The 72089-nt window shown below is 43.0% G+C and overlaps 1 long non-coding RNA gene across 1 annotated transcript; it reads left to right on the plus strand.

The window, feature by feature from the left end:
• Positions 1 to 4910: 4910 nt before the first annotated feature.
• Positions 4911 to 29549, plus strand: LOC114811318. Its single transcript, XR_003759000.2, has 3 exons — positions 4911 to 5064; positions 20635 to 20890; positions 29134 to 29549. It is a non-coding gene; the product is annotated as an uncharacterized LOC114811318 (long non-coding RNA).
• The last annotated feature ends 42540 nt before the right edge of the window (positions 29550 to 72089 follow it).

A 72089-nucleotide genomic window follows, 5' to 3' on the forward strand; every position in this document is an offset into this window, starting at 1 on the left:
TTATTCATAATCCCTTTAAGTATGTCTGCAGGGACCTGGGAAAAAGCAGTCGTCCACTCCCTCTCCCACCTTTGATCTGTTTTCTGGTCTTTTGGGAGGTTATTCCCCCTCTAAGGCAAAATCCTGGGCACCAGCACAATCAGCCTCCTGATTTCCAGGTATTCATTGACGACTACCCCATCTCCTCTGACAATATCATCTCACCCAAAGATAAACTAGGGAGAAGATCACTTGATAGAAATGGGTGCACTCCACTCGCTATTTGCCGTCATGGATGAAACTCCTCAAGAGACCCCTGGTTAAGGAGAAACTCTTCCGCTGGTGGAGTTTCTGCCTAAAATCTTAGGAGAGGGACAGTTTTTCTTTTCATTTTCCAAAGTACCAAGTACAGCCTAAGTGACGCGTAGCTGCTCAGTAAACATTCGTGACAATGATGAACTCAAGAGAAGTACTGAGAGGCTAAAAAACACACAAGTGACATTCAGTAAATATTAATAGCCCCAGCAGGAGAGGAAACCCCTAGGTTAGAGAAAAATACAAAAATGGCCTTTATAAAGCTACTCTACACTACCCGCTTTTCAGGGGCCTCTACTTTTGATGTCCAGAAGCACTGGGATTGACTCTTATCTCAGTCATTCCAGTGGAAAATATGGTGGGCTGTTTTTAAGATGATGCTGCAGAATGTAAGATCCTACTCGGTGTCAAGATTAAGATTTACCAGATACAGCCCTCGGGTGATATAGGATTAATTTTGGTAAGCTCCTTGAGGGCAGGGATCAGTGTCTACTGATTCTACCCTACTTTCCCAAGGTCTAGAACACTGATTTGCACACAGTAGGTGCTCAGTAAATACTAATGATCGATTGACTGTAAACTCCTTGAGCAGCCATCATCATGTCTCCTAACTCTATCATTCTCTCCCAAGTGTTCGGTACAGGACTCAGTACGTATTAAACACTCAATAAATGCCACCGATTGGATTGATTGATAGGGGAAGCAGCATGGCCTAGTGGATAGAGCATGGGCCTGGGAGTCAATAGGACCTGGGTTCATTCATTCATTTAACTGTATTTATTGAACGCTAAGAGTTTGGAAGAGTACAACAGTAAAAAGACACATTCCCTGCCCGCAACTAGCCTATTGTTTAGACGTTCTAATCCTGGCTCTGCCACTTGAATGCTGTGTGACCTCGGGTAAGTCACTTACCTTCTTTGTACCTCAGTTCCCTCATCTGTAAAATGGGGATTAAGACTGTGAGCCTCATGTAGGACGTGGACTGAGTCCAACCTGATTAGCTTGTGCCTACCCCAGCCATTAGAACAGGGCTTGACATAGTAAGCTCTTAATAAATCACATCATCATCACCATCATCATTATCATTGATGGATTGTTGAGTCAGGCAATTTTAGGGCTTCTTTTTGAGTTCCTCCTCCATTCGCGGTGGGCAGTGCATGCCTAAATAAGGCTGCTCAGAGAGTCTGGGTGTTGCCGTGGAGAAACTATTCTATTTAAATCTTAAAGTCAAGGGCAACTGTTCTCCAACTGGGCTCTGGGACAAGCAGCGGTTTGTCCTGCTTCTTTCAGGATGCTCCACAGTTAGAGGCCCAGGGAGAGGTGAGCTGAGCCTCCTCATTTCCAGAAAGGGGGAAAAATGTAGGGAAATGGCTGGAACATGGGCTTTCCAGTTCTTGGTAAAGTGAGAGCTGCTTTATTAAAAAGGTATTTGTTAAGCACTTACTTTGTGCCAGGCAATGTTTTAAACATTGGGGTAGATACAAGGTAATCAGATTGGACAGAGTCCCTGTCCCACCTGGGGCTCACAATCCCTATTTTTCAGATGAGGAAACTGAGACACAGAGAAGTGAAGTGAGTTGCCCAAGGTGGCACAGCAGACAAGATGCCGTCTCTAGACTGTAAGCTTCAAGTGGGAAGGGAATGTGGCTGTTATATTCTTCTATTGCACTTTCTCAAGTCCTTAGAACAGTGCTGTGCATAAGAAAGAGCTCAATAAATACGATCGACGGACTGATAAGTGGCAGAGCAGGGACTAGAATCCGGTCTTTCTGTCTTCCAGGTCTGTGCTCTCTTCACTAGGCCTCACTGCTTCTCACAAATTGATCCACACACCTACTGCCCCATCGAGAATCTGTAAGGGAAATCCTCACCAGAATTTTCATTTTTCAAAGAAATCAGGGAAAGCACACTTCTCTTCTTTCCACCTCCCCAAAAGCTCATTGATGCTGGCCTCAAAGAACAGGCAACCATTCTCAGTTGCCTCGTTTTGGGGCTCCAAAGGAAGAAACGAAAAGGAAAGTCACTGGGAAGTCATATCATCATCATCATCAGAGTAATAATGATTAGGGTACTTATTAAACACTATGAGTGAATCACTATTCTAAGCGCTGGGGTAGAATCAAGTAAATTACATTGGATGCAGTCCCTGCCCCAGAAGGGGTTGACAATCTACCTAGGAGGGAGTAGGATTTAATCGCCATTTAACAGATGGGGAAACTGAGGCACAGAGAACTGAAGTGATTTGCCCAATGTCACACAGCTGTAAGTGGTGGAGCTGGGATTAGAACCCAGGTCCTCTGACACCCAGGCCTGTGCCCTTTCCACTAGGCCACGTTGCTTCTCAGAAGGCTCAACTTACTCAAAGAATGGGTGAGGACTAGGCGCAGTGAGTTAAATCAGCACCAACCTTAGGGAGCTGGGGAGCCAGGGGAGAGTTTTCAGGAGTGGAGAGATTTGGGTGAGGTGAAGATAATCCATGAAACAGCATGTAATATAGATTGGAGAGGGGAAAGTTGGACCCAGGGAGACCATAGAGAAGGCTAATACAATTTTAATAGTAGTCTAGATATGAAATGACCAGAATTGGCAACAGGATGGTAGAAGTTTGGGTGAAAAAGAAGGGGCAGGTCCAGGACATGCTGTTTAGGAACCCTGCAACCTTGGCATTATCCTTGACTCCTCCCTGTCTGTCAACCTCCATATTCAGACAGTCACCAAATCCTCTACAACATCTCCAGAATCCATCCCTTCATCTCTATCCAAACTGCCAACAAGGAAGCCCCTCTGCCTCCAGACTCATCCATCTCCCATTCATACTTCACTGTGATGCCCATCGTTTTCCCCACATATTTTTTAGTGCGCTACTCCACTCTCTTCAAAAACCTCCAGTGGTTACTCATTCCTTTCCACATCAAGCAGAAACTCCCGGCCAGTGGCTTTAAGGCACTCAATTAACGAGAAGCAGCATGACCCAGAGGAAAGGGCTCGGGCCTGGGAGTCAGAGGACCTGGGTTCTAATCCCGGGTCTCCCACTTGTCTGCTGTGTGACCTTGGCCAAGTCACTTGGCTTCTCTTTGCCTCTGGTACCTCATCTGTAAACTGGAGATTAAGACTGCGAGCCCTATGTGGGACAGGGACTATGTCCATCCTGATTTTGTTGGATGTATCCATGTACAGTGTTTGGCACTTGGTAATAATAATAATAATGTTGGTATTTGTTAAGCGCTTACTATGTGCCGAGCACTGTTCTAAGCGCTGGGGTAGACATAGGGGAATCAGGTTGTCCCACGTGGGGCTCACAGTCTTAATCCCCATTTTACAGATGAGGGAACTGAGGCACAGAGAAGTTAAGGACTTGCCCACAGTCACACAGCCGACAAGTGGCAGAGCTGGGATTCGAACTCATGAGCCCTGACTCCAAAGCCCGTGCTCTTTCCTCTGAGCCACGCTGCTTCTCGTTATTATAATAATAATAATAATGTTGGTATTTGTTAAGCGCTTACTATGTGCAGAGCACTGTTCTAAGTGCTGGGGTAGATACAGAGTAATCAGGTCGTCCCATGTGAGGCTTACAGTTAATCCCCATTTGTCAGATGAGGTGACTGAGGCACAGAGAAGTTAAGTGACTTGCCCAAAGTCGCACAGCGGACAAGTGGCAGAGCCGGGATTTGAACCCATGACCTCTGACTCCGAAGCCTGGTCTCTTTCCACTGAGCCACGCTGCTTCTCTAAATGCTTAACAAATACCATTAAAAATTAAAAAAGAATCAGCCCTTTCCCTCATACTTATCCATTCTCTTCCCTCCACACCTATTGCTCTCAAGCTAACCTACTCACTCTTCCTCAGTCTCCTCTTTCCCATTCCCATCCTCTTGTTCTTACCCCTTCTCCAGTCTTGCAACTCCTTCCCTCTTCAAATCCTTAGCATCATCCAAGCTCATCTCTAGATTGTAAGCTCATTGTGGGATGGGAATGTGCTCATTATTGTCCTGTAATAATAATTATCATTATTATTATGAAATCTGTTAAGTGCTTACCATGTGCACTCTTCTAAGCGCTGGGGTAGATACAAGATAATTGGGTTGGACACAGTCCCTGTCCCTCACAGGGCTCACGTTCTTAATCCCCATTTTATAGATGAGGGAACTGAGGTACAGAGAAGTTAAGTGACTTGAACAAGGTCACACAGCAGACAAGTGGCTGACCTGGGATTAGAATCCATGACTTTCTGACTCCCAGGCCCGTGCTCTATCCACTAGTCCATGCCACTCTCCCAGTGCCCTATGCAGTGCTTTGCACACACTAAACGTTCAGGAAATACAATGAAATGGATGAATCGTCCCAAACTGACCAAAGGGGAAGTCACCGAACCCCAAGAACCCAATGGGTTGAGGTGGCCGTGATCCGTCTAAGAGGAGACCAGGCCGAGCCAGGGAGGGAGCTCAGTCGAGATGTCGCCGTGAAGTCCAGACTATGCAGAGAGGGATTCCCAGCTGGATAAGTGGAACAAAGGATGGTGATGAGTCAAAAACAGCTGGCCAAAGATGAGTCACGGAAGCGGTTCTCGCTGAGGAAAGATTTGGAGAGCATCCGCTAGAGGGAAGGGGCTTAAGAAGCCGCTGAAGACCGGGCCCCGTCTGGAGGTAGAGCAGAAACAGCAGTCAGGGCTACATCTTTCACTTCGGTAGTCACCATCGCCTAATACATGAAAGGCAGGAGATTCCTGTGGTGGCTGTCTGCCCGACACTCCCGAGAGAAGGAGGGAAAGAGGTGGGTTTAAACCAAATACTTCCAAGTAGTTTGTTTAGGCTCCTAAATAAGTAGCATTTGTTTTCCTAACCTCTTGGGTACTAGTGAGGACTTCCCAGTCCCAAAGTATTACTTTTAACTTTGGGTAAACCCCTAAACTCCTAACCTGTAGCAAGAGTTTTCCCTTGCCACCTCTCTTGCATATTCTATCCTCCTTTTTTCATAGCTTTTTGGATGCCATCCAAGAAAATTGATGAGTTAAACTTGAAGGATATGATTTTATTTCTTGTTTCAACCTCCTTTCCAGATTCCTCCTGTTAATGAACTATTGTTGTGTAAAATCCCTTTCTGAGTGACCTCTGTGTTTGGTTTTTGTTGCCTTTGGTTTTATTTTTCCTCTTTCCTTCTGCTGTTTAAAAATTAAGTTTATTTAAATGCAAAGAATGTACTGTTTATCCAGCCAAATGGCATCTTTATGTGGAAAAGAAAAAAGCCCAGCCTGGTTTCATTGCTACTCTACTGTCTCAGCTTAATAGCTCGTGGTTTCTGTTTTTCCTTTTGTGTGCGTTTTTTACTTCCAGCTGTGCAGCACACATTAACCCAGTCTGTGGTTAGACTCGTTGGTAAACTCTGCTACTTAGATTTTCATTTCAAAAACAATGGTTTGATTTTTTTTCTCAGAAAACATAATAATTTTGAAACCATGGTTCTTTCAACTCTGGTGAAACTGCACTTCTGAATTCTCATTTATAATGTGACTCTATCCTAGTGGATAGAGCACAGGCCTGGGAATCAGAACGACCTGGGTTTTAATCCCGGCTCTGCCCCTTGTCCACTGTGTGACCTTGGGAAAGTCACCTAACTTCTCTGTACCTCAGTTACCTCATCTGCAAAATGGGGAATAAGACGGCGAGCCCCATTTGGGGCATGGACTTGTGGCCAAGCTGATTAGCTTGTGTCTACCCCAACACTATTACATTCCCTGGGACATAGTGTTTATCAAATACATAAAAAAAAAACCCCTACTACGACTATTTTTCTAACATGAACTGTGTCAAAGCTAATTAGCTTATATCTATCCCAGTGCTTAGTATAGTACCTGGCACGTGGTAAGTGCTTTACAAATACCATAAAAAACTCTAATACAACTATTTTTCTCTGAGGAAAAATGTATTTTTAGTTGAAACACCATAGCCTTCCTTTCTTTTACTGGAAACTCTCTTCAGTCTCTAGAAAGACAAGATTCCACTATTCCTCTTGAAGCCATTATTAAATATCACTTGTAAATACTAGATACATTCTAGTCTTCTAGACTCTCTAGAAACAAATGTATCATCTCTTTATCAGTGCGGCATCAGCATATTTGCACACTGTATTTACCTCTCCTTCAGTCCCACAGGACCTATATACATATCCAAAATTTATTTGTTCATATAAATGGCTGTCTCCCCCTCTAGATTGTAAGCTCGTTGGGGACAGGGAACATGTCTACCAACTCTGATATATTGTACTCACCCAAGCACACAGTACGGTGAATTTATCCATATTTCCTCCAGCCCCTTGAAATCTGTTTAGAAGGAATGAAGAAGAGATGCAATAATTCAAGAGAGATATCATGCCTAATTCATGGCCGAGGGTCACGGTGAGGTTGACCCTTGACCATAAGCTTGTCTACAGTGCCATTATGCAGAAGCACTAGATCTGTGCATTTCATGACCCTAGCAACTGTTAGAGCAGAAAGGCCCCATCTATTGAGCAGGGAAAGAGCCTAGAGGAACTGACCGTTGCCAAGCGATGATGAAGATACTGTGATAGGGCCAATTAGCTTAACTGCCTGGCCCTGGGACTCATTGCCCCTCTCCTGATAAACTTTAAAAAAGTAATAACAGTAATAATAGTTTTATGGTACTTTCTAAGTGCTTACTATGTGTCAGGCACCGTATTAAGCGCTGGGTTAGACACAAGATAATCGGAGTGGACACAGTTCATACCGTACATGGAGCTCACAGTATTAATCTCCATTTTTACAGATGAGATAACTAAGGCCCAGAAAAGTTAAGTGACTTGTCCAAGATCACACTGCAGACACACTGTGGAGCCAAGATTAGAACCCAGGTCCTTCTGACTCCCAAGCCCGTGCTCTACTCGCCACACCATGCTGCATCTCATGTGAGCAGTTGTGGGTTTTAGTCAGCAATTCCGGGATAATCGGATCAGAATGGTCTCCGTCCCATGGGGAGTTTGCAGTGTAAGCAGGAGTGAGAGAGAACAGTTTTGAATCACCATTTTTAGATGAGGAAACTGAGGCACAGAGAAGTTAAATGATCTGCCCAAAGTCACACAGAAGACAAAGGAGGGTCTGGGATTAGAAATCAGGCCTCCTGATAGCCATGTACCTAGAATTTGTTCCTGATCTATGAGGGGAAGGAAAGTATGCTAAACTCCTCCATCACTTTCCTCCACTGATCAGTGAATTTTCAAGGAAGATGAGAAACAGTATGGCCTAATGGATAGAGCATGGTCCTGGAAATCAGAAGGACCTGGGTTCTAATCTCGGCTCCATCACTTGTCTGCTGTGATCTGGGGCAAGTCAGTTAACTTCTCTGTGCTTCTATTACCTCATCTTTAAAATGGAGAATAAGACTATGAGTCCCATTTGGTATATGGATGTGCCCAAGATGATTAACTTCTATTTAGCCCAATGCTTAGTACGGGGCCTGGCACTGTAAACACTTAACAAATACCATAGAAAAATTATATGGACTAACTCCTGGTTCAGAACCCTCCAACTTAAACATTTCAAGCCATCAGTGAATAGATAAAGTCAGTCTTTCTAATCCAAGTAGGGGAAACAGAGACAGCAGAGAGATTATCTGACGTCCCCCCATTTAGGAATCTCACCCCAGAAGGGCAGCAGAGCCCTGGGTTAACAGATCTTGGTTCCCTTTATTTATGACCTCACATCCTTCTTTGGAGAGGATAATTTTACTATTCGAGGTCATCTGTCATTCAACTAGAGCAGAAGCTGTGAGCCCAGAGTTGGGAGGGAAAATGGCCCTCAACTAGAAAGGCTTACCCTAATATTGGTAAGAATAATTTCTTCTACTGCATTTATGTAGCATCTTTCATTCCAGTACATCAAAGTCTTTTGCAATCATTAAATCTCTCAAGACAGCTGGGAAGTATGTGACAAATGCCATCCAGACCCTTTTTCTCAGAGCAAAGTGATGACTTTTTGCTGGAATTCAACCCAGAGACTCATGGGCCTGAAAGGGCCATCAGGAGAACATATAATGTATTTCTCTCTGTCTCCTAAAGATCTCTTTAGAAGCTGATTTAGCTACTGCCAGCCCCAAGATTTATTTTCACTAGTATCACACTTTTTCCCCTGCTAAAGAGGGTCTAATATTGTGGAAATTTAATGTTTGGACTTAGAAATAACTGATTTCAGATAATGTCACCATAAAAATCCCTATACTTGATGCTTCCATAAAAAGAATTGGTTTGTCTGTAATAATAATGATTATGGTACTTGCTAAGCAGTAACTACATACTGTTTCAAACACTAGGGCAGATACATGTTAATCAGTCAGGTTGGACATAGTCTCTGTCCCACGTGGGGCTCACACTCTTAATCCCTATTTCACAGATCTGGGAATTGAGACCCAGAAAAGTGAAGTGACTCACCCAAGGTCATACAGCAGACATGTGGCTGAGCTAGAATTAGAACCCAGGTCTTTCTGACTCCCAGGCCCATGCTCTATTCACTGAGCCATATTGCTTTTCAAAATGCTGGTGATATTAAAGTTTGAGTTAAGACATTGACCTACCAGGTATTCTTGATTCCTTTTCTGTGATAGATGAAATAGCAGACTGTTACATCCTGAGTCCTGGAAGACTACACACACACACACACACACACACACTCGCACCTATTTAGGTGTCTAACTGTCCTTCAATTTTGAAGCTTTTACATCTTCATGAGTAACACATGGCCAACTCTTCCTTCCACACACTTGTTCCACACAAAGCCTGTCTCTGTTTTCAGGCCCTTCTCTTGGTATCTCAATTTTCTTGAAGCCTTCAGTGGAGGAGAACAGTTTCTTTCCCATTTGCTGCTCTCCAGGCTGGTCTCTCTGTTGTGTGGTCTCCCCGCGCCCCAATGCCTTGTCACTTTGCTTGAAACTGTGCAGGAAACTCAAGCCAGATCTAAATCTGGGGCTTTTACTTTTAAAATGACAGTCAACATTCCAGCAGAGCATTGGATGGAAGTCTGGATCCATATCGACTTGGCGCAATGTATGCACCACATGGAGGGGACCATGCAACACAGTCCTTCCTGGATACTGGGGGTCTAGGAGAGCATGGGGTGACCTGCATTACATATCTGGCTCTAGGGGTGGGAGGCGGAGGAGCTGAGGTGGGACACTTTTACAAGGAAGCCATAGGGCATCATTTCATTTTCCAAACTGAAACAGGTTGTGGATATTCCCTAGGATTCTTGTAAAGCTGCTTCCATATGGGAGGATCTGGGGGATATTTTTAGAAACTGGGATTAAACGTGGAAAAAGGGTCCTGGGAAAGGAAGGTGTGGAGGACAGGGAGTTGAAGAGTTGGGGGAAAAGGGCACCAAGGAATGTGAAAAAATGGGAGGGGTGAAGAGATAGGTAGGAGGGGAAGGTCTTGGATCCGAGCAGTAGTGTTAGAGAGAAGGAGGGATCAGGACAATTAAGAGAAGGGAATCTACATAGCTGGAAAAAGAAGAAGGAACTGAAAGAAAAATGGCCAGAGGGAGAGAAAGAGAGAGAGAGGGGAAAAGGGGACTGTTAGAAGGAGGAAGAAAGAGACAGAAAGGGGATACCTGAAGCAAGAGAGAAAAGGAAAGGGACAAGGAGAGAGAGCAGAGGAAAAAGTTGACAAGAAGAAGAGGAGAAAAGGACACTGAGTCAGGGAGAAGAGAAGACGAGAGATGTGATGCTGGGGCCTAATCCCAGGGACACTGAAACATTGTTATTTCACTGAATCCAAAGTCTGAGACATCTGTCCCCAAGATGTGGGTCCAGTCTTTGCTCTGCACATGCAGGACAGATGTGCCAGGAAATATTAGCAAAGAGTAGGGGGATGAGTGGCCCAAAGTCTGGGGATAGGAAGACAGCTGAATGACCTTCTGAAAAGGTGTATTGGGGTGGGAAAAGATGGCCCACTTCTGGCCACGGGTTGGGGGAAAGAGTTGGAATGTGAAGAGAAAATTGAGTCCAGGTCTGTGAGAGGAGTGAGAAGAGTGAGAGTGAGAGAGCAGATCACAATGGGTGAGAATGTCAGGAGGGGACAATGGGGATCTCAGGTCTGTGAGGAGTCTGGCATAGTGTCTGAGCTATGGCGCTCTGCAGCGGGAACTATGCCGAGAGGACGCTTGGGCATCATCACCCCAGGAATAACAGCATGTGGTCCCTGGATCAATGGACAGAAATGATATGAGATTGATAACATGCTTATATAAGAAGAAACAAAGCAGCACTTAGAACGACAGAGTGTAAGCAAGACAGGAAACATGGATCTAGAAAATGTTCTACTGCCTTCTCTGCTTTTGAATGTTTTCCTTGGCCAATTTAAAAACAAACCCTACAAAGATATAAAGAAGTCTCACCGTAGCGATTACAAATCCTTCCTCAAATCAGATTTGAGACATGGCAGAAAGAACACGTTAGGCTGACGAACATTACAGATTGCAGGTAACAAGTCATGTTATGAAAGGATTAATAGATTCAAAAAGCCACAGGAAATCAATTGAAAGAAAAGTCTACTTTTTCCCTCTGCAGCCCATGTTGGAGCACAGTAAAGCCAAAATAGTTTTCTGGATTTCATCATTTCAATTATTTTCAAGGAAAAATACTTGTAGGGTTTTAGCCCTCCTATATTTGTTAATTAATTTCTAAATATTTGTTTGAGGTGCCATGTTTTAAAATGGCTTAGTCCCTTGAATTCATTGGATTACAATCTCCTTGAAGTCAGAGATTGTGTCTACCTCCTCTATGGTACTCACCCAAATGCTTGGTACAGTGCTCTGCACAGTAAGCACCAAATCGATACCACTGACTGACTGAAAATTGATGACAAAGTTTACCACTTTAACTTCAAAAAAGCTTATTTGATTTTTTTTCCCCAGACTGTAAGATCCTTGAGGGAAGGGACCATGTCCACTAACTCTATTGTGTTCACCCAAGCACTCAATACATACTATCGATTGATGTGCTAGTCCTCACCAGATTTCAGATATTATTTATATATTTATATCTTACATAAGGGCAGAAGACATTTAAAAAATATACAGAATTGCAGTATTAGTTGCCTACTGTACCGTTTTAGATGCCTAAGAAATACGTAAAAGAAATAAAGTGCAATTACCTGCCCTAACAAGTTGTTGTTGTCTTAATCTGTCAAGTCGTGTCCGACCCATAGCGATGCCATAGGCAAGAGTCAGTAAATATATATTAGTACCTATACTTTGGTTAGGATTGAGAGAATAGATACAAATTATGGATTTAAGTGAAATGATAAAACAATTAATACATATATTTGTGCTTGTGTTGAATGACCTGACCGTAAACATGTGGCACAGGGACAGTTGTGAACTGATTATCTTTTATCTGTCCCAGCACTTAGTACAGTGCTCGGGACATAGTAAGCACTTAAAGTGCTTGGAAGCAGTACGGCCTAGTGGAAAGAACATGGGCCTGGAAGTCAGAAGACTAATCCTAAATCTAATCCTCGCTGGGCCACTTGTCTGCCGTGTGACCCTGGACAAATCATTTCACTGCTGTGTGCCTCAGTTACCTCATCTGTAAAATGGGGACTAAGAAATGTGAGCCCCAAGTGAAACAGGGACAGTATCCAGCCTGATTAGATTGTATCTACCTAGACTGTGACCCTCAAAAGGGTCAGTGACTGTGTAAGTGCTTAACAGACGCTATTAAAAACCAACAAAAACAAGTATAATTATTAGTTATCGTTATTACTATTATTTGATACTTCTTTATGTTCCTTAAAGTGATAGCATTGTGTTCAGAATAGAGTATCCACTTAATGCTGTTGAGTAAAATTTGCTATTGTAAAAATCACGTCCATAAGACTGCCCACCCATCTTAAGTTATATATATATATGTATATATATATACACACAATAAAAAGCACATTAATATGTAATATTGGGTCAATTTATAGTTTCCCTTCATCTTATAACTGATTGTTAATGGTATTTGTTAGGTGCTTACAATGTGCCAAGCACTGTACTAAGCTCTGGGTTAGATACCATTAATCAGGTTGGACTCAGTCTCTGTCCCACATTTTATTCATTCATTCAATAGTATTTATTGAGCGCTTACTATGTGCAGAGCACTGTACTAAGCGCTTGGGATGAACAAGTCAGCAACAGATAGAGACGGTCCCTGCCGTTTGACGGGCTTACAGTCTAATTGGGGGAGACGGACAGACAAGAACAAAGTGAGGCACAGAGAAGCTAAGTGACTTGCCCAAGGTAATCTAGCAGTTAAGTAGCAGAGTCTGCATTAGAACTCATGTCCTCCGACTCCCAGGCCCTTGCTTTTACCATTAAGACCACATTGCTTTTTATGTTGCTTTTTAATAATCTTTAGTTTTCCCTGGGCATCAGTAGTTTCCCTGAGGTATTGCATGAACTCTAATAATCCGATTAGCAATCAATTAGATAATAATCTGATTATCTGGTGTTTGTTCCTTGGATATTGCACCTTTCTGAGGCCAAGCCGGGTTTGCCCTTCTGATAAAGTAATTAGCAAACAACCTTCTCTAAATACAGTTTCAAAGGAGGTTAAACTCCTAATCTGATAATCAGTTTTATGAGTGTAAGAATGGCCTATTCCCTATGTTATCGCTAAGTGATTATGCAAAGCCTTCTGAGTTTTGCAGGGTTTGCTCTTTTGCTAATCTAATGAGCAAACACTACCCTAATTTAAGCACAGCCGGGGTTCTCTGTTCTGTCTTCCCTCGCAGGCCTTCCTGAGTCTTCAGGAGACACTCTACATTGCCCGAAGCCTTCTACAGAGCTACCTTAATTCTTTAAAAATCAGTATTTTTGCTTAACCTGTGCAGAAATTGCACTTTCTGTTCTCTAACTCCCTCTAGGATGGAAGCTCTTTCCTCTGGACTGTAAGCTCATTGTAGACAGGGAATGTGTCTACCAACTCGGTTATATTGTTCTCTCCCAAACTCTTCGGACAGCGCTCTATAGTATTAATAATAATTGTGGTATTTGTTAAGCGCTTACTATGTGCCAGACACTGTGCTAAGAGCTAGGGTAGATACAAGCCAATAGGGTTGGACACAGTTCCTGTCCCACATAAGTAATCACTGTGGTATTTAAGCACGTATTATGTGCCAGACACTGTCCTAAGTGCTGGGGTAGATATCGGGACTGTGTCCAGCTAGATTTGCTTGTATCCACCCCGGCGCTTAGGACAGTGCTGTCACATAGTAAGTGATTTAAAAATACCACAGTTATTATTAATATCACGGAGCACCGTACTGAGAGCTTGGGAGAGTACAATATAACAGAATTGGTAAACATAGTCCCTGTCCCACCTGGGCTTCACAGTCTTAATCCCCATTTTACAGATAAGGGAACTGAGGCCCAGAGAAGTCACACAACAGACAAGCGACAGAGGCAGAATTAGAACCCAGATCCTTCTGACTCCAAGGCCCACGCTTAAACCACTTGGCCATGCTGCTTCTCCTTTCTGAGGTTTGCTCCGTGCACCCTTCAGAGTGGTAGGGGGAAGAGCGCTCAGCTCACCCTTTAGAACAGCTGTCTGGATGTCGACGAATGGGGCAAAGGGCAGTTCTCAGTGCCTGCTCTTCTCCTGAATTGGTGCCAGTGTTCTCTGAAGCATCATGGCTTAGTGGAAATAATAATAATAATGTTGGTATTTGTTAAGCGCTTACTATGGGCAGAGCACTGTTCTAAGTGCTGGGGTAGATACAGGGGAATCAGGTTGTCCCACGTGAGGCTCACAGTTAATCCCCATTTTACAGATGAGGTAACTGAGGCACAGAGAAGTGAAGTGACTCGCCCACAGTCACACAGCTGACAAGTGGCAGAACCAGGAGTCGAACTCACGACCTCTGACTCCGAAGCCCAGGCTCTTTTCCACTGAGCCACGCTGAAGAGTCCGGATGTGGGAGTCAGAGGTCGTGGGTTCTAATCCTGTCTCCACCACTTGTCAGATGTGTGACTTTGGGAAAGTCACTTACCTTCTCTGTGCCTCAGTTACCTCATCTGTAAAATGGGAATTAAGACTGTGAGCCCCACTTGTGAGCAACTGATTACCTTGCTTCTACCCCAGAGCTTAGAACAGTGCTTGGCACATAGTAAGTGCTTAACAAATACCATCATCATCATTATGATGATTATTATTAATAATAAGTGAGGAAAATAACTCTCTAACTCCAAAAACTGTTTCGCTGGACACTCAATAAGTAGTATTTATTGACTGGCTAATGTGCACAGAGCATAGGGCGAAGCACTTGAGAGAACTCAGAACTAAAAAAAAAATATCATTCCCTACCCTCAAGGAGTTTGTCATCCATCTGAATGTATTCCTAAGAGGAAGGACTTGAGATTGAGGATGAACTGCAAGTAATGAGGCCATTAGGTGACTACTGGTTAGAGAGGCAGTGTGATCTCATGGAAATAAAATGGGCCCAGAGGTCAGATGACTTGGGTTCTAATTCTGACTCTGCTATTTGCCTGCTGTGTGATCTTGGGCAAGTCACTTAACTTCTATGTGCCTCAGTTTCCTCATGAGGATTCAATACCTGTTCTCTTTCCCTGTTAGACTGTGAGTTCCAAGTGCAACGGGGACTGTTCTTGACCTGATTAAATTGTAATAATAATAATAATGTTGGTATTTGTCAAGCGCTTACTATGTGCCGAGCACTGTTCTAAGCGCTGGGGTAGACACGGGGGAATCAGGTTGTCCCACGTGGGGCTCACAGTCCTAATCCCCATTTTACAGATGAGGTAACTGAGGCACCGAGAAGTTAAGTGACTTGCCCAAAGTCACACAGCTGACAAGTGGCCGAGCCGGGATTCGAACCCATGACCTCTGACTCCAAAGCCCGTGCTCTTTCCACTGAGCCACGCTGCTTCTCTGCTTCTTCTGCTGCTTCTGCTTCTCTGCTTCTTCGCTGCTTCTCTGTATCTACCGAATTGTATCTACCGAAGTATTTGGCATATGGAAAGCACTTAACAAATACCACTATAATAATAATAATAATGTTGGTATTTGTTAAGCGCCTACTATGTGCAGAGCACTGTTCTAAGCGCTGGGGTAGACACAGGGGAATCAGGTTGTCCCACGTGGGGCTCACAGTCTTAATCCCCATTTTACAGATGAGGTCACTGAGGCACAGAGAAGTGAAGTGACTTGCCCACAGTCACACAGCTGACAAGTGGCAGAGCCGGGATTTGAACCCATGACCTCTGACTCCAAAGCCCGTGCTCTTTCCACTGAGCCACGCTGCTTCTCCTACTCCCAATGTATGTTTAGGAGCTGTCTGCATAGACTCATGACATCCTGTTTGCCTTTGGCAAGACGAAGAATCAGACTCATTAATAAGTACCCTGACCCTCTCCCCAGCAACTGGAGCTATGCAGTGGAAGGTGGAGGGCAAAGACATTTTATTCATTCATTCATTCCATCGTATTTATTGAGCACTTACCATGTGCAGAGCACTGTACTAAGCGCTTGATACATTATACACTATATTCAAGACACTTTGAAGGTGTATACAGAGATACACCTTCAGGAGGCCAGCCCCCAGTTCATTTTCACACCTTCCCATTCATGCCACTCCACCGCAAATTCAGCATCTATCTAGTTACCTCATGTATTTGATGGTTCACAAACTGTATCTACTCTCTTTCCCTCAGCTGTGATATATTAAGCATTTGTAGCTATCGTCTCCCCCATGTCACTGTCAGCTCCTTGAGCACAGGGATGGCTTTCTATGTTTCTGTTTCGGGGTGTTCCCCAAGGGCCTGGTAAAATGCTCTGCACGCGGTAAATAATCGGTAAATACTATCGATCATTTTAAAAAATGGATCTTTGGCAGTGAGATTCTGTCCATGTGTGTGAGTACGGCTGATGTGTGGTGGATGAAGCTTGCCATACTGGTTGGACTTAAGAATAGATCCTTGCTGGATTGATGGGTTTGTCTCATTCAGAGTTATCTCTCTTTCCAAGTCTGCTTCATGGAATCCCAGTCTTTTCAAAGACTTTGCTCAAGAGGAGGAATGCCTCTCCCAAACAGTGCACACCAGGCTGGTTTGTCCACTGCAGTTTCCTCCCAAAAACCTACTTGATGCCGGTAGTAAAGATTCAGTGAAGTACAACCTCAGATGACGGGAGAAAACCGAAGCAGAAAGAGAGGAGTCTGGTGTGTGGCAATAATAATGAGGTGATTCAAGAGATAAAAGGCTTGGGGAGATAGTGAGAGCAAGAGGCAGAACCTAAAACAGACAGGCACGGGGAGTAACAAAAGCAACAACCCAGAAAAAATATCTTTACAAATTCATCATTTAGGAGGAATTGTTGGCTAATTCTTCCACTTACATTGTTACATCCCCACACATGGATAGTGTCATTTTTAACATGGAGGCCTGGGAATCTGGAAACCTGGGTTCTGGTCCCAACTCTGTCACTGGCCTGCTAAGTGACCTAGGACAAGTCTCCTCACCTCTGTTTCAATCTCTTCTACTGTAAGATGGGGATAATTGTACCCTCTTCTCTCTACATTACATTAATGTTGTAAGGATGAAATGAGTAACTGATGAGGAAGGACTTGGGAAATATGAAGATACTTTGAAGTACCAATCTGTAGAACGCTTTAAATCTTTCCTAAACTCTTTCACATCACTTATCAATCACTTGTATTTATTGAGCACTTACGTGTCCACAGCCTGTACTAAGTCCTTGGGAGAGTACATTAGAAGTGCAGTGCTCTGCACACAGTAAGCGCTCAATAAATATGATTGAATGAACTACAACAGAGTCGACAGACACGCTCCCTGCCCACAGAGTGCCTACAGTTTAGAGGGGGAATTTATCTGGGTTAGTCTTCACAACATTTCTGCAAAGTATGAAGAGATGGGTTTTATCATCCTATCTCACACATTAGGAAACCGAGGCACCAAGAGAGTAAATGGTTTACCCAAGGCCACACAGTAGGCCTCAGAACCCAAGTCCCTGACTCACTGCCATGTTCTTTTCACCAGACTATGACTCCTAATTATAGCTAAACAACTAATAGTTGTAATAGAAGTAGTACCTTTATACATATGCATGTAAGAAACCAAAATGATATCCTTATCAGACTTTAAGAGCTGAAATTCAAAGTAACCTCTTATCATTTTGGTAACCTAAGAGCCTGCTGATTTCCCCATATTTCGCCAAGCTCTTTCTTAAATAATAACTAAATGAGATGGTTTACACTCCCCGCCCAGATGGCACTTCTGACAGATTGACTGGTAAGGAATAATGTCCTTCTGTCTGAGGAAATAAGAAACAAGCATGGCACATGAAAAATGTCCTTTATAATAGTAATAAAAGTAGTGCCTGAACCCTATGAAAGCAGAGCAGGGGAATGCAAAATTTGTAATAGTTATTTTGTCTTGGGGAAAGAAGAAGTTTCACAGGCTTTAATCTAACTTGCATTGGATGTGGTAGTTACACATTTGAGGGTACATCCCGACATTCAAAAAACCTCCTTTTGAGCAAGTGAAAATGCTGCTTGTAGTCACGACCCAAGGTACTACCATTGTGGAGGTGGCTGCAGTTTGATAAAAAGTGGAAAAAATTGAGGAGGCCTAAAAAAACACCATCATGGCTGCTGCTGTCTTGGCAGCTCCAGCAATGGCAGCTTCAAGAAGAAGAAACAGTAGTGAAGTCTGAGTATAGTGTGTGTGCATGTGTGTGTTTGTGTGTGTTTGTGTGTGTAGGGTGATCTCTGAGAGACCTCATGAATTCTGGCCAAGGAGACACACCCGACATCACATGCTGTAAATCCAGGACCCGGTGTAACGTGATAAGTCACAAACACCATTTTGCTGAAGTAGGTCAGGTTCAGGCAATCTTAGTGTTTCACCAGGACAGCCTCGGACACCTCACTTGCTACAGAACTATTTCATTCCTCTCCAAGGTTCCTATGGCATTCACTGCCACATTAGTGGGAGGCTCCGGGTTGAAAATGAAAAATAAAGATAGAAGACAGTGTTTGGTTCCATACCAGTACTGGACTTGGGGACAGACCAGCCGGAAACTGCACTGTTCAGTACAAAACTGGATAATTGGCCACCCTATATGTGGGCCCGTAGCCCCTGCCTCCCCCCTTCATCTCTTTCTGCCTCTTCCATTTTCTACTTCTTATCCTCTCTCAGTCACTCTATTAGTTTGCCCCTTCCTGGTGATGTGTAAACCACCCTCTACTGGCTCATGTTCTATTTTAAGATCCCTAAAATATGGTCACCTTAGATTTGTTATATTTTGGGGAACCTGTTATTTCTCTCACGGTTTTTGTTGCTCACGCAAAGACCTCATGGCTTCGGTCAGCCTCCTTTGTCTTCATACTCTGATGTCTGGAGACTGAGGAGAAGATGGGGTGACTGGCAAGAGCCAGAGGGGTATGTCTCCTTGTTCAGAATTCATGAGGCTTCTCAGAGATTACCTTACACCAACACTCCCTCTCTCTCTCCTTAACATCAGCTTTAAAGCACTCGGTCACCTTGCCCTCTCATACCTTGCCTCAGTGCTTCCCTACTATAACCCAGCCCACACATTTCGCTCCCGTAATGCCAACCACTCATCCAAGTCCTACCTCTGGCCTGGAGTGCCCTCCCTCTTCATATCCGACAATCACTCTCCCAGCCTTCAAAGCCTTATTAAAAGCATACCTCCACCAAGAGACCTTCCCAGACTAAGCCCTGACTTCCTCTTCCTCCACTCCCTCTGAATCATCCTTGCAATTGGATTTTCACTCTCTATTCACCCTTCCCTCAGCCCCACAGCACTAATGTACATATCTGTAATTGAATTATTTACATCACCATCTATAGTCCCCTCTAGGCTGTAAGTTCCTTGTGGGCAGAGAATGTGTCTACCAACTTTGTTAACTTGTACTCCCCTCTATGCTTAGTACAGTGTTCTGTACACAATCAGCACCTAATAAATATGATTGATCATTGCTATGGAAATGCCTAAGGACAGGGACAAGAACTTCTACTCTAGTGCCTCTATCCAAGAAATCATATTAGATGAAGAGTTCTTGAAAGTGCAGATTTGATGATACACAAAAATCTCTTTGAAGACCCAGAGTAGAATCTGTGATGATTGTTTTGAAAAACTACTTATGCAAGTTTGCTTTTCCTTGAGACCTAATCTTTTTACATTAAACATTACAAAAAAACCCCCAAAACTTGATGGAAATAGTTTCCGGAGGTGATGGGGGTAAGTGAACAAAGGTGAACAAGATGGAATGTGAACATTTTCCAAATAAGGGAAGCAGGAAATGCCTGAAAATGAGACATAGTGCAAGTAACTTCTGCTTCTTGTAAGGTATTTTACTTGCAGTGTTTGTTTTAGACATTTCTTCGTTATCATCATTAAAAATTTATGACAGAGTTTTCTTGGTTTTGAATTCTTGTCTTTTATTCCCCTCAAGAATCACTGAATGCTGGAATAATATACATGATAGAATAATATGGAAAAAGGGAATTTATCTTTACTACATTGTTGGCAGCAGTGAATTTTAGAAAAGCTTCTTAGGAAATGAAAGTCTCGTCACAGTGGTAACACCAATCTACGATGACAAAATCTGTGTTTAATTAAGATTCCACATGACAAGCACAGTATATTATTTAAATACCAAATGATTATTGAAAACACATTTAATTGAAGGTGAGCAACACAAGAGATATGTACACAAGCGATAGCTGTTAAACATCACAGAAACATCCTTGATCAGTACTCAATTTGAAGCATTTCAGAACTTACTACAAGATCTGCTAAGGTTTTAAGTATCTAACAGAGCACAGAGGTGGTGACAGGAAGCTCAGCTTGTGAACGACAATGGTCTCGAGAGGTACAGAATCCAAATAGTTTCATTTCAGTCCCTGGCGGCCAAGGCTGTCAGACTCAGAACCCCACAAGCCCCAGGTTCAGAAAATTAAGTGAGTTCCTCAGGATTAAAGTCATTCAACTAAGAATTTAGGAAACTCACAGTTGGAAAAGCAGTTGATTCCAACATTCTTCCTCCCACAATGTGCATTCCCTTTGGCAGACTGATAAAAGTGAGGAATAATAAGAATAGTATACATTAGTGTAAAGTAATCTCACACTCTTCTACATTAAAAAAAAAATAATCACGAGTCCCTGTTTCCTTTTAAGTAACTGTATTTTTAGATTAAAAAACAACAACTCTGTTACCTAGCTTAACTTCCTTTTAATTGGGCCGTTTTATTTTGATTTTACTAACACTGCCGTCTGGACATCTCCCTTGAAGCTTTAACTACTCAGCACATTGAAGATTGAAAGCTGGAGGGGGCCCGGAGGAGAAGCGGACTATTAACCTTACAAGCATAAAGTACTCAACTAGCAACTTGCAACTGAAAAAAAAATCACAATCCTTTACAAATTCAGAGTGACTTCATCTTTTCAACATCTCTCTAAGGTAGATCTCAAGTATTACTCTCCTCATCTTGCAAATGGAAAAATGAATCATGGAGAGATTGGATGACTTGCTAGTGCTCACCGTTGAGGTGAGTGGAGGAACTGGAAATAGTACCCAGGATTTGGGATGTCCAATTGCTGACCACTTAGCCTGTCCCTCCCTTGTGAAGTGTAAACCGCAAATTGTGTTTATTCATGTTAATAAGAGTTACCTGTAAAAACATGCAGAGGCGGTTTATGGTGTTTCCCATTCTTCCATTTGCTGACTCTGCTACTCTGGTCCTGTAGTTGAAGGTTGAAGAGTGTTTATTCTGCCCCCATTTAGTGCTGATCTCAGTTTCTCGCTCACTATATTTTGCCTGGTAAAGCGCAGGAGTCAGATGAGAGTTCTGGTTTGAGCAGACAGGGTGAGGCATATGCTTTACCCAAAAATGCTCAAGTGGAAAGCTATAAATGGTCCTAAGTACAAGTCTTGTGTGGAAGATGCAGCCAGAAACCCAGAGATATGGAAGCCACACCCACAGCCAGATCCAGCCACAAGAAACAGTACATTGCCCATATGGTCTTCAGAACTTCATCCTTTTCTCAGCTACTTCTTGACTTATTTTATTTTATCTTGGAACCAAAGTTTACCATCCCTTGAAAAAAAACCAAAAACATTTCTGAGAGTAATGGTTTCGTGATTTCTTTCTTCAGGCAAGGTGGATCAGGGCTGGAGCCCGACAGAATCTCAATCTATGCAAGGTAGAGGCAGATCAAACCATTTGCAATCATTTTTATGAGAGGGGAGAGCAAAATAACTCAGAGTGTGGAATGAGATTCAGAAGGATAGTTGTGCAGCCCAGCTGTTTCCCCTTGCTTGACTGCTACAGCTTGCCACTAATAGCCCTTGTAGAGGAAGGGAGGGGGAAATCTTTGCCTTTAGATGTTGGACAATTAAAATCTTTACCCCCAAGCCGCATTTTAATTAGAACCGCTTACCCTGAGTGATATGTCACCTGCTCGCACTTTGCAGTGCTGTGAAGCAATTTGTAGTTTTAAAAGTAATCAATATCTTTGTTTGGTTGAAGAAATTAAAAATCACCTATCTTACTGGGTTTGTTGAAGCACAGTACTTGTCATGGGTGACCTTTTTGAGGTTCGTTCCAACCTCTGAATTTTATAGCTTTCTTAGATTTATATAGTCTCTTAAAAATAGTTTGAAAGATGAATCTTCTTGGCAGCCATGTGGTAATTAGTACACATATTATTATAGTACCGTTTGAGCCCCTTATTTCAACATTTTGAAAAACACAAAAAGCAACTGTAACTGGTATAATTAATCACTTCTCCAAAAAGGAACACAGCACGGAGCAATCAGATACTCACTCTTGCCCACTTGTCTGCTACATTGTAAGAACCCCACTAAATTGTAAGCCCCTTGAGGGCAGGGATCTCTATTGTATTGTATGCTCCCAAGTGCTCAGTACAGTGCTCTGCACAGAGTAAGCTCTTAATTAAATAGCACTGATGATCACATCTGTCCTCAAATGCCTTTAGGTGGGTGCCAAATTCTAAAACAGTGCAAAACTCTCCTTGGCCCTGTGAGAGGCTACCATTAACCTGGGCCATACCTGTCCCATTTAGACTGTGAGTCCGTCATTGGGCAGGGATTGTCTCTATCTGTTGTGGAATTATACATTCCAAGCGCTTAGTTCAGTGTTCTGTGCATAGTAAACGCTCAGTTAATACTGTTGAATGAATGAATGTAATGGATAGTAATAATAATAATTATGTATTTGTTAAGCACTTACTATGTGCCAAGCACTGTTCTAAGCACTGGGGTAGATACAGGGTAATCAGGTTGTCCCACGTGAGGCTCACAATCTTAATCCCCATTTTACAGATGTGATAACTGAGGCACAGAGAAGTTAAGTGGCTTGCCCAAGGTCACAGAGCAGACAAGTGGCAGATCTGGGATCAGAACCCATGACCTCTGACTCCCAAGCCCGTGGTTCTTTCCACTAAGCATCCCTGATACAGCACATGCTCTTTCCACCCAGCATGCGCACAGCCTCACATTATCAAGAGCTCTACCCTACCAACGTTCGAAGGCAGCTCAGACAGACTGAACCACATGCAGAGATTAACTAGTTTATTCAAAGATCAACACAAGTCAGTGACAGAGGTGGGGGTTGAATTCAATCTCTTGACCTCCAGGTCAGGGTTTTATTCCCTAAATGAACCTTCTCATTTTCCTCACTCATTAGAGAATGTCCTGGTCCCTGGCTACTTCAGATGGAAATTATAGTGAGCAGGGGCCACAGCTGACTTCCATTCTGCCCTTTGTCTTAACATATTGGAGAATATAATGTGAGACATGCGTGACTGTTTTATTCCAGTGCACCATAGGAAATTCTAATAGTCTATACTAGAGCAGGCAGTTCTAGTTTCCAGAAATATTTGCGTCTCCATAGCGATATATCCCTTGCTGACAACGTATTTCACTGTATCTTTAGACTTGGATGGAAATTTGTTTTACTCTAACACTTTACAGAATAGCACACCAGGCCAAAGCCCAGGTGAGTGGCAAAAGGTAGCCAGAAAGTTTGGATGGTAGCAATTTGCTTGGAACCAAATGCCTGACTGTCTTCTGACTGTCTGAGTCCATTGTTTGTATGTATTCCTTGTTTGTTTATTTTCATGGTACTTTTAAACATTTACTACGTGCCAAACACTGTTCTAAGCGCTGGGGTAGGTACAAGTTAATTAGGTAAGACACAGTCCCTGTTCTGCATGGGGACTCAGTCTTAAGTAGGAGGGAGCGGAGGTACTGAGTCTCCATTTTAATAATGTTGGTATTTGTTAAGCGCTTACTATGTGCAGAGCACTGTTCTAAGTGCTGGGGTAGACACAGGGTCATCAGGTTGTCCCACGTGGGGCTCACAGTCTTAATCCCCATTTTACAGATGAGGTAACTGAGGCACAGAGAAGTGAAGTGACTTGCCCACAGTCACACAGCTGACAAGTGGCAGAGCTGGGATTCGAACTCATGACCTCTGACTCCAAAGCCCGGGCTCTTTCCACTGAGTCACGCTGCTTCTCCGACACAATTCAGGAAACTGAAGTGCAGAGAATTTAAGTGACTTCAATTCATTCAATAGTATTTATTGAGTGCTTACTATGTGCAGAGCACTGTACTAAGCGCTTGGAATGGACAAGTCGGCAACAGATAGAGACAGTCCCTGCCCTCTGATGGGCTTACAGTCTAATCGACTTGCCTAAGGTTATACAGGAAGAAATTGGCAGAGGAATTGACAGAGCAGTTGGCAGAGCTGGGAGTAGAACCCAGGTCCTCTGACTCCCTGGCCCATGTTCTTTCCACTAGGTCATGCTCTTTAAAACCCAACATCTGAGCATGGTTTCCTCTTACCTTACCCAAACACCCAACAGAAACCTCATTGTAGCTGGACCTCAGAGGTGCTCCCGTTTGAAAACCCAAATGGCGTAGGCTGGTTCATAGCTTGAACAACCTCCTCCTCCTCCTCATTCTCCTCCTCATTCTCCTCCTCCTCCTCCTCCTCCTCCTTAATGAGCAACTCTAAATCTGCCATCAGATGACTTTATTGGCTCTCGGATCATAATTAACCAACACTCACTTTTTACAGAAATGTTGATTTGGGTTTTGTTCTCTGAAAGTGGAGAGTTGCGGATTTGAGGGGGAAGATTTTGCAGAGTTCATACCTGATGGTTTGGATTTTGTCAGTGAAGTAGTTGGCAGGCTGAAAGTGGGAAGGAGAGGGCACTCGGGCTTAGAGAGGAAGGTAAAGGTCTGAAATAATTGGTGGGGACAATGGGCATTGAAGTCAAAAAGGAAGGAGGAGGAGTATTGCTGAGTGGAAAAGAGGGAGAGGAGCAGCAAGTAAGGATAAATTGGGAGGGGCCAAGGTTGGTATTGGGCCTGGATTTCTGCCAACAGCATTCTGCAAGACAAGTGCAGAAGCATAGAAAGGACATTGTGGAAGCCATCCAAGGCTAAGAGTTGGTAGCGCAAGACTGATGAAGGGACACGGGGGTTAGGGAGCTGAGTTTGCTGGAGAGGACAGTATTGAAGACATGGACGTAGGCATGAAGTCCCTAAATGCCTAAATGTGTCTGCTAACTCGGCTATATTTTACTCTCCCAAGCTCTTAGTACAGTACTCTGCACACAGTAAGCGCTCAATAAATACCACTGATCGAAGGGAGGAGAGGCTAGGTAGAGGGATCCTATTTCGATTCTGGCGTAGTGTACCCTCCCAAGTGCCTAGTGCAGTCCTCTGCACAGAGAAAGTGCTCAATAAATACCATTGTTTGATTGGTAAGTGGAGGGGAAACAGAGATGGAAGGTCTCTGTGAGGGGAGAGAACAGTTTGGGGGAGGAAAACATTGGTGAAAGGGTAGGCTAAAAGGTTGTGGTCAGAGAGAGAGATTTCATAGTTAGTGAGGTTAGAAATGGTTCAATGACTAGAGATGATGCGAGTCAGGGTATGGACGAGAGGGTGATTGGGTGAGGTGGGTTGGAGAAGGAGGTCTGTGGAATTAAGGAGTGAGAATAAGTGAGTGGGTGTCACTGGGAACATCCTCATGGATCTTGAAGCCCTTAAGGATCAGTGACAGGAAGGAGAAGGAGAAAAGAAAGGTGAGAAATAAGACAGATATTAATCCAAATAACTGAATGTGAGTTCATCTGCATCCTCAAGTCCGAATCTATCTTCTTCAACCCTATTTCCCAACAATTCAATTTGTCTTAATGCAATCCAGGTGTTTTATATGGTTTGTTCACACTAGCAAATCAAATACTTGCTTTGGTTTTTAGAGACAACTGGGCTATAAAGTGGCTTGGGTCCAGAAATTAATGACATAGTGTAGATCCAATCCAAGTGGTTGGCCCACAAATTTGAGAGCTGGAATTACTCTCCTGGAGTTTAGGACTCAGGGTCCTGTCCTTAATTATTGTGATTATATTTGAGCAACGACAGTATTCCAGGCGCTGGGAATCCCTTAGAGGTAGATATGGTCACTGGCTCTCTGGTTTAAATTAAACCAGACTGACCACCCCTCCACCCACACACACTTTGCCCTCCCCATCGAGCTTTTGTTCCAAATTTGAACCACACCTGGAGTGAACTCATGTTGAAGTTCAAAGGAGGTGGGGAAATGATTAAAAATGTTTCATGGACCTCTGCTCTCTCAGAAAGGAAGGCCAGGGGCAGCTGCTCTACAAGGGGTGTTAGGAAAGGCCAATGTCATGGGGTTTTCTTTTGGCTCGACCAGAAGCAAATTGAGCCAGAAATCCGGCAAGGAAGTATGCCCTCCCCTTCAAGACTGCCAGATCGACGAAGCAGACCAGAGAAAGACCTAGGGGAGAGTTTGAATTCCAAGAAGCTGCCACTTTGGAAGAATGTCTGTCTTTATTTTAACCGCTCTAAAAGCTTGCCTGACAGTGTGGAAGAATTCTGAGAGGTGATAACATGTTGGGAGGCTTTATTTTATTTTATTTTTTTATTATTCTACTTTGGTCACTTCCATGGGTCTCTCCTTTCACTTGGCTAGAGTGGTGCCATTCTCTGTTTGATTGAAATGAACAGGTTTAGCATTTTTATGATGTTGCAGCCACGGTAATTGGTCAGTGTGCCCAGCCCAAAGCCTTTGATCAAATTTGATCATGATTTCCTATGACCGGAGAATGTGCATAATTGCAAAAGAAAGGTGAGGGAATAGGAACTTAGAAGAGAGAAATGGTATTAGGAGCCTTGTATTCTGGAGGGAAAGAGCAGTAAAAATGGGAAAAGTTTTACTCCAGATTGCCCAGAGGGGAGGAATGCCAAATAAGAGGTGTTACCAGGATTTAAGGGAAGGTGACAAATGTTTCTTTCACTGGGAGTAAAAGCCAGAAACATGGTGCAAAGTGAAGTACTATTGTGTAAACTTGACGCGTGTTCATCTGACCCAGGGCTGTCACTCCTGGCATCATGGCAGTCTCCCATCTACTTCTGACAGGTAAAGATTTCCTCTTCCCCAACCCGAGGTGGAGAAGCTGTGGTAGCTACATGTGCTCTGATACTGGCAGATGGGAGAGGTATAGGAAGCTGTAGGTGAGGATGGGGGGGAAACAGCCGAGTAAAAGGTGATAAAATTGTGTCCCCTGGGGGACTGTGCTTATTCTTCCTAGTTGGATCTTTTATCTGAATGATTTAAACCATGAAGTATTCCATTCCCTAATTGTTTGAAGGTAATGCAAATTCCTGGGTTTGGGATGGTAAAATAGAATGTCTTCAGAATAAGGACGAGTAAACTATTATAAATCAACTAATGTAAAAAGGGCATGGTGTTTGACTGTAGATTCATCTGTATCTGTCAATGCAGGATCAATAACTCCTTCCAGTTAAGATCATTCTGAAAGAGTGAAGAAAAGAGTAATAAAAATAATAGTAATAATTGCAGTATTTGTTAAGTGCTTACTGTGTGCTAGGGACTGAACTAAGCGCTGAGATGGATTCAAACAAATCAGGTTTAACATAACCTCAGTCCCACGTGGGGCTCACAGTCTCAATCTCCATTTTACAGATGAGGTAATGGAGGCCCAGAGAAAGGAAGTGATTTGCCCAAGGTCACATAGCAGACAAGTGGAAGAGCAGGGATTAGAACCCAAGAACTTCTGCCTCCCAGGCCCATGCTTTATATTAATAATAATAATGTTGGTATTTGTTAAGCGCTTACTATGTGCAGAGCACTGTTCTAAGCGCTGGGGGAGATACAGGGTCAACAGGTTGTCCCACGTGAGGCTCACAGTTAATCCCCATTTTACAGATGAGGGAACTGAGGCACAGAGAAGTGAAGTGACTTGCCCACAGTCACACAGCTGACAAGTGGTAGAGCAGGGATTCGAACTCATGACTTCTGACTCCCAAGCCCGTGCTCTTTCCACTGAGCCACGCTGCTTCTAGGCCATGCTGTCAGTTGACTCCTCTGAATCAGAAATACACGGGCTGCCTAATGCTTCCAAGGGTGCTGGGTAATCATACTCAAGGACACTAGGATCTCATTTTGGGACAACATGTCTGAATCTAGGTCGCCTTTAGTAGATGCATTAACTCATTCATCACCAGCCACACTATTTACGAATAGTGAACTCGGAAAACCTGTCAGTGATTCTCCAAAGAGTCAGTTCTTCTCTCCCACAGTCAAACATGGGAGTGAGTGAGATTTCCTGAGTAGGAGCTGACTGTAACTCAAGAGGCCGGTGTGCCAACATGCTGAGTTTTGGGAAAGCCACTTAACCGCATGATACCTCTTAGTGAACTGGAGCTAATAAAAAAATCTGTCTGTCCTGGCAGTTATTAATCATGAGCAATCGCTAATGGAGCTGAGGTGAAACTCTCTGCAACTGCCCATAACCATGCCAGGGTCAAGGTGAGTGCTCTGCCCACCGTAAGCTGTCAATCGATAGCATCGACTGTGCGCCTAGTCACAGTGCCACCAGAGTGCCTCCATCAGGGGAGCAGACACAATATCCCTGAGGTAAGAAAAATGGCAACAGAGAGGGCACAGGGTGGAGAAGAGATGTATTAGAAGTTCCCAGACATCACCCTGAAAGCCCTGTTTATTATTAGTCCTACCCATGAATGCCATATGCCGACATGTTACACAAAGCGAATATGTTTGAAAAAACTGGGTCTGCCCACCTGGGCTATTAAAGAAGGGAATTATTTTCCAGGGTTTCCACCAATCTTTATGGAAGAAAGGACTGGTAGCTTTTTAACTTTCCATCTAAGCAGCCAACAGAAACAAACACCATAAACCACAATTACCATAAACCAAATCCCCTATGAGAGTTTCACTGCGTATCTTTTGTCACTTGATTACTCGGGAGAATTGTAAGTGAACAAACTGTAAGTATACTAGGAAAGCCATTTGGAACTCCATCCTGGAGTATGGGCGCAACTCTCCACAGACACCTGTGGATTTTGAATTTGGCAGTGGCAGTGGGAATTAGGGTTTCTTCAATAAAATCCCAAAGCCTCTTGATATTGCCTTTTCTATCTCAAGCAGAAACTCTTCCACCAACGCAATGGATGTATCATCCCCTTAGATCTCCTTTCCCTGAACGACTCTGACTCTTTAATGCACACTCTAGCATGTCACTCACATAATAGCTCTGTTTTTGCCATAAAACTGATAGAGAAACAAAGCCTCTGGTGTGTAGATAATTTACCCAAAGTCACCCGAGAGAGGTGAGTGGGTCAGAGGGAGGAACAGGAGTGCTTTGTCTTCTATTCCAACCACTAAGCCTTTCTTCCTTCTGTTAACAGAGCGACGAGCCGAGCTAGGAGAAGATCGGGTTTCTTCAGGATCATGGAGATTCTGGCACTGAACCTGGAACCTTCGGATTTCGCCTATTTTTACTGTAAAGCCGTAGTTGATAAATTTTCACAAGTCTACTAGTCAAGTCTACTTGTAATCTAGTCTACCTGAGACCCTGGGGTTAGCAGACCAAGGCCTCAAGCTTTGTAAAGGGACAGTGGGTCTCTTGCGCAGCTACTTCCTGGGGAAAATTCTTGTGCAGTATTGCTGATCATTGAGGTACGGCCAGAACACTCCTCCAGAGGCAGCGACATTTCAGTAAGAATTGATGTAATCTGTTGCCTCAAGAATGCTCATCAAGTGAGTTGGAGGGTCTTTGTAAAGAAAGAATCATACTTATCAAGGATTTTACCATCCGATTTGAAGTGGGTGATTCTCCCCCTTCCCTCCCAACAGCACTTGGGTATGAACATATTTATTGTATTAATGTTGTGTATGCATCTATAATTCTATTGATATGTATTGATGCTATTGATGCCTGTCCACTTGTTTTGTTTTATCATCTGTCTCCCCACTTTTAGACTATGAGCCCATTTTTGGGTAGGGATTGTCTCTATTTGTTGCCAAATTGTACTTTCCAAGCGCTTAGTACAGTGCTCTGCACACAGTAAGCGCTCAGTAAATACGAGCAGAGGGAGGGGTAGGGGCGACTACCTGTATAGGATTTTGGAGCCGTGAACAAAGATCAGGCAGCACGTGCATGTGAGACTGAGTGTGGAAGTGGAGTTCCGTGTGAGTGAGGAATAAGTGGGATTCGAGAGGAAGGGACAGGGAAGGGGGAGAACAGCTCTGGCTAGATTGTGCTAAGCTCCTTGAGGGCAAGGATTATATCTATTAATTCTATCGGTTGAATGAAGTAATCGTACAATCTCATAGTTCCACAGTCATATTCAACTACACAGATACATGAAGTTCCCAAGAATCAGGAAGTTCCCTCCTCTTGCCACCCCACCTTAACATGCAATTTGAAACTCATCCAGTCTGATACGTGCATGCAGTTCGACATTCCCATGCAGCTCGACACTCCCAGTGGTATCATGGGAAAATCCCCAGGAATTAAGTTTACAGCTATAAGCCAACTGTGAAAAGACACAGATCCTTCCCCCTTCCCAAGTTATCAGATCATCATCCTCCGAGTTATCTCCATGTCAGAGAGCTAAATCATTGTTCCCATGGTTCATTCACAAGGAGGGAGGATGGAAAAGAAGTTTGAAAGAACTAGTAAAACACAGTTTCAAACTAAGTGATGTGGCACTCAAATGGGTGACAAGCATATGGAATTGGTTACATAGGAAGTTGTGCAGACTAAAAAGGTCAATAGGTTAAGAAGGGTTGGGACAAATTCACTTAGACTGTGAGCCCCATGTGGGGCAGGGACTGTGTCCAACCTGATTATCTTGTATCTTCCCCAGCTCTTACCACAGTGCTTGGCATATAGTAAGCCTGTAACACATGTCATCATCATTATCATAATAATACTGGAATCTGTGACGCTTTTGCTACATGTCAAGTACTGTTTTAAGGGCTGGGATAGGTAGAAAATAATGAGGTCAGACAGAGTCCCTGTCCCACATGGTCCCCGCAATCTAAGTAGAAGGGAGAACTGGTGTTGAATCCCCATTTATCAAATGAGGTAACTGAGGCACAGAGAAATTAAGGGACTTCCTCAAGGTCACACGGCAGGCTCTTGACAGAGCCGGAATTCGAACCGAGGTCCTCTGACTCCCAGGACCATGTTCTTTCCACTAGACTAAAGAGGAGGAATTCTTTCCAAGAATTCCATAATGAGCTACTAGGGGGAAGGTTAGGGATGTAAAATGAAAGTTAGAAATATTAGTTAATATATCCAAAACCGTGGATCTCAGAAAGGTAATCTTAACTCTGGTCTTTCAAACATCATGTATCACTGTTGGAAGCAGAATGCCGGATTGGATGGTGGATCCTTGATCCACTGAACCATTGGTCTAATCCAATAATGAAATTTGGTTTGTATTTACTGTAGGGACAGGAATGTATCAAAAAGTCCAAGTCCAACCTAGAGCAATCAGAAGGGGAATTACTCTCCTTAAGTGATAATGATCCCCCAAGAATGTCCTTTCCTTTTCTCCCACTCCCATCTTCATCTCCCCTCCCAGTCCCACAGCACTTATGTACATATCTGTAATTTCATTTATTTATGTTAATGTCTGTCTCCCACTCTAGACTGTAAGCTCATTGTGGGCAGGGAATGTGTCTGTTTAGTGTTATAATGTACTCTCCCAAGCTCTCAGTACAGTGCTCTGCACACAGTAAGTGCTCAATAAATACAATTAAATAAATGACTGAAAGGAATCCCAATATTCCAAGCACAGAGCCTTCTTACCAAGCAGTAAGGATAACCATGGCATGAGGAGCCCAAGGTTTCTATCACGCAGAGAGGCCACAAATGGGTTTTCTTCTACAGCAGCTTTATCTTCACAGCTAAGACGCAGTACTGTCAACCAATATTTATTAAAGTTCTCCAGTGACTAGCCCAGCCCCAAAGATTAGATTAGTCAGAACCCGCCTATGACCTGCATGGCTTCCAGGGACTAGGCCGAAGGGGCACGGATTCCTAAGGGTTAAAATAAAACTTTTTTTTTTTTCCCATGAAACATTAGTAGGAATCTTAAATCAACTTGTACATTCCACTCCTGCTGATTTACATTATACAGCCTGGATTGTAAATAGACTTTCCTTGTACCATGTTCTCTGAGATCTTTTCCCTCCCTAATGTTTGAAAATGTACAGACTGGTGTTCGCTACATCTACGCCTCACGTCCAAGGGAACTTTAACAGCGGCACCTGAACAAAGAGAGACTATGGACCTGCATTATAGGAGGATATCGGGAGTCTTTACTGAGTGTCAACCAAATTCATCTTGACCTGAGAGCAGATGTTTCCACTTAATTTCCCCCGAACCAGAATTGGTAATCAACTTTCAGCAAATCTTTGTCTTGCACGTGGCCACCTGCCTTATATAGTGGTGCTGGCAGCCTTTCTACAAATCCCTGGGTGAAAAACGGGAAGTGGAGGAGGGGGACAGAGCTGCTTGGTAAATGCTTGTCATCACAGATGCTCGGAAAGAGAGATTAGTTTCAACCCGAGGAGGGGAGATAAATTCTACAACCAAGGAGGCTGGAGGCCAAACAGCAGTTGCTCACCCTACATGCTCCATCTGAAGGAGGAGTCTGCCTTTGGTGACTAGAGAGCGGTACGATAGCGCTGAATCGAGCGCAGCTTTCAGTTCACTAACCACTTTGGGGCCAGTGGTATTGAAGGTCACGAGTAAGTGAAAGAGAATTAGTCCTGTTGGATGTTCTTGGCCTTTCTGTCCCTTAAAATCTGGCCTAGGTCAATCCCACATTTTCCCTGGTAGGAAAATCAACATCCACTCCTGCGGCTGACCCATTTACGCCGTAAGAGCCAATACAGGGAAAGAATGCATCATACCTTCGGGGTGAAGCAGGATGATTTCTGACAGGCTAAATGCTAAGTCACTTCAGGTTTTGGTAATTTGTCCCTTGGCTGGAAGCGATTCCAGTTTATGATACCCACATCCAAAGAAGAGCAATGGAACTAATTATATTGAACTGGGGTGGAAAAGGGAAAGGTAAGTGGATAATTCGGGGGGCCTGTAAATTTGAATCAATCAGTCAGTCAATTGTACTGTCAGAGCACTGTACTGAGTGCTTGGGAGAGTACAATATAACAATATAGCAGACACATTCCCTGGCCACAATGAGCTTACAGTCTAGAGGGGAAGACAGACTTCAATATGAATAAAGTTACAGGTATGTCCTTAAGTGCCGTGGGGCTGGGAGTGGAGGTGAACAAAGGGAACAAGGACTCAAAGAACAACACAAGGGTAATCAGGCAAGGTGTATGATAATAATAATAATTGTGCTATTTGTTGAGCACTTACAACGAGCCAGGCACTGTACTAAGCACTGGGGTAGATACAGGCAAAGTGGGCTGGACACCATCCCTGTCCCATGTGGGGCTCACAATCTCAATCCCCATTTTACAGATGAAGTAACTGAGGCACAGAGAAGTAAAGCAACTTGCCCAATGTCACACAGCAGAAGAGTGGTAGAGTCAGGAGTAGAACCCAAGACCTTCTGACTCCCAGGCCTGTGCTCTATCCACTATGGCATGCATTTAGGACTGTTTAATAGCTAACTTTCATTAGTGATCACAGAGTTGTACGCTTCATAACCTCCTTAGGAAACTCATTCCCATGCTTTCCCCCCTTAAGATCCCCCCTCTAGACCTTTAGCTTGCTGTGGGCAGGGACCGTTTCTACCAACTTCATTACGTTGTTCTTTCCCAAGCATTTAGTATTGCGTTCTGCACACAGTAAGCATTCAATAAATATAATTGATCGATTGGTTTATCTCCTTCATACTGAAGAAGGTCTTCCTTACATCCAGCTGAAATATCTTCTCTCTTCAGCCCATTTCGGCTTCCTCTGCTCTCAGTTGACATGGAAAATAACCGACACCTCCCTCCCCATAAAACCCCTGAAAATAGTTATTGTCACTCTCTGTCTTCTCCAGGCTAAACATTCCCAATTCCTGTAACTTTTACTCATATTTTCCATCCCTTCAATTATTTCTGTTGTTCTTGGTGGAGCCCTCTCCAGTTTCTCAACACTGTTTTTTTTTTAAATTCCCTGACCAAAGTTAGATACAATGCTCTTATAAGGGTTTGCCTAGGATATAGTGGAGTGAAAGTATTTCTTCTTGACTACTGCATCCTCCTGTTGCTATATCTCACAACTAAATTGACCTTTTCACATCATTATATTTAGTTGCTGGGATGATTATGATTTATTTGCATGTTTTTTTCTCTTGTAGTGGTGCCTAATCAGTCTCCTCTCAGTCTGAATTTTTCTTGCTTGAGAAGCAGTGTAGCCTAATGGAAAGACCATGGACCTGGGAGTCACAGGTCCCAGATTCTGATCTCAGCTCTGCCACTTGTCAGCTGGGTGACTTTGGGCAAGTCACTTAGCTTCTCTGTACCTCAGTTACCTCATCTGTAAAATCAGGATTAAGACCGTGAGCCCCACGTGGGACAACCTGATAACCTTGTTTCTTCCAGTGCTTAGAACAGTGCTTGGCACATAGTGAGTGCTTAAAAAAATACCAAAATCATCATCATCATCCATTAGCTGCAATCCCCTACATTTTAAGATCCTTGAAGGTAGGGATCAAGCTGACCAACTCTACTGTAGTCTACCGAACACTTAGTACAGTGATCCGCGTACAGTAAGCTTTCAATAAAAACCCTTGATTGATCATTTATAGGTCAGGAAAACAAAATCAAGAAGGTTGACATTGCATTGGGGCAGAATGAGACACATAATTGGGCAATTATGGGGCATCAAGATTGATATCAAACAAGATTTGCAAAGCTATATTTGGGTCGAAATTTGGACCTACAGGGCCACAGCCCTACCTGTGATCTAGAGTCAACATTAAATGTCAGGACTGGATTATCATCAGTGAGGTCTTGGAATATTTTGAACTCACCAGTGGGGGATCAATGTTTATGACACCGCAGCTTCTCTGGGAAGAAATACAAGAAAATTGAAAGAGAGCAAGATAGCGAAACAGCTGCTGCATGCAGAACTGTAAGGGAATCAGCCACTCATACTTACGGAGCACTTCCCATGTGCAGAGCACTGTAGTAAGTGCTTGGGTGAATGCAATATAACTGAGTTGGTAGATATATCCCTTGCCCAGAATGAACTTACAGTCTAGAGGGGGTACATATAGGAGCTCAAAAAAGCCATTCATTCATTCTTTCATTCATTAAATCGTATTTATTGAGCACTTACTGTGTGCAGAGCACTGCATTATGTGCTTGGAAAGTACAATTCAGCAATATAGAGAGGCAATCCCTGCCCACACCGGGTTTACAGTCTAGAACGAAAGAAGTATTCCAAAAACACAGGGAAGCTCGGTCTCAATCAGTGTCATATGGTAGCTTCTTATTTTGGTCCCACCCTAGAAGTTCCCACACTGATTGTGCTTTGAATCCAGATGAATGTTTAGTTAAACTAAAATGAAAATCATCTTCATCTGTTGTCCTATCACTCCCAGTTAGAGATTCCCACCCAGTCCCTGTTTTGAGTTATGATTTAATGAATAGATTTGCAATTGAAAGGATCTCTTCCCTCTGCCTTCCCTCTGCTCCAGATTCCCACACCAGGATCAATTCATCATAAATAGATCACTTATGTTTGGAATAAAAGTCGTCTTCTTCAGGCTTGCCTCTTCCAGCTGCGGATTTCTACCGCCAGGCCCGCACTGAGGCATGATTAATGCATGTGTTTGAAATATTAAAAGAAAAAATATTTGCCCTCCTTTCCCCAGCTAAGGATTTCCTTTCAGCTTCCTCATTCTCAGCCTCCCAGTCTCTCCCAAGAGCCTGCCCTTTCCTTCACGGCAGAGGGATGAGGTCCGATTCTCTGGGATACGTTTGTCACTAATACCTACTTGTTCCCTGTGATGCAGTGTTTCTCTGGCACATCTGGTTGAGGCACTAAGAGACCTCTCTCCTTTCTGAAAGTCCAAAGCCAGGAACATTCTAACAGGAGCCTCTAAAAAGTTTTTGGATAGTTTGTCAATATCTGGGAACAGTTTGTTGAAACTCTAATCACAGAGGTTACAGCAGTTGAAAGTTGTGCTGGGGTTGCTTTGGCCCGTTTTCAGGTTGGTCTTGCCACCTGAATCTTAGGTGGAGGCCATGGATCACTTCCCTATTCATGGCAACCCCCTGGAGGAAACTGCAAAAATGGGGAAATACTTTGGGAAAAAATGGATTCATTTCTTATTTGGGAAAAAAACCATAAAGTCAAGGACACAACCAATCAATCAATTAATTGTATTTATTGAGTGTTTATTGTATGCAGAATACTGTACTAAGCGCTTAGGAGAGTACAACACTACAGTCACATTTCCTGCTCATAAAGAGCTGATAGTCTAGAGGTGGAGACATTAATATAGATAAATCAATTATGGATTCATGATCTGTAAAGACATTGATCTTTTGGGCACACCCTAAAGCAGGCCTTCAACCAGAAAAAAAAAATCCTTGAGATGTTAACAGTGTTTTCTGGTTTGTTACTCTGTTTGGAAGGGTAATCCCAGAATTTATCTGTAGGAGTAAAAGTGAATGTTGGGAGGAGACAAGAGATTCCTGTCCTCCTCATCCTCGAATAGGCCTATCCATCATCCACCCTGCCACATGAACTCTTTAAAGCAGCGTGGCTCAGTGGAAAGAGCCTGGGCTTTGGAGTCAGAGGTCATGAGTTCGAATCCCAGCTCTGCCACTTGTCAGCTGTGTGACTGTGGGCAAGTCACTTCACTTATCTGTGCCTCAGTGACCTCATCTGTAAAATGGGGATGAAGACTGTGAGCCCCACGTGGGACAACCTGATTCCCCTGTCTCTACCCCAGCGCTTAGAACAGTGCTCTGCACATAGTAAGCGCTTAACAAACACCAACATTATTAAAGAGAAACTACATTTTGTTTAGTAAGAAACAGTGTGGGCTTGTGGAAAAAGCATGGGCCTGGGAAGATGGGAGGACCTGGGTTCTAATCCTGTCTCTGCCACTTGTCTGCAGTGTAACCTTGGGCAAGTCACTTCAATTCTCTGTGCCTCAGTTACCTCATCTGTCAAACGAGGATAAAGACTATGAGGCCCATGTGGGAGTCAGACTGCATCCAATCTGATTATCTTGTATATCTACCCCAGTGCTTAGAACAGTGCTTGTCACCAAGTAAGGACTTAACCAATACCATAAAAAACTCCAAAGGTTGAATAAACTTGGCAAAAGAACTATTAACTACAGGCTGGAGTTGCTGAAAGGGAATTAGAATCGGCCCTGGCTCACTCATACGAAACAGATTTTTTCCCATGGTGCCACTGCCCTTCCCACTTGGCTGTCACCAAGAAGAAGGTGGGAAGGAAGATGCAAACGTGACAAGTGAAGTCAAAAGAGGCTTCACTGGGTGGTACTTTAGAGGAAATTCATCTGCAGAGGAAGAGATAGCTCAGTTACAACAATGACAACCAAGAAACAGTGCACACTCAGAACTCTCAAAACTAATGCCTAGTGACCATAAGGACAGGACTCCTTGATTAATTGTCATCAGTTGACAATGACTAATTGTCTGGCGCTCTGTCCCTCTCATATACAGCAGACCACTGCTCTCACCATCTTCAAAACCCTTCTAAAATCACATCACCTCCTGAAAGCCTTCCCTGATTTATCTCTCATTTCCCATTCTGAATCCCTCCCAAATTGCTGCCTTATCAATCAGTGATATTTATTGAGTCCTCACTAGGTGCAGAGCACTGTACTAAGTGCTTGGGAGAGTATGATAGTTGGGAGACATGTTCCCTGCCCACAGTGGGCATACAGTCTCCTCTACTTCATCAGCACTTTAGTACTCATTTCCTCCCCTTTTACACTAATATATCTTTATCTACCTGTAATTGATTTTAGTATCTATCTTTGCTGCTAGACTGTAAAATATTTGATGGTAAGGATCTTACCTACTAACTCTATTGTACCCTCCCAAGTGTGCTCTGCATACAGTAAGTGATCAGTAAATACTATTGATTGATGGATTCATTGTACTTACTTTGAAAACGTTAGATCATTCTAATTCCAAACAAGTGACAAGAAACGGCACTGGAACTCCACTGCTAAAAGTTAGAGTAATTCTTACCATAAGTTCACTGCTTGAATTTCACTGTTTCAATAAGTTCACCGGGTAATGATGATGAAATACAGCTATAGTAACAATATGAAGGACATTAAGATGGAAGACACAAGCAGCTGGGGAGGATTTAGCCAACCTGAAATGGCAGGTAGCATAATGCACAGCCCCGGAAAACCATGGTTACTAAAAACTCAAAAGGGAAAACCATGGTTACGCAAAACTGGTAACCAAAATACTTTCCAAAATACTGAGCATGGGTTCTCAAAACCACAGTGGAAAAATCGGGGTGGGTGAGGGAAACCTGTATTGTGTATTCATCAGTTTATGTTGGCTTGTCTTCCCCAATAGACTGAAAATTCCTCAAAGGCCCAGAGCCTGTCTTGTACTTTTTTTGACCGTTCCCCTCCTCTCTCCTTTCTCCAACCCCTCTCCAGTACACTAAACATAGTAAGTCCTCTATAAATTGGGCTTGGCATGTTGACTTAAATAAACGTCTTAAATAATATTTTTTAAAAAATCTGTGAGGAAGTGTAGGGCCACGCGGGAATGGGGGCACAGAAACGGCATTGAGTTCCCTGCGTCCCAGAAACCGGTGAAGAACTGCTATTCATTCATTCCTTCATTCATATTTATTGAGTGCTTACTGTGTGCAGAGCATTACAGTAAGCACTTGGGAGAGTGCAATATAACAATAAGCAGCACATTCCCTACCCACAACAAGCTTGCATCTATGTGACATGGTCAGAACTGAATGTTGGTATTTTGTTAAGCGCTTACTATGTGCCGAGCACTGTTCTAAGCGCTGGGGTAGACACAGGGGAATCAGGTTGTCCCACGTGGGGCTCACAGTCTTAATCCCCATTTTACAGATGAGGTAACTGAGGCACCGAGAAGTTAAGTGACTTGCCCAAAGTCACACAGCTAACAAGTGGTAGATCCGGGGTTCGAACCCATGACCTCTGACTCCAAAGCCCGTGCTCTTTCCAGTGAGCCATGCTGCTTCTCTAATATGAACTAAGGGAAGATTTACTTCAATTATCCAGGGAAAATTCCCATTTTTCTTCTTCATCATTACCACTGCCACCATCATCAATCAGTCAGCAAGTCAATCATATTTTCTGAGTGCTGACTGTGTGCAGAGCACTATACTAAGCATTTGGGAAAGTACAAAATAACAGTATAGTAGACATATTCCCTGCCCACAATGAGCTTACGGTCTAGAGGGGGAGACAGACAGTAATATAAATAAATAGGCAAAATCACTTAAGTCATGTAGTAACAACAGCATAATAGCTCTTCCTATCACACCACCAGAGAAGATTAGAACCCAAGTCCTTTGACTCCCAGGCCCATGCTCTTTCCACTGGGTCACGCTGCTTCTCAAGTGCACGTACTCAACATGCACTTGACAACTCATGTGTTATGCTGTCATGAGCGATGATGTGATGATGTCATCTGGCTGCCATTTTGAGGCTCAGTTCAGCCAGAATCGGGTGAAAACTAGAGCCTTTCCCTGGTGGACTCTGACCCTTCCAATCCTGCCAGAGCTATTGCATTCTTCTCCCAGGTCCATGTGAACTCGACCACCTTGTCTAAGACATGGAACTCTGCTCAGTGCCCCTAATAAAAAAGAGCCAGGTGAAACAGCTTCTCTTCACCTATCCGGCGGGGGACAGTTCTGCTGAAAACTCAACTTCTCGGTAGAAATCCGGACAAATGATCAATCTGACAGATTAGCTTGTCCTGGGAACCTTAGTGGGGAGAGAGTTCACCAGGCCTGCAGACCATTGCTCCCCTATAACCCATGGCTATGGGCCCTCGGATATGTTTCCCACCCAAGTGGAGAGAAAGAAATTCAGGACATTTTCAATTAGTCTTCCCACCAAACTCAATCTTATGTGCTGGAGAACTCAGTCTCTCTAGTTAGAAAAAAAATAGTATTTTTATTGAATTGAATTATTAATCGAATTATTAATACCAATTTATATATGTTCCAAAAATGGTTAAAATCCAGGTTGGGGTTTTTGCACATATCTCCTTTAATCGCAAATTGTCTCACTCCTCAGCTAGCTGCTTTGAGCTACAGGACCTTTCCTCCACCTTCCATCTGCTCTGAAGTCTCATTAATATGGGAGGGAGTTGTAGTTTTGATAAGCTTCAAAGGGACCGTATCTTTTAATTTTTAAACTTGTATTTGATTGGATGATCCATATTTACATATGAAATGAAATAAAATGACCTGAATTTCCACAAAGTGGGAGGGTTGCCGGTTTACAGACAACAAGCTCAGATAGCATTTGCAGAGTGGTAGTAGATATCTGGATGCTTTAAGCATCTTCCTCTGGAGCAATTCAACAAAAGAAAAATTAGGTTCACTATCTAATAGATAATTCGCAACTTTAGATAAATTTGGAGGCATTTCACTCATAATGATGGATAGTTCTACATGTGGTAATTTTTCCAACAAAATCTGAGTGTTTATTTTCCTTATTATTACAAACAGTGATACACACCAGTCCAAACTATGTTTGGCAGTGAGCTATGTTAAATACAAGATAGGAAGTGAATATTTTCTTGATTAGATAATGGTTGGTTAAAATTCCTTCAGCTTTTGTATAACAGAAGTCCACAATTGCAGGCATATCAGATGATGCATCAATCTTCCATAAGCAGAGAACTATGCAACCTATTTTATTGAAAAGCCCTTTATGCCATGCTAGATTTAATCTCCTAATTTGAGAAGCAGTGCCATGAAATAAGATGTTTGCATAGAAAATCTCCCAGATTTCTACCGGAAACCTGAAACAAAGCAGAGCCCATTCCCTTGGGGACTGCACCTATCTTGGATTTGCTTTTCTCTGATGTTCTTGCATCATGTTATCAGTGGCTTCAGGGAACTGAAGCAACATTTGCTGTTTTAAGAACAGACTGCCGGAGTTTCAAAAATGTGAATGCATGATAAATGCTTTTCTCCTTATTCTTTTCATTCATTGAAGAGTTCCATAAGGAAAAAGCAATTTCATTGTTAGGCATCATTTTCCTTTAGTGATGAATTCCATTTTCAATTTAAATTCTTAGAGTTGTCTACTTGGGCTGAACGTTTTGGAGCAAAGGGGTTTTTGTCTGACCTGAATCTGAGGTGGCTCCTTAAGGGATAAAGCTTGTTGGACTCTTTGGAAAAATGCTGATGTTTCTTGGTAACTATGCCAAGAATCCCCTGCACTCATATAGAAAAGATTGCATTTCCTCAGGTTTGGTGGAAAACACAAAGGACTGGGAATTCTGGGACCTGAGTTCTGGTACCAGCTCTGCCACTATCCTGCTGGGTGACCATGGGCAAGTGCCTCTACCTCTCTGGTCTTCAGTTTCCTCATCTGTGAAATGATACCTTATCTCCCTTCCTCTCAGATTGCGAGCACAGTCGGGCACAGAAACAGTGTCTGTTAGGATTATTGTTTATTTACCCCATTGTTTAGCCTCATACTTCAGCAACCTAGTAAATGCTTAATGAATTAGGATTATTTGTTCCTGGTAATATACCCTCAGTGTAGCAATAAGTAGAGTGGTCTAGTGGATAGACCACAGGCCGGAGAGTCAGAAGGACCTGGGTTCTAATCCCAACTCCATCACTTATCTTCTGTGTGGCCTTGGGCAAGTCACTTAGCTTCTTTGTGCCTCAGTTCTCTCATCTGTAAAATGGGTATTAAAACTGTGAACCCTACATGGGACAGTGACTGTGTCCAACTCAATTATCTTGTATCTATCCCACTCTTAGAATAGTGCCTGGCACATAGTAAGTGCTTACCAAATTCTACAACTATTAGTATTATTAATAAATGGAATTGTCCCATTCCAGGTGAGATTTAGGGGCACGATGGTCCAGGTCACTGGGGTGAGTGGGGCTGGGAGTGGGGTGGGTGTTGAGCTTGGCAGTAGCACAGAGCTGAGGGTGTTTCTGTTACTGGCTTTTTCTACTTTATTATCCCAGCAACAGCTGAAACAAATAATATCCAAACAATTCATCTTCAAAGTATTTTCAAGCAAAGCTGCCCACAGCAACAAGCGTGGCCAGCATCATATCAATCTGCTTTTTTTTGCAGGAAGATTTTAAATTTAGGCTCCATTCGACCAATGATATGCAAGACAAATTAATCGATGAATTGGTGGTATATATTCAGTGCTTACTGTGGACAAACCACTGTGCTAAGCTCTTAGGAAAGTACAACAGAGTTGGTAGACACGAGCCCTGCCTTCAAGGAGCTTAAAATCTAATTTTAAAACATTACAACAAAGACATTTAAACAAATTACAGGCAGGGAGAAGTAGCAGAGGATAAGGATATGTTCTTAAGTGCTGTGAGAGTGGGGAGATTATCAACTGGTACAGACTCAAGTGTATAAGTGATGCAGAAGGGAGGGCAAATAGACTGGGGAAATGAAAAGTTAATCTGGGATGGCTTCTTGGAGGACGTGCGATTTTAGTAGGACTTGGGAGATGGGGAGAGTGGTGGCCTGATGGACGGGAAGGGGGAGGGAGTTCCAGACCATATGGAGGATGTGGGGGAGGGATGGACAGCAAGAGAGAGAAGATGAAGTTACAGCGAATAGGTGGGATCTGGAGAGAAGTGCATGGGCTAGGCTACTGTGGGAGAAGAGTGAGGTTTAGGTAGGAGAGGGAGAAATGTTTGAGTGGCTTAAAGCTGATGGTAAGGATCAAAGGTAAAGGTGGATGAACAATTATTGGAAGTTTTTGAGGTGTTGGAGAGATGTATGCAGAACAATTTTTTAGAAAAATGATGTGGGCAGCAGAGTGAAGTATGGACTGGAGGGGGAGAGTTTGCAGACAAGAAAGACAGTGAAGAGGCTAGTTTAGTAGACCAAGGTCATTGGAAGGAGTAGGGGTGATGACTAAGATGCCAGAGTTTAGTATGGTGCTTGGCACATAGTAAGCACTTAACCAATACCATGGGGAAAAAAAGGTGGGATGCGAGGAACATCTATGGAATTTAACCATGTCACCTTTATCTCTGGGTTATCTAGGTATTTAATATATTATACATTTTCTTGCACTCGTGGTTGAGAAAAAAGTTGCAACAATTCGATTAAGTGAGTATTTCATCAAACATCTCAAACTAATACCCATTTTATTGGGCTGGGAACAACTCAATACATTTTCATAAACATCCCCCCTCTAGTGCTTAAATTCTAATATTACTTAATAGACTATAGGCCATAAGTTACTGCCACATTTGCAGTGAAACCATTAAAATGCCAAGTTCCCATAATCTAGAGATGTTTATGAACTCAACATTTAAACAATCCCAAGAAAATATTTTCCCCTAAACACAATTAAAATCAGGAAGTTCAGTTTGGCTGAGGGGAATGACCTCCAGTGTTCTGAATTATGGATTCAATGTGAAATACCAAACTCCTGAATTCTGTGTGGGCTCTAGCCAGGGGGAAAAAAAAAATACTTCTGCCAACCCTCAAGAGGATACTGATGAACTGTCAATTTTCATTGTCATCCCACCCAGATCACTTTAAAAACTACTTTGACTAGCTTATCTTTTGCTACCTCCAAGCCAACCTGCATCCTTCTCTCTGAAGGTGGGAATTTGTTGACGGAAGCAATCACTAAATGAACTTGCGGAACGAGATAGGAAAAAATAAACTTCTGTAATCCTTCTCCCTCCTAGACTGTAAGCTCATCGTGGGCAGGGAACACAGCTACCAATTCCGTTGTAATGTACTCTCTCAGGTGCTCAGTAAAGTGTTCTGCACACAGAAAGTGCTCCATAAATACTGACTGACTGATTCTCAACTGAAGGATGAATGAATACTCTTTAAATGGAAGAATTTATGGCCATCAAATCCAATGCTTTAACCTGACCATCAGATGAACTCTAGTCAAAGGCGATGATCTCTCTGTGGGAGAAGGACCAGAATGCTTCTCCCTTGCTTGCCGAGGAGGAGTAGAGTAGTAATAGTAAATGCAGAATTAGAAGTAGCAGCGTTATTTATTGTCTGCTGTTCCTCATATACGGAGTTAACGTAGAAGAGAGGAAAGAAGTTGAGCTAACGGGGAAGGATGCTTCTTGGTAATTCCAAAGCATAAACAGAGTTAAATGTGACATTCGGAAGGAAATGGAATGAAGCTGTTTGCTGGGGCTGCTCCAGTATTGGCTGGATTTCTGGAAGGTCATCTGCGAGCAATAAAAACGTCCCTGGGACAGCATGTCTCTAACTGCTCCACTTTCCATTTTGATGAGTATTCTTTTTGGAGGAACACTAGCTCAAACAGGCTGCAAATAGAACCTGACTTGTTACATTTTTGCCTTTTTAAATAATGTAGTCAATATGTTATCTCACTTGCATGTCTAATCATCATCATTCATTGGATCTTCATTTGTTTCTTCAATTGAAGTAAAAAACACACTTGGAAAAATGGACCCCTTTTAGTCTTCATGCCCTAATGACCCATTTTAGTCTTCCTGTCCCCTTGACCTACTTACCCCTCAAACAGCAGCCATTTCTCTATACACTAATCTACTCCAACTCACATCACACTGGAACATTTCTTAGAGAAGCAATTCATAGTAGCTTCAGGTTAGGAACAGACACATTTCTCTAGATTAATATTAAAGCCAGAGCCCTATATTCCAGCATGATGTAGTATAAAAACAGGAACATAACTTATTATCGATTTCTGAAAAATTCCTGTTTCCTCTTACATTTCTGTACTGGATGGGGGTTCTCTGCAGAAGGACCTCTGAAGTCTCCAATCAATCAATCAATCATATTTATTGAGTGCTATCTGCGGAGCATTGTATTAAGTGCTTAGAAGAGTGCAATACAATAGAGCTGGTAGGTCCTAACTGTACCCACAGAAAACTTTCTACAGGAAGGAGCAGAGTATAGTGGGTTGAGCCTGGTCCTGGGAGCCAGGGGACTTGGATTCTAATCCTGATTCCACCATTTTTCCTGTATGTAACTTTGGGCAAATACATATCTGGGCCTCAGTTTTCCCAACTGCAAAATTGGGATGCTATACCTGTTCTTCCTCCTACTTAGAATATTAGCCCTATGTGGAACAGGGACTGTGTCCAGCCTGATTAACTTGTTCTAAGCACTATCCCATCACTTAGAACAATGCTTAATACATAGCAAGTACTTAACAGACACCATAAAAAAGAATACTTCTCCTGCCCTCTTGATATATTTTTTATTTTTTTTATTTTTTCAGATGAAAATGAACACCAGACAAGTAGCGGAGCTGGGATTAGAACCCAGGTCTTCTGATTTCTGGCCCATGCCCTTTCCTCTAGTCCACTCTGCTTCTGTATTGTGAGCTCATTGTGGGCAGGGAATGTGTCTACCAAGTCTGTTATATTGTACTCTCCCAAACTCTTAATACAGTGCTCTGCTCATAGTAAGTGCTCAATAAGTATGATTGATTGATTGATTTAGAAGTAATTCATTTTCACTTTGTAGAGATGCCACCAGTGTCTATATTAATTGACAAAACACAACTGGCTTTTTTGTTGTTAATAAAAGAAAAATATTCTTAAGAAAGCTAGCTCCCGTGCCTTTTCTGGTATCAGAGAGCTCTTAAAGAAAACAACATTGGGATTATTTTATTTTAAATAAGAATACATGGAATTGATTTTACTTCCAATACACAAGGGCTTAAATTTTTAGGAAAACTCACGGGTCCTTAGTTAACTGGCCTTGGAAAAAGAGGGAGAGAGGCTAAGGTAAAATTTACAAAGTGCCAGGCATATCCAACTTCCTTACTGTTTTTAGATGCTGTACCAGTCTCTTGGCCTATTTTTCTTCTACAGTAAAGATATGGATTTGTTCCGTAGTGGGGCACTGAGCTCTTAAAGTCATAGCTTTCCTTTTTAGTATACTCAGACTTTGCTAATTATCAGGGGTTTTCTCCATCTTCGAGGTTCAGTATGTTTATGTCTCTGGAAATGCAACTTCTACTGAAGAGTTCTCTCCACTCTAGTTTTCATTAAACACATCTCCAACAGAGCAGTGACAGAGTCCAGAAGCCTGCCTTGAGAGTGGAATTTCCCTTCTGCTTTTATTCCCCAAGTCAATGACAACTACTCCTTGAATTGACAGAACCCACTAAAGGAAACCCTGTCACAAATTCATTTCATTTCTTTGTTCTGGCTTTATATACACAGATCTGCCCTACATACTTGGAAAGGACGCTACTGATGGTATGATCCTATCCATGCTGGGAGTGGCTGAAGAGACTAATGCTTGAACAATTGTTCAATCCACGTTGTGTGCAAGTAAAGCCTGTTTATTGCAGCACAGTTGCATTTTCTACCTACTCTATCTAGCACCCTTTTTTATTCTCCCTCTTTATACCACAATCTCTTTGGAGCCTCTGCTCTACAAGATATTACTGGAAACTGAATTTTCCCCCATCTTTGAAACCAGTCTTTTATTTTTTCTTACTTGTTTTTTTTAATGGCATTTCTTAAGCACTTACTATGTGCCAGACATTGTACTAAGCTCTAGGGTAGTTCATTTCCCACCTGGGGCTCACAGTCTCAATCCCTATTTTCCAGATGAGGTCACTGAGGAAAAGAGAAATGAAGTGACTTGCTCAAGGTCACACAGCAGACAAATGGTGGAGCCGGAATTAGAATCCAGGTCTTCCAGACTCCCCTGCCTAGCCTCTGTCCACTAGACCATGCTGCTACTTGCACATTATCCCCTTTCAGTTCACCCTATAGAAGTGAATTGAGATTCCTCTTTCATCTATTCTCTTCACGTTTTGCCTAGTAAAACTGTTTTGTCACGATTGATCCCTGTTCTAGGTTTGGTGATACGGCTGCTTTGCAAGACGTCACTGTTGATACTTAGCCCGTTGTAGGGTAGGGATTGTCTCTATCTGTTGTCAAATTATACTTCCCAAATGCTTAGTACAGTGCTCTGCACACAGTAAGTGCTCAATAAATACGATTGAATGAATGAATGAATAACCTGGTCTTGACATGTAATGCTGAGTATGATTCTTGGATGGCTGCAGTGAATTTGGGTCTTCTGGAGCAGGAACCAGGTATTACAGCCATTATTCAATTAAACAATCAGTCATCAGTAGAATTTTTTGAACCTCTAATGTGTGCAGAGCTCCATACTAGCCACCTGAATTACTAGCCACATACTAGCCAAAATAGAATTAGTAGACATCATTCCTGTCCTCATTGAGTTTGCAATCAGGCCAGGGAGACAGACACTAAAATAAATTACAGGTAGAAGGAATATAAAGATACGTACATAAGTCTGAAGGAGGAGAACAGTGTGTTCTCAAGTGCTAGGATGATATGGAAATGCCAAAGTGGCAGTTCTCGGGGATGGAAGGTGGGGAGAGGAGAGTTCATTCAGGGAAAGCCTCTTGGAACTGTGATTTCAGAAGGGATTTGAAGGAGAGCAGTGGTCGGCTGGCAGGGAAGTTTGCACGACAGAGAGTTTAAAAACAAGGTGAGTGAGCACTGATTTGCACTGTTAGGAGGTGAGCTAAAATATAGGAGGCAAAGAGTAGGCATAAATAGCCACTTTTCATTTTGAAAAAACGTAAATAGCATACTCAGGTATCGCTATTTGAACAGAATATGTTTAAAACTTTCACGAATGAGCTGGAAGGGTGAATACAAAGTATGTATCCAGATTATTAATTAATTATGTAGCGGTTGACCACTTACTTTATGCCAAACTCTGGGGTAGATACAAGATAATCAGGCTGGTCATGGTCCCTGTCCTCTTTGGAGCACAGTAATAATAATAATAATAATAACTGTGGTATTTGTTAAATACTTACTATGTGCCAGGTACTGTACTATGCACCAGGGCCTGGCACATAGTAAGTGCTTAACAAATTCCATTGTTATTATAATACAAGCAAATCGGGTTGGATACAGTCCCTATTCCATATGGAGCTCACAATCTCAATCCCCATTTTACAGATGAGGTAACTGAGGCCCAGAGAAGTGAAGTGGTTGCCCAAAGTCCCACAGCAGACAAGGGGCAGAGTCAGAATTAGAAACCAGGTCTTCTGACTCTCAGGCCTGTGCTCTTTCCACTAGGCTACACTGCTTCTCTTGACATTCAACTGTAGGAAGACCTCATGTAGCTCAGTATGTCTACTAAATGATGGAAAAGAAGCTCCAGTGTAAGCAAGTCAAAGAGAACAATGATCCTATTATATATCAATCCCAACTCAGAAAAGCAATCTGTAGAGATCTGTTCCAGTGGAGCACTTGTCTTGTCTTTTGCTTTAGCATCGTTTCCGACCCATAGCGACACCACAGACACATCTCTCCCAGTACAGTCCACTAGCCAGTAAGCTCCTTGAGGGCAGGGCTCATCATCAATGGTATTTATTGAATGCTTACTGTGTGCAGGTTATTGGACTACCAACTGTATTGAATTATGCTCACACACAGTTAGTACAGTGCTTCACACACAGAAAACATTCAATAAATACCATCGCTTGATTAATTGCTGTTTATGGTAAGTGGTCAATAAATTCTATGGATTGAATGCATGTTATTTAGAAACAATTTATTTTCAACTTGTAGAGACACTACCAGTGACTGATTCTACTGGCAAACAACAACTAGTATTTTTTTTTTTAATAAAAGAAAAACCTCCTTAAGGAAGTAAACTTCTAAGACTTCTCTGACATCAAAAAATTCAGGGATTCTGCTTGCAGTTCTGCTCACCTCATCTTATGAAAGATGTAGTAGAGAGGATGGAGTAGAGCTGGAAAAGATACAGAGAACTCAACTAAGGTGACAGAGAGATGGAGAACTTCTGTAGGTGGGTAAACTGAAACGATCAGGTCTATTAAGTCTGCAAAGAAGCAGCACGGCCTAATGGAAAGGGTGTGGGTCTGGGAGCCAGAGGGCCTGGATTCTAATCTCAGCTCTATGATTTGTCTGCTATGTGACCTTGGGAAAGTCACTAAACTTCTCTGTGCCTCAGTTAATCTGTAAAACAAGTATTAAGACTGTGAACCCTATGTGGGACAATGGCTGTGTCCAACCTGATTATCCTTTATTTACCCCAGTACTTAGTAGAGTACCTGATACATAGTAAGCAAGTAACAAATACCACGGAAAGAAAAAATAAAAATGAGTCTGAGAGTGTAAGCTCCTTAAGCACAGGGATCAGTCAATCAATCAATAGTAATTATTGAGAATTTTCTGTGTTCAGAACACTTTCTAAGCACTTGGGAAAGTACAATATAGCTCATAGACATTCTCTGCACACAAGGAGTTCACAGTCTAAAGGGGGAGGCAGAATTTAAAATAAATTATAGATGTGTATATAAGTACCGTGGGATAGAGAATGAGGTGAATATCGAGTGCTTAAAGCATACAGATCCAAAAGCAGAAGTAATGCAGAATGGGAGAGGAAGTAGGGGAAATGAGGTCTTAGTTGGGGAAGGTCCCTTAGAGGAGATGTGATTTTAGTAAGGTTTTGAAGATGGGGCGGGTGGTCATCTGTTATGTATGAAGTGGGAGGGAACATGCCTACTAACTCTACTCTCTGAAATGCTAAGAACAAGGCCCTGCACAGATTAAGTGGTCAATAAATACTATCAATTGATGATTGAAGACTCCACAGTTACAAAATGTATGGTCAGGTGAACATGGAATTTTTAGTCATTGAACACTATAGCTCCAGAGCAAGGGAACATCTACTGAAATTTGAAGGTAGCACTTCACACAGCTGGCAGTAAACCAGTGGAATTAACAATAAAGTGGTGTGCAGGCTCAAAAATATCAGCTTCAAGAGGGGTTTGGATATATTCATGGAAAAGAGGCCCATAAAAATTTACTAGAGGCAAAATTAGGTTTAGAGAGAGAACCTCAAGGGAGTTTTGTTTTGTTTTGTTGTCTGCCTCCCCCCTTCTAGACTGTGAGCCCGTTGTTGGGTAGGGATTGTCTCTATCTGTTGCTGAATTGTACTTTCCAAGCTCTCAGTACAGTTCTCTGCACACAGTAATCGCTCAATAAATACGACTGAATGAAAGAATGAATGAGTTAGTAAGAGGTCCAAGTCTATCTATTAGACTATATATCAAGCTTTTTTTAAGGTATTTGTTTAAGTGTTTACTATGTACCAGGCACTGTAATAAGTGCTGGGGTAGATACAAGCTATAGGCACAGAGAAATTAAGTGACTTGCCTACGGTCACATAGCAGACAAGTGGAGGAGCTGGGATTAGAACCCAGGTCCTTCTGACTTCCAGGCCCAGGGTCTATCCACTGGGCCAAAAAAGATCACCCATTTGCCCCAGAATCCTGTGGCCACTATTGGAGAAAGAATATTTGTCAGTATGGACCATTGTTCTCACCCAGAAATGGTGTGCTCTTACACTTCTGGTACTGTTACTTTGTGGCTGGTAAAGGCAATATCAGGACAAAGAGAGGTTGAGGGGGAAGGAACAGACAGAGAAAGAGGAAAATGGAATGAAGACAAAGATGAGCAGGGAGGAGGGAGGTGAGGAGGGAGTTGACAGCCTGACACTCTTTTCTTTCTTTCTTTCTTTTGCCTTATTTCAGGTTAGAGTGTAAGCTATGTTTTATAGGCTTTGCTCTGAATGTCTTTGCTCATGTGAGTTTAGCTCAGCCTTTTCAAATCAAACAAGCAGATGCTTTCATCGTTGCAGAATCTCAGGTCTGGGAAGGGGAGAAATCTCACTTCAAACCGAGAGTGGCCCCCGGGGGCACCGCCAGGAGCTCCTTCAGGGGAGGAGAAGGTGATCCAGCCCATGGGCGCCCGTTTGAGGGATAAAAATAGTCCAAATAAATGGAATGGCTAAGATCAGGCAGGGGTTGGTAGAAGGGGTGGCAGAGAAGAACTCTTTTCACACCTCAGTTTGGAAACTGACAAAATGCTAGCAAGCAACGCACCGCCCCTGCAGAGACTTGCCTGTTTTTGTCTCTTTGCCCCAACTCTTTCCCCAGGATATGACATCATTGCAGAGGGCTTTAGCAAACCTCTAACTAATGTAATTAGACGGAGGGTGGCCGGGGCTCGGCCGGTCCCAGAAATGGACTCAAAGATGTACTGGGCCCATGCCTTGTGGAATCAAACGGAAAGGGTCACCAACTGGATGCCCATCAGTCCCCTTGCACTCCTGGGTGTGCCAGACCTTGTGGGTAAGGGGCGAGGTTTTCCAGGATTGAGCATTCCTTTCCATTTCAGGCAGGAATCCCAGTGTTCTGCCAAAGTATTGTAGCTAGTGGACGTCAAGGAAGCTTGATTCAATCTAAGATTTTTTTTTTTTTTACATAAAACTTCTGTTCCCTTTTCGGGTGGGTTAAGATCGCTGACACAAGGAAATGCATTTTCAGTTGACAAGAGCAGCACAGGAACATTTATTTGTCCACTAAGACTTTCTGAAATCTCGTTAATAAATGGATAGTCAAAATTTGAAAAGGTAGAAGTTAGGAAACCACTTAAGGAGAGAGAAATCACACGAGGCCATGGGGACTAAGGAACCTTAGGTCGTGGATCACATGAGAAATTAGATGCAACCTGCCTGCATTTTCTATATGCTTTTCATGGGAATTTGCCATTTGAGAGAAGCAGAGTGTGTTTGCAACAAGCTAACCTTTCCAAGTTGCAGAGTTGGAGGGCAAGAATAATAATAATGGTACTTGTTAAATACTATATGCCAAGCACCATGCTAAGCACTGGGGTAGATACAATACAATCATATCAGATCCAAGACCCTGTTCCAGATGGGGCTCACAGACTAAGTAGCGGGGGAGAACAGGCATTGAATCCCCATTTAATAGACGAGGAAACCTGGGCACAGAGTAGTTTAGTGACTTGTCCAAGATCAAACAGCAGGCAAGTAAAGAAGCTGATTACGCTGAATTCCCCATCAGTAAATTTTCCATTTGATGATTCTCGTTGTTTTCCTTAAATATTCCACTGGATTCTCTCTTTCCTTCTTTGACCCTGAGCTGTCTCCCATTAAGTTTTCCCTCAATTCACTCCTTGTGCTTTTCCATATCTCTGACTTTTCTGAACTTGCTGGCTAACCCCCAGTTTTTTGTTTCAATGTCGCACAAATTTTTAATCATTAACGTCTCATCTTGGTGCCATTTTGGTCCAGGGGAGCCTCTCTTCTGTACAGTTTCTGCTGTGCTATTATCCCTTCCATACAGTGAGTCTCTGGATCTCTGTCAGAGAACCAATCAACCATATTTATCGACCGCTTAATGCGTGCAGAGCACTGTACTTGGAGCTTGGGAGAGAACAATATAAGAGAGGTGGTAGACACATTCCCTGTCTGCAGGGAGTTTGCAATCTAAAGAGGGGGCAGATATTAAAATAAGCAAATACGTTATGGGTATATACATAAATACTGAAGGGTTGAGGGAGGGGTGTATATAAAGGGTGCCAATCCAAGTTCAGGAGAGATGCAGAAGAGAGTGAAAGAGGAAATAAGAGATTAGATGGGAAAGGCCTCTTGAAGGAGATATGCTTTTAATAGAGCTTTGAAGGTGGGAGACCGATGGTCTGTCAGATATGAAGGGGGATGGAGTTCCCGCCAGAAGGAGACATGGGTGAGGAGTCAGAGGTGAGACACATGAGATCAAGCATCAGTGAGTAGATTGGCATTAGAGAAATGGAAAGCATGGGCTGAGGTTCTAGTAACAAATCAGAGAGGGAAAGGATGGAGGGGGCAAGACGACTGAGTGCTTTACAGCCAAGGGTAAGGAGTTTCTGCCTAATACAGAGGGAGATGGAGGTTCTTGAGGAGCATGAAAACATGGACTGAGTGATTTTGTAGAACCCTTCCATGGAGATCCTGGACTTCAGTCTCTTGCCTGGCAATTTCAATTTGGCCTCTAAGAGCTCTCTGCTATCTTTACTTTTTTACCTGCCACAAATGCCGCTACCACTGACTCTTCTCTCTGACCTCACTAATAGTCTTTCCTTCTATCTCATGAGCTCTCCCACCTTTCTGGGTAAGGAGGACATCATGGGGATTTTTTTGTACAGCTTTTTTGTACCTCCACTACTGAATCATCCACTATTGGCTTCAGCTCACCCTGAGGGGATTCATTCAGTAGTATTTATTGAGCGCTTACTATGTGCAGAGCACTGTACTAAGCGCTTGGAATGGACAAATCGGCAACAGATAGAGACAGTCCCCGCCCTTCGACGGGCTTACAGTCTAACCGGGATTCTTTCCTCAGGGTGGTGCTTTGGGTGGTAGGGCCCAGTGACACAGCTTGGAGGCAGGTTCCAATTAAGGGCTTGTTTTCCTTCACTCTTTATGGTATTTGTCAAGCACTTACTTTGTGTCAAGCACTGTTCTAAGAGCTGGGGTAGATATACAAGACTAGGAGGGTGGTTACAGTCCCTGTCCCACACGAGGCTCACATAATAATAATAATGTTAGTATTTGTTAAGCGCTTACTTTGTGCAGAGCACTGTTCCAAGCGCTGGGGTAGATACAGGGTAATCAGGTTGTCCCAAGTGAGACTCACAGTCTTAATCCCCATTTTACAGATGAAGTAACTGAGGCACAGTGAAGTTAAGTGACTTGCCCACAGTCCCTCAGCTAAGTGGCAGAGCTGGATTCGAACCCATGACCTCGGACTCCCAAACCCGGGCTCTTTCCACCGAGCCACGCTGCTTCACATTTAATCCCCGTTTTACAGATGAAGTAATTGAGGCATAGAGAGGCAAGGTCACACAATAGACAAATGGCAGATCCGGGATTAGAACCCAGGTCCTACGGACTCCCAGGACCGTGTTTTATCCATTAGGTCACGCAGCCTGACTCAAACTGGATGTTTTCCCTTCTACAGCAAATGCATGGGCTGTCTTGATGAGGATGGGACTGCCAATTCTATTGTATTACAGTCTCCCAGTCCCTTAGTTCCCAGCAAGCACTCAATGAATACCACTGATTGATTTCAATGTCCCTTAAAGCCCCACCAGGGAACCTCTCATCGCCTTTTTAGCTCCTCTATCCTAGTTGTTCTTGCCTCAGAGAACATACGTCTTCTCTGAGGGTCAGAGGCCAACCACTGCCCAGCCCCTATGCCATCAGAAACCCCATCGGCCCCTGCTGGGAGCAACAAATAGCAACAGCGTAAGAGTTCCGGATCCACCAGGTGGGAGAAAAACTTTCCCACCCCCATGCCACCGAGTCACCCATCGGTCCCCGCTCCGGCCCTGGAAGGACTCAAATAGAGTTAGCGTGGTTTCTCAACTTTTAGAACTTTGGGAAGACAGATTCTGTGATGGTTGGACTGAGACATGGGGTGTTTGAAACCTTACCTCTCCTGTGCATTCATTGTCATCTTTGTCTCATATTTTTGTTTCAGTTTTCCTTATATATCTGTCACCAGCCATCCCCCAGCTCTTAGGCATAGATCGTGAGAGCCCTGGGGATCAGGAGCTACCTATATCTCATCCAGGTACTTCTTTCTCAGGGCTTAAAACAGTGTTTTACACACAGTGGAAGCTTCTTATCAAGGCTATTATGACTTACACCAGGCAGACAGGTATGAAACCTATCGGCGTGGTACATAGTTGCACATTTTGTACCCAGATTAGGCACTGGTTTGGATGAATTTAGAAGTTTCATAATTTTTCAATTGAAGAAAAAAAACCAACATAAAAACCCTTCACTGAATGTTTCTTTGTTTGTTTTTATTTCTGCTCATCCAAGTCCCAAGCTTTCTACCTTAGCCAGAAGCTGGAAATTATAAACCAACATAATTAACAGTAATATGATAATAGTTACGATAATTGATCATGAATCATCACATAATGAATGGTTATTATATTGTTCATTACTATGGTGGATGTTATGATTATTATTTCCAGATTATGGTTCTGCCAAAAGAGACAAGTCCTCTCCTCATATGATTATTACAAATAATAACAGCAATACTAGAGCGCCAGATTCCAAGCTCCATCACCTCATACAGCTCTTCAATTTGAAGTCAACTGGCTTGCCCTAAATGGAAGGCAGAGTGATATATAGAAGGCAAAGGAATGAGAATTTGGACAATTTTCCATCTAACCGGGATGCTGTCACAAAGCCCTTTCTACCTAAATGTCATCACCCAAACCAAAGCAGTAAAATAAAGTATTCCCTCAAAAATTAATGTGCTATATTACATTAGCTGGATTGTAGATGAAAAGTTCCAGACTAGCCTTATCATATCACTCAACAAAAAAAATCATGGCAAGAGGAAGGGGCCTGTCAGGGTTGGAGACTTCCTCAGGGATGCTCTGAGATATATATATATATATATATATATATATATATATATACATATACGTATATGTGTTTGTGTGTGTTTGTGTGTGTGTGTGTGTGTGTGTGTGTGTCGAGAAGAGATGACAGCTCTCCCAGGTTTCTCAATGAGAGATTCCAAGTCTCATCACTTCAGGGACCAAGTGGAGTGCAAGGGAAGACTAGATCAATTGGGCAGACTACATCAGCTCTAGGAAAAAAGATTTTGCAAGGCAGATGTTATTTTCACCAAAGGTTTCCTTACCATTATTTGGACATGGCTTTAATGAGACTCTCACTCAGACTTCACTAAAGTATAAGGTCAGATAAGCATCTGTTCTTCTATTTTACTGCATTTGTTAAGAACTTCCTTTGTGTCAACCACTGTACTAAGGACTGGGGAAAGGTAATGGTAAGACAGTGGCCTCCAGGAGGCTCACTGTCTAGAGAGAGAGACTGAGGGGGGTAAAACAGATGCACACTGGGAAATGAATTAAAAGGCAAATGCAATGAAACAGGACCCTTCAACAAAGAACTAGAGCAGAAAAATAAACCTACGATTGGAAACCACAAGGAAAGTAGCAATACTTCTCTGCTGGAGAGAATGTCCTTTGGGGGAGTCGTCACTGTTCGATCAGGACTGTTCTTGGTCTAAACAATTACAACTCTTCGAAGTTTGATTGGTTGACAGGGCCTCTCTACTGCCGTGATTCTTGAAAAGGGAGTGGGGTAGATGCAGAAAATCCAGCCCTTCCCCAAGTACTTCAGAACCCAACCAGCGAGAAAAAGTGCCCACATCACTACAAATCACCTTCTGCAACTTGGGGCTTTTGGAGATCACTGAAATCAATCTCTGATCCTGTAGCTGAGTGGTACAATTAAAATGTTTTTGAAAGGGTGACCAAATGAGACTGCTAACACCACATCTTGACATCTAAAACCATTCTCTCCCATTGACTTTTATTCTTAATTCCCTAGCCTTGAGGACATTCAAGCAGAAAGTCCAACCCCCAGCAACTAGCTGGCCTGGCTCACCGAGTAGGGGGTTTGCTGTCACAGTGTGCAGTTGTTGACTGAATTTCTCTCTACAAAGAAATATTCTGGGTGATTTGACAGGCCCAGATCCGTAGAGATTTGTCCTGAAATGTTATGGCAACTAGTCTCAACACAGGCAATCCTCCCTTTGGATAAATGCAAACCATCCTCCCACTTCTTGACATTCATTTAGCACAAAACTTTGCTATGAATTTGTGTCAGGATCCTTTTTTTCCCCTCATTAGAGTAGAATCCTTTGCAAGAGTGTTAGAGTGCACAGAAGCCAGAAATCCCAGCCCCAGGAAAGCCCCATACACAACCAAACACCTTCAACAAGAAACTGAATGTCGTCAGACAATTCTGCTACCAAAGCAGCACACTGTCCAACAGTGCATGATAGGCAAAACAGTAAGTGCGCCTCTAGACCGTAAGGTCGTCATGAGCAGGGAACATGTCTGCTAATTCTGTTATATAGTACTCTCCCATGCGCTCAGTACAGTGCTCTGCACAAAGTAAGTGTCCAATAGAAACCTTTGATTGAATGATTGACAATAGAAAATTGCATCAAGAAGGTCAGCACATCCTTAGGAAAACATCAGAAGGAATGCCACAACAATGTGGAATCAGACTTCAGACTAAACTGAAGTACTGTGGAGGTGGAGTTCATTCAATAGTATTTATTGAGCGCTTACTATGTGCAGAGCACTGTACTAAGCGCTTGGAATGTACAAATCGGTAACAGATAGAGACAGTCCCTGCCCTTTGACGAGTTGAAATGTTGCTCAGCCTCTGCCCCAGTGAATGACAAGACAGGATTATGAAAAATGAATTCCTCAAAGGAAGGAACTGTGCTAGCAAAGATACTCTGTTCAACCCCAGTTCACTGTGAGAGGGAGGGGATGGAAAGAACATGAGAAAAATAAATGATAAGAGAACACCTCAACATCTGCTCTACAGTGAGGTAGAAAAGGGTGACTGAAATTGGAAGAGAGAAAACTTTCTGAGTAAAGTGTTCTCAGACAATATGGCAGTACAGTTGAACACTGGGAGACAGTGGCCTCAAAATGACCAGCACAGTGCCTTGTGATCAAGGAAGGAATGGTTTTTTTTTGAGCAGAAGCGTTGAGAAGACCATGAGACAGAGGCAAAAGTGAAAATAGCTCCGGGCCAGGCAGACAGCAAACTCCCAGGATGACAATGTACAGTCTTTGTGGTTTGGACTGTAGGACTGCATTAACCTCTTCACCTAAACACCTTAGAATCACCATCATTTTACAAACAAAGGCAACTATATACATACATAGACATGCATATAAATATTTTTCACAACAAACAGGTGCTATTCCACTGGTTAATTTACACTGAGCCATAACGTAAGATTAAAATAATCCTCATGACTTGGTATCTGCTGAGAACCTTCCCAGCTGCGATGTTCTACAAAACACCAAAATGGAAATGCTATAAGCCCCCAGGGAGTTTCCATTCTGAAGGAGACGGAGTCAGACACACTCACACAATAAGAAGGGAAGAACCCAAGTGCCCCCTTGTTTTCGCTCCCTGCTAAATGCAAATAATGGAAGTCGGTCTTCAGTCTCCCCAAATGACCATGTTTCCATTTAAAAATCAGGCCTCAAATTGTCTCTCCAGACAGAACACTAATGAGAATAATATGTATGCAATCAACATTGCTATGTGCATGAAAACTGACTTAGTTATAAAATGTGTATGAAGCAGAAGGCCAAAAAAAAAAAGGAAAAAAAAAGGACCCAAGTCCACATCCATAAAGGGGCCAGACATAAAGCAATTTTACTGGTGGTTGCAGACATACCTAGTAATGTGTTGGATTACCTGCACCATTACGCAATGCACAGTTTGAAACACACTGCTTCTTTCATAAACGCACACTCGCTAATGCAATTGGGCACTCGTGTGTTTCTTAGGCCTGAAACTCAGGAAGCTTAGAAACACCCCCAAAAAAACCAAGCGACTATAAATGAGCTGGAAGAAATATCCTTATTCCTCCAGGATTTCTGTTGGTAGAAAATGCAGCTCTCTGGTCCCACCAGCAACTGGCAAAGAGATGGGCTCCATCCATCCTTCCCCTCTCCCTCACCATTGCCTTGTCACTTGAACCATAATTGGAATGAGTCAGTAGAATAAATAGACTGCTTTTTCCTTGCTCAACACATTTCCTCCTGTGGCTTTGCTGGAATTTAAAAGCACATTCAGTTACCAGACCTGATTCTTCTGAAGCTCGCCTGTGAACAACGAGTGCTGTTTGATTCCTGACTGAGCAATAGAGATCTCAGCCTGTAGTGCTCTTGGTTTACATCATGCTGGGAAATGGAGGAAATTTTTACCCTGACTTTATCATTTTATTCTTTTTAGGAAGTATCCTCTAAACATAGATTTGCCACTCAGAGTAACAAGTGTTTCAAAATGTGAAAATACAAGGGATTCTGCTATTGATAGTTTCTCTCCCACCCCTAGTCAAGGCATTTCTTTCTTGGTTTCACAGATCCCATTTGTATTTCAGGTGAGCAGATACATGGCTCAGATTCCCTGAGCCTCAAACTTGAAGTGACTGCGACATAAAGACCGCTGTCCTCCAAAGAGCTTCTAATTATCTCCCCTTTTGCATGTCTGGCCACTGACTTTGTTTTGATCATCGGTAGATGGGCTGCTAGAAAGAGAAGAATAATGAATTTGTGTTCCAGAATTTTAAGACACATAAATGCAGTAGGTCAATGTGTATTTGCATTTGACCAAAAAGAGCTTGATAATTATGATTGATTGATTTGATATGGAAAGAAATCCTAAGGGAAGTAAGGATCAAAGCAACTCTGAACTCAACTTTCCTTTGCAACGGAGAGAATCCGGAAATGAAATCTCCTGGGACAGGTAAGAGGGAGGAAGAGGGGAAGAGGAAGGAGAAAACCAACCATCAACAAATGCAAAATGCTAATGTTTCAAAAAATTGAAATCAAGCTCAATTGGTCAATCCCCTCGAGGTGGCTAGTGCTAGTTAAGAGCTCAGGGGCACAGATTGCTTTAAGGCTAGGGCTCTTGTAAGGTTTAAGGTTTGTGTGAAGGTGAGGGTAAGGATTGAGGTGAATATTAGGTTTATGGCTAAGAGAGAGGATCCTGTTCCAGGGTCAGGGTTAGTGAATTGGGACTGTTTCTTGTTTTTTTTAAAAAAAACACTGGATGGTAGATGGATCTATGCTTTTTTTTTGTCAATCACTTTCTGATGAGTATTCTATTGTCATCCTATTGTCCTTAACCATTGACAGCTACCAGAGAAATCTTCTTACATTTATAAAATGTACCAATCAATGCATCAGTGGAATTTATTGGACTCCTATGGCATGCAGAGCACTGTAGTAACTGGCTGGAAGAGTACAATACAAAAGAGTAAGCAATCATGATCCCTGGCCTCAAGGACCTTACAGTCTACCAAGAAGTCATCATGTCTCTGAACCGGACAAAATCTTGCCAACAGTGTAAACCACAAAACATCCAGTGTGATTTCCACCCCAGGGACCCTCAGCTCATGAGGGGCCCTGGCCACTGCTTCTGAACCCTGAACCCCATTCAATTCTTTCATTCGGGTGAAGGAAGCAGCTCAAAGGCAGGAGGTCAGAATTCTCCTTGCAGCAATCTGCTAGGATTAGAGGGGACAGTTTCCATCACTTCCAAGTAACCAGAGCTATTTCTGGGAAAAACACTGCAGCTCCAGTCTGGCTGCTCCTCCCAGTCCACTTTTTGTCCTGCCCCAAGAAGTCTTCCCTAGCTTTTACACTCCCTGGGTCCCAAACACCTCCCTTATCCCAAATTTAAACCCTGAGCTAGAGCATGGAAGAAGGAATCACTCCATCCCTCCATAAATCTTCCTCCTCTCTCCTTACCTATTGCTGCATTGTTCATCTTTCACCATAAACAGGGAGAGCAGAAAATTTGAAAATCGGGGAAAGATGATTCTGATGAACTCTTAGGTACATATTTTTTTTTTAGTTTGCTTCAAAGTTGTGACCACAGTGGCTGCATGAATCAGGTTTTAATAATAAGGTTTTATGATATTTGTAAAGCACTTAAGATGTGACAAGCACTGTTCTAAGCAATGGGGTAGATACAGGTTAGTCATACTGTACACAGTCCCTGCCCCACTTGAGGCTCAAAGTCTAAGTAGCAGGGAAAACAAGTATTGAATCCCCATTTTACAGTTGAGGAAACTAAGGCAATAGAAGTTAAATGACTTGCCCAAGGTCACTAGCATACCTGGGCTTGGAACCCATGTCCTTTGACTTCTAGGCCCGGGTTCTTTCCACTGAGCCACACTGCATCCCCAGTAGTGAAGGGTTGCTTAGAGTGTCAAAGAGGAGGGAAGAAGTAGTGTGGCCCAGTGCATAGAGCACAGGCTCTGGAGTCAGAATCCCAGATCCGCCACTTGTCTGCTGTGTGACCTTGGGTAAATCACTTAACTTCTCTGTGCCTCAGTTACCTCATCTGTAACATGGGAATTAGGACTGTGGCCCCCATGTGATACAGGGGCTATGGCCAGTCTTATACAGTACCAGCACTTTGTACATACAGTACCTGGCACATAGTAAGCGCTTAACAAATACCATTAAAAAACTCCCTCTATCAGTCCCTAGGCAGACAGTTCCTATTGGAGGTGATAAGTTCAAATTCAACAATAGACAATATTACACGTACTGAGAGTGCTCAGCCTGGTACCTTCCAAACTGCCCCATCCACAAGCACTTAGTACAGTGCTCTGCCCACAGTAAGCGTTCAGTAAATACAACTGAATGAATAAATCTCCTTTCCCCCAATTTTGCATGAGAGAAAAGGGAGAATTAGCAGTGTGCATGGTCAGTGCTAAGTACAATTCTCTGCAAATCCAATGAACTTTCATCTCAGTAATGGTGATGATGATGGTGTTTTTTAAGCACTTATTGAGACAAGCACTGTCCCAAGTGCTGAGGTAGATACAAGCCAGGCAGGCTGACACAATCCCTGTCCCATATGGGGCTCACAGTCTTAATCCCCATTTTACAGATGAGGGAAATGAGGTACAGAGAAGTGAAGTGACTCATCTAAGGTCACACAGCAGACAAGTGGAGGAGCCAGGATTGGAACCCAGGTCCTTCTTACTCCCAGACTCGTGCTCTATCCACTAGGCCATGTTACTTCCCGTGGGGGGCCGGCGGGGGGTGCAGACAGTGCTCACAGTCCAAGCTGCTAACATGGTACTTTGTCTGAAAAGACACCTGACATATATCACGGAAGCAGATTAACTTTCTTCCAAACTGTCATGAGATACAGCCTGTGACTACATTGGTGAGGTTGTTGCATCGGCGCTGAATGTCTGCTCTTCCAGGAGTCCCATGGAGCCCCCAGGCCACGGGGACCTCGGGTTCAAGTCCGCCGAGAACGATCAGAGGCAGATTCCAGGCATGGGCAGCACCGTAGCAGGAAAGGAGCGCCAGTAGATCAGGGGAATAGGGAGAGAGGAGAAGGAAGAATTAGGAATAGGAGTCCCAAGGGGGACATGGACTGTGTCCAACCTTATATCTACTCCGGTACTTAGAACAGTGCCTGGCACGTAATAAGCTCTTAACAAATACCATTTTTAAAAAAACCAAAAAAAAAAACCAACAACAAAAAACTCAGTTGGACAATCAAAGCTAGTGGCAAATTCCTAGAATAAGCTCTTGTTGACAGATCGGTTCTAGACGGCTCCGTCGTCTCCAAGATCAAGGGTCTCCTCTTTCCTCATTTTGCATTTTCTTTTAGGGATGGAGATGGGCTGGATCTATTTTCTGCCCATATTGGCAGGAATTGGAGCTTCACATTAGAATTCCTTGAGGATGAAATATAGTTGAGAGAGTCAGGCGTGGAGTGCAAATAGAAAAGTAGCCCGCCTTAGTGGAAAGGGCACAGGAGTGAGAGTCATGAGATCTGGGTTTTAATACCCACTATGGTAATTATCTGTTGTGTGACTTGGGGCAAGTTACTTAGCTTCTCTGTGCCTCGGTTTCCTCATCTATAAAATGGAAATTAAATATTTTTCTTCCCTCCCCCTTACACTGTAAGCTCCATGTGGGAAAGGGATCGAGTCAGTCTACGTATACTGTGTCTACTCCAGCAGTTAGTCCAGTGGTTGGCACACAGTAAGTTCTTAGTGCATACCATTATTATTATATTTATATAATATATTTTAATAACTATAGGCCATCGGCAGCAATGACAGCACAGGACAAACCCTAGGTTCATTTTCCTTTTCCCCAAATCTCAAGCCCTGATGCTTCTTCATAACAACTCAAACCCTTCTTGGTTCTTAGCAACTGGCAACTTTGGCCATTATGAGGTGGGGAGTTCATTCCATTAAAAAGCGGGGCACAGGAAGCCATTCTTAAACTCTCCCTCCCCCAACTTCAAAAACTGAGCGGAAAAGTTTCTGGAGGTTGCAGAGTGGAAGTTTGAATTTGTCTTCTGTGGTGAAGGAACCCAAAAAGCAGATCCACCTTCCCAAATTCCTGAGCCTGTTTGTCCCATGGCCCATTAAAAAAGTATCAAGACTATAATTGTACCATCCCATTCTGTGGGGTCCCAACCGGCTCCAGCTCTTGTTTTACTAAACAAAAACAATTGTCTTCATTACTCTGGTCAAATTGCCTCTCAAGAGGAATTTTCCACTTAAAAAAAAAGAATCTTCTCCAAAAGTCTTCTTTGTCCTAGGCAGTCGAGCAATGGAAAAAGGGATTAAAGGAGGGGAAAGCAAAGAGGATAGTAAAAGATTAAGAAAGAAAAAGTTTGAGACTATATGACTATGATAGTGTGAAAAAGACAGACTCTAAATATGAGTAAGGATAAAGGAAGAAAACACACTCCACACTCACCTCTAATTTGGAAATGATGAAATAAAAACACAGATTGAAATTTACAGCATCAGGAAAGTGCTTGGTTTTACATATTGCAACTGTGTTAATTCTTTTTTATTTATGTGGAATATGGAAACTTAGATGTTATCTTTTGACTCCTTGCTCCCTTTTAATTCTCACAGTCAGTCATGAAAACCTGCCCATTTTTCCTCCACAACATCACCTGGATCTACCCCTGATATATCCTGGTTGGACAACTTCATCAGCCTCCTTACTGATTTCCTCGCCTCCACCTCTCTCTTCTCCAGGTCATACTTCTTTCTGCTGCCTGGGTCATTTTTCTAATACATCATTCTAAACACATCTCCCCACTCCTTATAAACCTCCAGTAGTTTTCCATTCCTCTTTGCATCGAGCAAAAAACTCCTTTTGCTTTAAGGTGCTCAAATCAGCTTTTTCACTCTACTTATGCATTTTCTTCAGCCACAACCTTATTCATTATCTCAAATTCACCTCCTCACAATGTCTTGCCCTCCACTCATCTACTGCCAACCTTTCCTCATGTCCTTCCTCTTGACCAGGATTCCCTCCCACTTCAAATCTGCCAGTCCACAACTTTCCTTTCCTTCAAATACTCTCTTAAACTCCACCTCCTCCAGATTTCTCCCATTTTGTCCACAGTCACACCTTCTCATTTACCACCTTAGCCCTTTTCCACCATCTCATTGTCAATTTGGGGCTATCAATTCATTCCTGAATAGAATTACTTGAGAAGCAGAGTGGCCTAGTTGAAAGAGGATGGGCCTAGGAGTCAGAAGGCCTGGATTCTAATCCTGAATCTACCCATGTAGAGCTATATGACTTTGAACAAATCACTTACCTTCTCTGTGCCTCAGTTTTCTCAACTGGAACATGGGGATTACATATCTGTTCTCCCTCCTACTTAGACTGCGAGCCCCAAATGGTCCAGGGACTAGCTCCAACTTAATTAACTTGTATCTGCACTAGCATTTAGGATTGTTCATGATGCAAAGTAAGCACTTAGCAGATATAATAATAATAATCTCAGCTATAGGAATGCTGCCTATAGGCACTGCTCCATCCCCAGAAATCAAGAGACCAATTCGGGAGGCCCTATGTGCATGAGACTTTAGTGAACTGTTGGGAAAACTGGGAAGTATCTGAGCCCCTGTTCCTATGATTGAGACCATTCACACTCTCTCTCCTTACTCCTTTGTGATCAACAGCCTGCTCTGTGAGATAGCTAGTAGGGGTAGTGGGTGTAAATTGGGCTCCTAAGCAGAAAATCTCTACGTAAGTGTGACATTTCTGAGAGTTCTCAGCATGAAAACCCAGTAGAAATAGTCCCCAGGCATACTTGAGGAATTCCTGGACCCCTGAGTCCCAGGGTTGGGCAGGATTTGAGGGTCTGTGCCTAGATAACCCCAAGCCCCTTCACCCCTATCACTGCCATCACCTCTTGTCTCAAGACATGTGGGGGACTTCCACTCACCTCCAGTGACTGATGCCAGAAAGGTCTCAGAGAGAGGCCTCCAAACTCCTCATTTCCTTCTTCCCCCAATTGTTTGATCCCCATAAATCCCTCCCAATCCTTCCCTCTGATTGGTTTGTCTCTGAATTACTTCCATATAAGGCACGAGTAGCTTGGGAGTCCAACTCCTGACTTCCTCTTTCCACTCCTCAGTGTGGGGGGGTTGTTAGAGAGACTCCTGCAGGGAGACAGTTTTGGGCTTCAAGGGGAACTGTTGAGCTAGGAACTCACACTGGCTGTTCAGAAGGTTTGGTTTAGGTCCATCCCTTTCATAAACTGATATGGGGCAATTGTCCTGAGTGCTGCACTTCAGAGGTTGACCTTCAAGGCAGAATCTTCGAGGAGGAGGAGGATGGGGAGGAGAAGAAGAAGGACGAAAAGGAGGAGGAGAGGAGGAGAAAAACGAGGAGGAGGAGAAAAAGAGGAGCAGGAGGAGGGAGAGGAGGAGGAAGGGCAGTCAATGCTTAGTTTGCAGGTGAATGGGTTCAGAACTCATTAAACACTATCTCTTCTCAATAATTCCATCTCTGGGAACAGTGGAATATCTTTATCTCTGGAATTCCTGAAAGTAAAGGGGAAGGAAGGGAAGAGAAGGGGGAAGGGGACAGAGGAAGTTGGGACAGAAGAAGAGAAGGTTGGAATGAAGAGATGAGGGAGATTGTCGGATTGTTAGTAACATACTTGAGGACAGGGACTTTGTCTGCCTCCTGATGTACCTTTTCAAATGTTTAGTACATGCTGTGCACACCGTAGGTGCTCAGTGAACAATATTGACTGGAGAAGGGGAGGGGTAGCAAAACATAGGGAGTAAAAGGAAGATAGGGGATAGAAGACAGAGAGGGTGAGCAGGACTGTGGAGAAAAAAGAAGAGAGGGACCAGAAGAAGGGGAAAATCAAGAGCCCAAGATGTCAATAAATCCATCAACTAATGAATATTAATAATAATAAACGGAAGCTTGTTGTGAGCAGGGAATATGGCTAGCAACTCTGTTGTACTGTACTCTCCCAAGTGCTTAGTATAGTTCTCTCCACATAGTAATCAGTCAATAAATACCATTGATTAAGTGATAATAATAACATGGTATTACTATGTGCCAAGCACTGAGGAAGATACATGATAATCAGAGACATTCGCTGTCCCCCCGGGGTTCACTGTCCAAGGAGAGAGAGAAAGTATTTAATCCCCATTTTACAGACAAGAAGACTGGGGCACAAAGATATTAGGTGACTTGCCCAAGGTTACATAGCATGTAAGTGGGAGGAAGGATTAGAACCCAGATCTCCCGACACCTTGTCTTGTGCTCTATCCTCTAAACTGCTTCTCGAGGGAATAATCCTGATTAGGGCCCTGCTGGGTGCAGAGCAACACAATAAATATTTGGAAGAGTCCAAAGTAGTAGATATGATCCCTGCCCTCAAGTATTATACAATCTAGTAGGGGGAGGTGGACACTAAAAGAAATTACAGATGGAAGGAATTAATAGAGGATAAGTATCTGCACATCCAGCTGCCCTGAATTCTTTATTCACCTGCCTAAAATAATAATAATAGAAATGTTGGTATTTGTTAAGCGCTTACTATGTGCAGAGCACTGTTCTAAGTGCTGGGGTAGATACAGGGTCATCAGGTTGTCCCACGTGAGGCTCACAGTTAATCTCCATTTTATAGATGAGGTAACCGAGGCACAGAGAAGTTAAGTGACTTGCCCACAGTCACACAGCTGACAAATGGCAGAGTCGGCATTCGAACCCATGACTTCTGACTCCCAAGCCCGGGCTCTTTCCACTGAGTCACGCTGCTAAAAGCAAGGGCCTGAGCCGGTTGACCTCTCAAAGTCCCTTCCAGCATTGATTCAATTTTTTTATGTTATTCTTTAAGTGCTTACTATGTGCCAGGCGCTCTACCAAGCTCTGGGAGAGATACAAGTCCATTGGATTAGACACAGTGCATGTCCCACAGGGTGTGCACAGTCTTAATCCTCATTTTACAGATGAGGTAACTGAGGCACAGAGAAGTGAAGGGACTTCCCCAAGGTCACACAACAGACAAGCGGAGGAACCGGGATTAGAATTCTGCCCCCCAGGCCCGTGCTCTAGCCAGTAGGCGACACTGCTTCTCTCTGATTGTAATTCTATGATTGCATCTTTCTAAAACAGCCAAAACCCTACTACAATTCAGACCAAACTGTCAGGAGAGGTGAGAGGAAAAGTAAGGGAGGGTATTCATTCATTCAATAGTATTTATTGAGCGCTTACTACGTGCAGAGCACTGTACTAAGAGCTTGGAATGTACAAATCGGCAACAGATAGAGACAGTCCCTGCCCTCTGATGGGCTTACAGTCTAATCGGGGGAGACAGGCAGACAAGAACAATAGCAATTAATAGAGTCAAGGGGAAGAACATCTCATAAAAACAATGGCAAATAAATAGAAGCAGGGTGATGTACATCTCATTAAACAAAATAAATAGGGTGATGAAGATATATACAGTTGAGCGGATGAGTACAGTGCTGAGGGGCTATGTGAAGGGTGGGGTGGGGAAGGAGAATGAAAAAAGTTGGGTCGACTTCTTCATCCCCTTGTTTTTCTTTCTTGCCCCTTGGACCTCCCTGCTCCGCTAAGGCCCCGGAGAGCACATTCCATAAGGCTGTTTTGGGGGCACATCCAGACAGACTGGAAGCCCGGAAGCTGCAGGAATCTTGCCGGAAAGCCTGTGTGCTCATAACATTTCCTGCAGGAAGATCCATGAGATTCAGCTGAGCCGCTGACCTCCGCTCAGCCGAACTCTCAGGTCCACCTAGATCCCATTAAAACCCAACAACTGGCTGACAGCAGCTCTCACCATCAGCAAGGATTTATGTGCCCCCTTTCACGGGACATCCCTTCTCGGGATTGCTCGCTGTGTGAGAAACCATTGGGGTAAAATGGAGTTAAAGAAAGCGCACCTGATTTTAATTAATACTGACAGTAATCTTCGGCTTTCATTCTGAAAACCGCCAGATGGTGAAGTTGGAACTGTTAATAACAGAAAATGTTCCTGACTGCAGTTCAGAGAGTAGTAACTCTTTAAAGACAATTTGGATTCCAGAGCTCTCTGGGCCTATCCAAGCCAGATGTGGCTCTCACCCTAATTGAAAACTGGGATGTTCAGAGCTCCCAGTGGATTGTCCGAAAGAGTGGGCTTGAGTATGTCGGGCCTCGTCGGGCCTAGAGAGTGGAGAGGGGAAGTACGCAGGCATCTCTCAAAGTCCACTCAAAGTCAACGAGGGCAGGAGGAGGAACGTGCTTAATGAATGAGAAAGTCAGTTGGTGTCAGCTGGACACTTTCCTTACGGATTTTGGGAGCTGACAGTCAGGGTACAGAGCCAGCGGGAACATAGGGTGTTTCCAGTGTAGTTAAATGTCTACCTGGAACTCGCTAGGATGTCCAAAGTGGCAAAGAATGACGAGCCTTGGAGAAAACCAGGCCTGGAACCTGGAGGGAACAGGTTTAGGGTTCTGGATCCCAATGTCGGTTTCAGAAGTGCAGAAGGTCTCTCTCTCTGAAATCATAATGACTCACGCTTTGATTTAGATTGACTTTCTTAAGAGACAGCAGAAGGGATCAGAAAGCTACCTGGGTGAGTAGAAAGTGCTCAGGTGATCAACAGAGCTAGAGCCTGGTGGGAAGAAAGGTGTTTGTGAAGCAGAACTCTTTTTCTTCCTTGATAGAAATTGCAAGTGACTCCTAGAGGTGTTGGCAAGAGAAGGAGGTTAAGTAACAAGAAGCTGAAGGATGAATTAATGTCATGAAATGGATGGAGCCTCCCATACGCTCCTTCAGAACTCAGCTTCAGAGAGAATGTGCTCATTCAATTGACACTGAATTTTCAAACAAATCAGATAGCAACATAACGAATGCCTAGAGACCTGGAGACTTTTTGAAGAGACTGATCTCTGGGTCAACCCAACCACCATTTAGGAGCCTGGAAAAGAATGACGGTAGAAACCAGAGATGCTTAGGCGGATGTTTTCATAAGTGTGAGTTCAGGAAAAGTCCATGGGGAGCTGGAATGACTAACGCCACATCACACCCCTCTTTTATAGCAGTCTGCAGGGAGCTAATAGTCCAGTCCATTTTGACATGAGTTGCAGGCCAAGGGCTTTGAAATGATTTTAGAAGTCGAACTAAGAAATATATGGAAAATTCCAGATTGGTTGGGAATGACAAACGTGGCTTCAGGAAGCAAAGGTCACTATGCCTCATTAACTGAGTGGAACTCATGCAGCTCCTGATGCTGGGACTGACTCGGGGTATAAAGGGCACTTTATGCTCCAAAATTGGCCTTTTTGAAGGCAAGAATTCATTCATTCAATCGTATTTATTGAGTGCTTACTGTGCGCAGAGCACCGTACTAAGCGCTTGGAAAGTACAATTCAGCAATAAAGAGAGACAATCCCTGCCCACACCGGCCTTGATGCCAAGTTAACGGGTGAAAGCTTGACCTGTACTGGAACTTGGGAGTGATCTGGCACATGTGGCATAAAACAGACAGAGGAGAGGAATTAGAACATAGGAAACACTGGAGAGTACAAACGTTAACCAGAAAGAACTGTAAAAATCAAACTTTTCTACAAATTAAGTGAGATGGTAAAAGCTTGATTGGACAATTGAGGAAATTAAGGACAATATGAAGAAACAGTAGCATTATTTAGCTGAGCTATAATGATGATGATGATAATAATAATAATGTTTGTGGTATTTGTTAAGCATTATCTATGTGCCAAGCAATGTACTAAGCCCTGGGGCAGATACAAGATAATCAGGTCAGACTCAGTCTCTGTCCCACTTAGGGCTCACAGTCTAAGTAAGAGGGAAAACAGTTACTCCATTTTAACGTTGAGGGACCTGTAGCCCAGAGAAGTTATGTGACTTGCCCAAGGTCACACAACAGGGCAATGGCAGAGCTGGGATTAGAACTCAATTCCTCTAATTCTCGAGCTCATGCTCTTTCTACGAGACCATGCTGCTTCTCGGTGATTAATTAATGAGCCAGAATAATTCAAACCCAATGTACTTTATGGTTGAAACTACAATTTATGCAGGCCATTACCATCTTACACCGGTACTGGGTTACTCAGGGTCTGATTGTGAAGTTTGTGGATTACCCACATCATCTGCTGTGGCTGTAACTGTTTATCCCTCCTATTTCCTGCCTAGGTTACTGTTCATTATCTCTTCCACCAGAGATGGAAAGTCCCATTGATTCATTTTGCTCCTCATTGGCAACATTTAAAAAAATGTTTTGGTGGGAAGAGATGCAAAGAAATCTTTACTGGGAGCTACTGGGTTAACTGGGATTTTAATTTTCTCAGAACAACCCTATTCCCCATTTCTGGGGTATCCCCAGTCTCCATCACTTGCACTCATGCTTGAGTTGTGAATGTCAGAAATCACATAACAGAAAATGAAGTCATAAAGTAACATCAGAGTGCCATAAAATGTAGTTTAAGTTACTGTCAGATCTGGGGGAGGAGGGAGGCAAGGAAATTAGATGATTCTGCGTTTGGGAAGAGAGAGATGAGATTGTCAGAGTGGGGAATAGAGAGTGTAATAGGTTCGCAGGTCCCAAACAAATTCCGCCTACCACCATACAAACTGACACTGGAAAAAGTTCCGCTAGGTAGGGTGCATATTTTAGCAACTTCCTTAATAAGGGGAAAAAGCGTGCCTGTTTCCTTCTCACCCAAGCCCTCCCTGCTCTCCCCACCCTCTCCAGGGACCATGGCGTGGGTTTCGGCATTACACCGTGAGTGTGTCAAACATCATTTTCCAAGTTGTTTTTCTCTCTTCGTCCCCTCACAGAGCAATACCAACTCGATTCCAGCTTCCAATATCCGGTTCAAAAACATAAGCTGAGGTGAAGATTCCTAAAAACGCTAATCATTTATAAGTTTAATTTCTGGGACACCTCGCTAATCAAATTTAGACATTTAATAAAGCTACTGTTGGTATGTGGGGGTTGGTTCATTGTGATGACACAATGAACGTATTTTACCATTCCTGTTGCCTTTTATTCATTCATTCAATCAATCGTATTTATTGAGCGTTGTGCAAAACACTGAACTAAGCACTTGGGGGATTACAATATAACTACAAAGAGACACATTCTTGCCCACAACGAGTTACACTGCACTAATAACTGGATGAGAAAGAGAAGCAATGAGACTTACAATGCTTAACCTCTCAAGAGATTCATCCCTGCCGCACATTTCATGAGAACCTAAGAAAGACCACTGCTGGGTCACACACTTGGCCTTCTACCCTGTAAAGCCTGATAGTGGCACATAGTTGTGCATGTTGGAACAGAATAGGGTTGCTCTCCTCGACATTAATCCTAATTAATTAATTTTCCATTATCCAGGTCATATCCTCCAATTACCTCCTCAGTGCTTAGATCCTCACTGCCACCAAAAGTACTTATGTAGATACTGATTTACATATTCATTTATTTAAGCACTTAATGATTCAGTTACCTATTTTTTCCCTTTAACTATAAAATACTTTTGTGTCTCTTTCCTCCATTATTTTGGAAGACCCTTGAGAATAGGTTTTATGTGTTTTATCCCTACTGTATTCTCTAAAGTGTTTAGAACAGTGTTTGGCATGTGGTAGGTGCTTAAAAAATATTGATTGGTTGAAAGGGTTTGTTGGGAGAAGGGCCTGAATTTGAGTTTAAAGGAAATTTAGGGAATATCTGTGGCTTTTCTACTATCTTAATAATTATAGTAAAAATAACAATAATAATAATACTAGGTGCCAAATCCCAAACTATAAGAAAGCAGATTGAACACAGTTCTTGTCCCACATGGGGCTCACAGTCTAAGTATGAGGGAGAACAGATATTTAATTCCCATTTACAAATGAGGAAACTGAGACTCAGAGAAACTGATTTGCCAAGTCACAGTGTAGGCAACTGGCAGAGCCAGAATTAGACACTAATTTCCCTGACTTTCAGGCCCATGCTCTTTCCACTGGCCCATTCTCATGAACTGTATGTTTCTCATTGCCAGGAGTATTGGACTCAACAATGCTTACGAAGAGCTTTGCATTCCCTGACCTGGGGGATAACTCGGATCTAGAAAAGCAGTCAGGAAAAAAGCAGGAAGTTAGTCTACTTTCTTTCTCCTTCCTTCTTTAGCAAACTCTGCTTCCCTTGGGGCAATGCCAACTTAGGACAGAGCTGGAAGTGGCCTTTAATCAATTGATCAATCAAAGGTATTTATTGAGCGCTTACTATGTGCACAGCACTGTACTAAGTGCTCGGGAGAGTACAATAGAGTTAGTGGACAGGTTTCTTGTCCAAAGTGAGTCTAATAATACAGCAT

This window comes from Ornithorhynchus anatinus, chromosome 4 (genome assembly GCF_004115215.2).
Source record: "Ornithorhynchus anatinus isolate Pmale09 chromosome 4, mOrnAna1.pri.v4, whole genome shotgun sequence".
NCBI lineage: Eukaryota > Metazoa > Chordata > Mammalia > Monotremata > Ornithorhynchidae > Ornithorhynchus > Ornithorhynchus anatinus.